Source organism: Archocentrus centrarchus, chromosome 6, assembly GCF_007364275.1.
Source record: "Archocentrus centrarchus isolate MPI-CPG fArcCen1 chromosome 6, fArcCen1, whole genome shotgun sequence".
NCBI lineage: Eukaryota > Metazoa > Chordata > Actinopteri > Cichliformes > Cichlidae > Archocentrus > Archocentrus centrarchus.
In genome coordinates this window covers 4,925,435-4,986,445 of record NC_044351.1, presented here as the reverse complement: position 1 = coordinate 4,986,445, position 61,011 = coordinate 4,925,435, and the positions used below count along the sequence as shown (strand labels likewise).

At 40.8% G+C, this 61,011-nt stretch overlaps 1 protein-coding gene across 2 annotated transcripts; it reads right to left on the bottom strand.

The window, feature by feature from the left end:
* Nucleotides 1-2,180: 2,180 nt before the first annotated feature.
* LOC115781175 (proline-rich protein 5-like) lies at nucleotides 2,181-59,897 on the bottom strand. 2 transcript variants are annotated; one of them, XM_030730672.1, is made up of 9 exons: nucleotides 59,645-59,897; nucleotides 42,936-43,069; nucleotides 25,263-25,343; nucleotides 24,678-24,726; nucleotides 22,356-22,422; nucleotides 10,045-10,136; nucleotides 7,748-7,885; nucleotides 6,214-6,331; nucleotides 2,181-2,984 (listed from the first exon to the last, which is right to left on the bottom strand). In XM_030730672.1, the coding sequence occupies exons 2-9, from the start codon at nucleotides 43,052-43,054 to the stop codon at nucleotides 2,566-2,568; spliced, it is 1,083 nt and encodes a 360-aa protein (XP_030586532.1). In that variant the 5' UTR covers nucleotides 43,055-43,069; nucleotides 59,645-59,897; the 3' UTR covers nucleotides 2,181-2,565. The 2 variants fall into 2 exon arrangements, with proteins under 2 accessions (XP_030586532.1, XP_030586533.1); XM_030730673.1 differs by having other exon boundaries at nucleotides 2,666-2,892; nucleotides 6,268-6,331.
* Nucleotides 59,898-61,011: the final 1,114 nt, after the last annotated feature.

The following is a 61,011-nucleotide window of genomic DNA, read 5'->3' as shown; positions in this document are numbered from 1 at the left end:
GTTTCCTGGCACAGATCCGCCTTTTAACTGTAATACACAAACTTTCTACGTCTAAGTACTTTCAATTCAACATTCACACACACTCACAATCACACTCTGATGAACACATCAGGAGCAACTCTGGGTTCAGTATCTTGCCCAAGGATACTTTGGCATGCTGACACTTTTCTGTCTTCCAGACACACACACACAGTCATCAGCAGCTGACTGTGTGTGTGTGTGTGCACGCACAGGCACTTTGACACACAACATTTTCTTGAAGTGGAACTTCAGACCACACCCATATTTCATGCATTTAAAAAAGTATGTAAGTTAATTTTCACTTAAATAAAGGTCAGCACAATAGCATAAAAAAAAATGCTTGCTACCTTCTCGATTTATATTTTTCATGTTGTTGTCTGTGCCCCACAGCTCGAGTTTGAGAACTACTGTAAAAAAAGGTTCTAAGGGCTTAACCTTTTTTTTTATAAACTACCCTGATTTCACTTATGCAGGACTTTATATAGCATTTTACTAACTACTCAAATCATCAACCACCTTTTAAATAAAAAATAAACCTGTCCTGTCCATCAGCTTTAGCAAAGAATCATGGTCTGAATGCTCTGTTGTCCCAAACACATTCGCTTTGCCAAGAGGAGCACTATAGACACGCTATAGGCTCCTCGTTAGTCCATTTCGTTTCGTTTCTTTTCTTTATTATTCACATTTGCATCAGTGTCATTATATAATGCTAGAGTTGACAGGTGGGAAAGGGCAGGTTAGCAAAAAGAGAATGAGAGGAAGATGAAGAGAGGAAGAAAAAGGAAAACAAAAAGAAAAGGGACAGAAAGAGAGAAAAGGGGGGAAAGCAGAAAAAGATAACAAAGGACAAAGTACAAGTAAAATATAATAGGCCGCCACCTGCTGCATCTGTTACATCCAGAAAAACTAATGAACGAGAGAAAAACAAAAAAACAGATAAACAAACACACAATTGGGCTGTGTTGTGTGTGTGTGTGTGTGTTTGTCATGAAACGTACTTGATAATGAGGGTGAGAAGCTGCAACAACGCCCCCAGAGGCAGACAGAGAAAGGACCAGGAGACCCAGGCTGTCCTCAGCCCCATCCTGGGGGAGGCAGCAATGACCACCGGAGAGCGGGAGGGAGGGGTAACTCCCCACTCTCCATGTCCCACTAGGGCCAAGGTTTAGCAAGCCCCAGACCCAGGCCCAGCCATACCCACCCACACAAAGACAAAGAAAAATGGACAAAGACACACTTCCATCCACATCAGTGGCCCTTGAATCTCCTGCCAACCTCTACCCTGGCCAGAATGGAGGAAACAGGGGTGTTGGAAGAACACCCTCACCCTGGTCTGGGTAAGAGGGTGCACATGTTGCTGTGAGTGTATGAAGTACCATGGATGAGTAATGAGTAAAATTAAAGGGACAGATGTGACATGAGCAGTAGTATTCATCCACACTTCCCCCAAAAGCCTGAATGTCTGAGATGCAGACAGCAGTGAAGAGGTGAGTGGGACCACTTTAACAGCCCCACCCACCAATATCTGGGAAACACATCTGCTTCCCATGTGCATAGTGATGTGTCGTGAGCCATAGTCAACCACGTTTAACTATACAATCATACAGTCCTTTGTTCTATACACTTTAAGCACTTTAGCTATCTCACATTCATGACTAATTTAGAATAACTGGCATGTGGCCTGTGGAAGTGTTTAATAATGATAATTAAACACTATACTGTTTAATAGTTTAACACTGGACTTTTAAAGTTTTTTTATATACATATATTCTGGATGATATATTCTTTAGTCAGTTGAGTGGTTCTTATTTTCTCCATAATAATTTATACTAACATATGATAAAGACAGGTCATTTCAGCAGCTAACGTCTGACAGAGCTTACCTGCTAACTGAAAACTGTTCCAAGTGACAAACTGATGAAGATGTTACATATATTATATATATAATATTGCCAACAGACTCATTTTGCCCTGATTACACTTTATTTCATACTAATTATATTAAACATTTCCATGCATGTTATGGCTTAGTTTTAATATGCTACTTTTGGGAAATAATAAAAATAAAGAATTATAAAATAATTATTTACTTAATTGTATGATTAAATGAAGAATTATTTAAAAATCCTTTTTTTTTTAAAATTTAATTTGAAGCTTAGAAATGTCTTGAATGAGTAGGGCATGCCCAGCCTTTGGATTTGTATTATACTGTACAGCACATTAATTAGTTTCATTAATCAACTTTATTGTTTGGTAACAGTCTTAAAAGAGAACCTTTGTGTGTGACATTAGCAGGCAGATGAAGACAAAGAACCTGCTAAGCACTGAGGCACTTAAAAATGGCTCCTGGCTGTTGTTGACACATTCATAGCAGTTAAGACCCTGAGCAGACCTTTCCCTCCTACTGGGACCTGCAGGTGATGTAGGGTATGGGGATGGTGGATGGACAAGCTTGGTACAAACTTGTCTTCTTGCTTCCTACATTGTTCCTTGTTTTCAAATCTTTTTCTCTAATCTTTATAATGTCCTGCATTTACTTTGCAGTTAATTTCTTTTGTCATCATGAAGTTTTTCATCTTGTATTGTCTCACATGTCCATTGTCTCACAAATCCATTGTCTTCTGAGCCATTTGGAGACTCTGCCATGCCCACTTGGTTGGAGAAATGCCTACGACTCATAGGCACCAAAAACCCAATGACTCCTTGTTCCTCTTCCCCTCTGCTGTCCTTCTCCATCCCAGCATGCATCTTGTTTGAAATAGACAGCAGGTGGACATCAGAGTGTGCATTAGCCACCGTGTGACGCCGCACACCACCAACCTTTTCCAAGTATGCCTCCCCCTCCTGCTCCACTAGTGGAGAAAGAGACGAGGAGTCCAAGAAGCTGTGGTGTTGAGTGATGGTAATTTCGGGCTGGGACTGGTCACCCAGCAGTGTTGCAGATGAACGTAGATGACAGGACTCTGAAGAGAGAAAGGGAACCAGAAAACTATAAGCACTATATAAATGAGTCTATTTCTAGTTCTAACATAAAACATGGTTATGTAATGTTATTTTTGTTAGTAGAGTACTTAATCCTTATTAGGTCTCTTCATTTTTGACCTGCTAATATATGCTGCTCTTGGTAGCATGCATTAGTCATTATTGAAATGAACAGTCTACATCTGCATTCAGAAATATTTTTACTAGATCAGCCACTAAAACTTTCTACTCCCATAAACACATTCTTTGCAGTTACAGCCTCAAACTAATCTGGTCTTCTTATTAAATCTACTCATAGGTTTGCCAATAACTGCAAATGGTATGCTTGTCTGAAATGCCCTGTGAACTGATTACAAAAGGTACTGGACCAAGAGAACAGCCACCTGCAGGAGAACCCCGCAGCTTACTATAAATAGAACTATAATCAAATAAAGCTTCAGCATTCTTAGTATTATGATCAGTTTAAAACTCAATATCCTGAGGTTGGCCAAAGGTATGCTGTTTGCATGTGGAGCCTGAATGAAAGAACTGCGCCTTCTTTTTGCACTGACTGAAGCCTAGAGGATTAAAGGTTTTAGTTTATGAAACAAAGTAAAGCACATGTCTGTTAAAAATTTTGGACACCGCAGAGAAGTGGTTAGTGTAAAGAAATGTCATTTGAAGGATGCACCCCTGAATTGTGGATTGGGACAAAGCCTCTTACATACCCATGAAATGACAGAAATGATAAACTGCAGTATTAACAGTATAGAACATGGACGGAGCTTCTGAGTTGGACTCCAGTGGCTTAGTCAACTGTCCTCAAGAGACAATAGCCAACTGTGACCACAAGATGTAGTCATTTACAGGATGGAAGTAAAAAGGCACAACGAGATCCTTTATTGGATCGATAGCTGTTCAGATGTAAGGTGAGATCACTTTTACTTGGGTCTTAATTTATGTCAATTCTTTCCAAGGATGTGTGTGTATATATATATATATATATATATATATATATATATATATATATATATATATATATATAAAAAAATAAGGAAAAGTAGAAAATGTTCAGTTTAATGACTGTTTTAAGTAACTTTGTGAATGATTAGACCCATAAAGCCCTTTATTTACTTTTTGTCACTTTATTGTAATTAATGTGTTCCTGTCAGGATCCTCTAGGAAAGACAACTATACCCACTGATCTGATTGTACTACAGGAAGATTTGTGATCTGATCCATCCTGAAATTAAACCCAGCTGGATTATCCACTAATCACTGTTCAGTGGTGTGGGTCTTGTGTGTGTTGTAGTTTGACATTTTCAGAGTGCATTCTAACAGAAGCAGATTATATTTTGAAAACTGGTCATTGCTGGAATGAAACTACAATGCAGCAGCAGATTCCATAGCCAACCTCTGGGGCGAGGATTTAAACAGCATATTACTAAAGAGCCTCTGACCTCTGAAAAACAAGCTGACAAGCTACCTTGGGCAACAGGCACTCGTCCAGTATTTTGTAAACATACCAGTAAGCTCTTAAAGGCAGCAACACTACATTCTTAAAGTAGTCATAGTCATCAGAGTCAACATTATGACACCTTTAGATTTGTTCCAAATCTTAACTGTAGCTGTACGCAAGGGTCAGTGTTAAAATATTGCTATCAAAACGTAAAACCAAATAAAAAAACAAAAAAGTAATTAATATATCAAGCAGAGCACTCTCACATTAAAAAAACAAAACACAACAATCATGAAAACTACTCTTTCTATGCCGTTCCTGCGTCTAGTGATCTTTCCTCCTCATCTGCTCTGCACAGCTAGCCACCACAGGGTGGCTGTGGCTCAGGAGGTAGAGCGGGCCATCTACTAATTGGAATGTTGGTGGTTTGATTCCTGGCCGCTCCAGTCTGCATGACAAAGTATCCCTGCGCAAAATACTGAAATCTAAGTTACTCTCCAATGAAACCGAGTATGAATGTTAGATAGAAAACACTTTATATATAAAACAGTGCTTGGGTAAATGCAAACATGTTGTATAAAGTGCTTTGAGGGCTCAGCTGGAGTAGAAAAGCTCTATATGAAAAATAGTCCATTTTACCATTCCATAAAACAAATCAACCCAGCATACTGGATTTCTAATTTTTATGAGCTTAAGGCATAATCATCAAAATTACTTGAAATAAACACAGAATATATGAAAGTGTACTCTTTATAATTAACAATGAAAAAATGCTTTTTAATTTCTGTGTGCAAATCATTTTCCAGCCAGAGAGATTGTGTGAAGTCCAGAATCTGTGAACATGACACGATTCTCAGATGCTCTTCCAGGCCTGTACTGCATTAAGTTTTTAAGTATTAGTGGGTCATTCTGCTTTCAATTTTGTCTTTGGTAGAACAGCAAGCTCTTCCTGTGATCCTGGTAGAAAGTACTCTTGGATTCCTCTGTTAAATGAAGCAGGCTTTCTTTTCTGTCGCCTGAGTGTAAACAGCAGTTTTCATGTTGAGGTAAACATTTAGATTTATGAAGGCTTCTCTTGAACACAGACTTTGACACTGATATTCATTACACTCAAGAAATGCTTAATTTGCCTAAAAATTATTTAAAAATTTTTTTTTCCTCAGTGGAAAGAATTCTGCAGTCATCCACTTTAGTTCTCTTTGGTGGTCTTCCAGGCCATCTTGGTGTTTCAGGCCAGTGCATTTCCTTTTTTAAGAATGTACCCAAAGGCTGATTTGGTCATTACTAAACTTTCTGCTCTGATTTGGTCTGTTCTGTCCACGTCTACATTTCAGGTCACATCATTTCTTTATATGAAATCCAATAAATGGTAAACGGACTAGTTCTTATATAGCTCTTTTCTACTCTGTTTGAGCACTCAAAGCGCTTACACAACACGTTTACATTTACCCCATTCACACCCATTCATACAAGCACTTCCATAATTAAGTAAGCTAAGTGCTTTTATTATCTAACATTCACACTCCAACGCTTGCGTCGGAGAGCAACTTGGGGTTAAGTATCTTGCCCAAGGATACACTGGCATGCAGCCTGGAGTAGCCAGGAATCAAACCGCCAATCTTCCGATCAGTAGGTGACCCGCTCTATCTCCTGAGCTACAGCCACCACAAGTGTTGTGGTGTACAAAGCCAAAATGGCAAAAATTGTGTCCTTGTCCACAGAGGCATAGATTTATCCTAATTGAAAGCAGTAGCAGGTATCAGTAGACTGACCTAATGGGTGCCTGTTTCTATTGTGCAGGACATTGCAGACATATGGAGACACGACGATTTCCACTAGATGCTCCAACTGGTGATACTCTGAGCTTGGAACAGCAGACTCATGGATACCCTGGCAGTCAAAGACAAAGATGCACATAGAGTTTTTGATAAGTTAAGTGAACAGCAATGGGCCTTGTACAATAATTTGCAAACTAAAGACATTTTCTCATTTCAAAGTACTGAGTTAAGGATGGGTATCAGTTCCAGACTGGTCAGTAGTATAGACAAGCATCTAGACAAACAGTGCAGCTACCTACATTCATGCAGCACTAATTCATTCTAATATATCTGATGCTTTCAAATTTCTAACACTCCTAATAAAATTAGCCAGTACATTTGGCATTTCTGTGCATCAGTATTTTGTTCTATGTGGTCAGAGATGGCAGGGCAGAATGTTCAAAAGACTGGACTCACTTTAAAAACTGGGCTCATTTTACATCTAATGAAAAGCGCGACGAAATGCAATGCAGTCTATTATATAAGATAATAGTTACACCTTGGTCATGTTAACTATATCATTTAAAATAAGTCTGTCTTTCATGACACAGGACCAGTATGAAGCATTTCTTAAAATGTAGACAAGCAGCAGCCATAGTGCCGTCATATCAAAAGCACAACCAAATTTTGAAATTGCTTATTTATTGTGACAAATTTCTCACCATTCATTACAGTTCAGTCAAGTTGGTTTAGGTACTGAATTCAATTACCAAAGTCTGAACATAGTGTGAGCTGTCTTCACAATGAGCAATACTTTAGTATTGTTGTGGTAATATTGTCAGCAGTAGGAAGAGTGTCAGAATCCCATTATGTGGCAAAAGTAGCCATAACCACTGTTTTATCTGTATTCTACACAAAATATGGAGAATGGTATCAACTAGTGTATTAATAAACAGTATCAATATGGATATCTGTATTCACAAATAAAAACAATCCTATTGAAGGTTTTATTGTTAAGCATCATTAGATTTAGGGGTATGACTGATGATTAGTACTTTTAAACAGCCTAGTCTTTTATCTTTGCAGTTTTAGCTGTAATTTCAACATTAGCATTCAACTTTAATTCATTATCTACATTAACAAAACAGCATCAATGCTAAGCTTATAAAGTCAAGAAACATGAGAGTGAGATGGGTTAGAAACAAACCTTAAACAAAAACTAACATTACTCAAACTTCCTGTTTAAATACCAGCTACACTTCTGACCTGACTGCACTGTTATGGCATGCATGCACCGTTTATCTGTGCAATAGGGCATTAACTGCAATATTTCATTCCAGTTAGCTCAGTTTTAGTTGCATCATCAGATAATGTGTACAAACAGTTCCAAACCTGCCTTTACTGTATTACTGCTCGTGATTCTGGGTTACAGTGATGTTGGTAATTAATACTGTGCTAAAGAAATAAAGGTTGTAATTAATCTGTAATTAACCAGAATAACACTTTAGAGTGTGTGTGTGTGTGTGTGTGTGTGTGTGTGTGTGTTTACCTGTAATATCAGCAGCATCTGTGTGACTGATGGAGGAATGGAGGTTGCATTTCCCAGAGTTTCCTCTAGGTGAAGCTTTAACAGCACCAGGTCTCTGAAGGCCAAGAGGGCCATTTGTCTCACAGTCAGCTCCTGACCCTGAAACACACATATTCATATTTAAAAATGAATACACTTCTTACACTTCTACTATTATTAAAGAGAACGTTTTACTGAATTGGTTAATTTGCTGGATACATACTTTAAATAATCACCGTTTCCCTCACCCTACTTTAACCTTCACACTACTATTTCAGTTTATGTGGGCTTTTTGTCCTCAATATGATGTCGGGTCCTGATAATGTGAATTAAATGTACAACCACAAACAGTGAAAAATATAGCTCACGAGAGCTTTGCTTCAGTCCTCAGCTCAGAAGGTTAATCCAGTGGCCTCTGCACTCAAATTGACTCCAGGTGATGTAAGGGTTCAAATCTGTAACTTTAGCTCTTCTAGAACAGACACAGATTCGACCATAACACACGTGATTCATTCTATTCTTGGAGAAAGGTCACACAATTCTGTGTGTCCTAAACGTTTTACAGACAAATAAGGGATGCTGTGACAATAACAAACAACCAACATCTGACTGTCATGAGAAACTGAGATCACATAATGTTAATCTCACAAATTCAAAAAAAATGTGTCACGGAAAGAAAAGAATTTACTTATATGAATGCCATCATTTTCATTTATGAATCCTCTTTTCTATCTTCAAGTTCCCCTCACTTCCCAACTACTGTAACAGTGTTACGGCCAGCAGAGCTAACTGAGAAGTCAGCAGAGCAGAGTGAGGACCCAAAAGCAGGACACGTGGAGGTGAACACAGTAAACCTAAAGCGAGACGATCTTTATTGATGGCTGATGATGACAACTAAAGCAGACGATCCGACAAAGGGAGACTGAGACAATGTACAGTACCAGTCAAAAGTTTGGACACACTCACTTGAGGGTGTTTAGGGGAAGTGGAGACAGCTGGGCGAAAGAGACACAGGTGAACAAAATCATGGGAGACAAAGGGAGAGGAAGCAAAACTTAACACGTAACATAAGAGACAAAAGGCCGACAAAGTAAAACAGCTGAACATGGAAACAGGAACGCAGACTTGATACGACACAGGAAGACAGACACAGAGGAAACAGACACATGAATAAACATAACACAGGAGACAAGACACAAGAGGGAGGGAACATTATACTAGGAAGGACACACAGAGGGAGAACTAAGCTCTAATGCCACTGCAGCCAAGGAACAAGACTAAATATACTAAACACAACAATAGAGATCAGAAAGACTAATAAACTAATCTAAAATACTGAGAATACCAGTATATTTAAAAGGAAAATACAATCAATATAACCACAAGTTAACCTACGAATATCAGAATAAATAGATAAACAAAACCACAGATTCAAAACTCAAAAACACTGGGCAATTAGCCCAGCACCATGACAGACAGTCTGGTCAACCTTGAGCCATGTTCTTCCTCCTCACCATAACCAAGAGCTTGCTCATCGGAGATCATCTGATCATTGGGGTTCTCTCTCTCTCTCGCTCTCTAATATTTTCCAGATCTTCACCTTACAATATAAAACACCTTGTTGTAACTGGCACAATATGAATGTCTTCTTTTTCTTTCATCTGCTCCCTTCAGGGGGCGCCACATTGGACCATCCGCCTCCATCTTCAGTCACACCAACCCTCTGCGTGTTCTCACTCTCATTCACATACACTGTATTCTGTTGTGCTTATACTGACTTTCATACCTCCATCTCTCCAGGCTCACTTCCACCTGTTTCCTATTCTCACAACAGATCACAATATTGTCTGCAACACTAAGAGTATATTTGAATTTTCTGGATTGACAGACCTGTGGTGAAACAATAAAGATGGAAGTAATGATATCCAACCTAAAGGAAGTCATGTCATGGCTATTTAAGACATTTGATCAATGCATTACAAAATAAATGGTTTTAAGTATTATTTTCTAAGTTTTATTGGCTAAGCATTTAGCTAAAAGGCATTGTGTTTATATTTTATAAACATGAACAAAAATTCAGGTAAGAGAATATTGATGACCCCAAATGCTTTGTGTTACCACAGTTAAACCAATAACTCAACACAGTGTTTGTGAAAGTGTGCCAAGAAGTCTTGATGTTTAGATGTATGTTACATTAGATTTTAGAAGGATTTGTATAAAAAAAGGTTTAGGAATAACTGGACTATACATCTTTGTGATAAGGATGATGAGAACTTTACCTGGACCGGGTAGAAGATGGCCTGCAGTGTAGGGAGGGTCTCTGTGAAGAACTGGTCCCACATGTAGGCAAGAATGTTAAGTTGGTTGCCATCTTTGGGGACACAAGAGGAAGTTACCATGGAAATGAATCCAACATTACAGTAACATGCATAACATCTCCCTGATGTGCCCTGGAGGAAATTAGCTTGTTATGAGAACTTACTGCTCATGTCTGTATACATAAACAGGTTAACACAAGAGGGAGGGAACATTATGTTATGCTGGAACTTATTACTTTGTGATAACATGGTCATACGTGGAGTGATTGGCCACTAGAGTAATTGTTGGCAAATGCTGGGGTGCTAATCAGAGTCTGACAAATATTTTTTACTTTATACATTTTAAATCAGCCGACCTTACAAAGGAACCAGCCTGTTACGGTCAATGGAGGCTACTGTCCTCCACTAATGTGGAGTGCGAATGGAGTTAAGGACCCACATACAGACGCATGGAGGCAAGTGAAGACTAACTGAAAGCAATCCATTTATTTGGCTGAAGACCGGCAATCTAAAAGCAAACACACAAAGTTCAAAAAAGGGAACTGAAATCTATAAACTTACTGAAAGCCCAAAAAATGGAAAACTTGCTAGGGTCTGAAAGACTGGGGCTGGGAAACACTGGGGTGAGGCGAACAGAGACTCAGACAAAGAACAAGGGAAGACAATTAGGGGAAGTGGAGACAGCTGGGATGAGGAAGAGACGTGACCCATCCAGTGGCTTGGATGAAGGCCAGAGACAAAGGAGATGGGACCCCTTTGGAGGACAACAGCAGCGATGGAGACCCACAGGTGATATGGCCAGAGGCAATGATGGAAGAAGCCCTCTGGAAGCTGGCGTGGGCAAAGGCGACAGGACACTCCTGGTGGCTTGGCTGGAGGCCAGCATCACCAAAGGTGACAGGGCACCCCTGGCACTGCTGAGGATTATTTGTTATGCCCAAGGATTCAGCTTTATTGCTCTTATGCTTTATATTGTGCCTAGCCCCTTGACCCCTACACATAGGGGAGATGCAGGAATGCAGGACCTTCCAATACCTGTCCTTGTGTCTTCAGCTCCACACTGATAAAACTTGGTTGCCCACAATCTGTTATATAAATGTCATAAATTATCCTACACAGGTCACACAGACAGTTCAACAAGAGCTGTAGCACAAAACCGCTACTCTAGCAAAAGTGTAGTATGATGCTCTGAGATCTTGTATAAGTAAGGCCTGTCTCCTTTGTTCCTGTGAATCTCCTCACTACACTGCTGCATGCTGTGTACTGGCTGAATTCTTTCTTGCAAGAATAAACTTTCAAAAGACAACTCCGGCATTGGACCTTTCTATTGACTAGACTAAAACTCCTACAACACGGCTTGGCTGGAGGCCAGCATCGGCAGAAGCCAAGGATTGTAATGGAGACCCTCGGAATCAGGCAGCGCTGGACCCCAAGACTCAGGCCGTAAGCGGCAAGGGACCCACGGATTCAGGTTCAGGCAGTGGGGGACTACTGGACTCAGGACTCACATGCTCTGGTACAGCTCTGGCAGGATCCTCAGGCTCAGGACTCACAAGCTCTGGCTTGGGCAGAAAGAGACCCACTGACTCTGGACTCTCTGGCTCAGGGAGAACGGGACCCACTGGCTCAGGACTGTGGCTGTGGTGGCACAGAACCATAAGCTCAGGCTCAGGCAGCTTGGTTTTCACTTGGTTTGCAGTATATGCTCAGGATGTTGGGGGCTGAGCTGACTCTGAAAGCTGAAGCTACTCAGGACGCACTGCTGAGTGTGGCAGATGAGGCTGCAGGGCACACAGTCATGTCCAGAGGCTGAGGTTGAGGCTCCCAAGGAACAGGAATGGTTGCAGGAACTGACTGCACTTTACAAAGTGGTAAATGGTAAACGGACTGGTTCTTATATAGCGCTTTTGTACTCCAGGGGAGCAGGCAAGACTCTGATAAAACCACTTCTAATCACTTAAGGCAAATAGAGGGCAGTGCTGGATTTGCTGTGGGGATGTGGAGGCGGTTGCGAGGCTTGAGTGCAGAGCTGCTGTTACAATGATGGGGATTTACCCATTCACACCCATTCATACAAGCATTCCTTCTACATCTAAGTGCTTACTATCTAAGATTCACACACATTCATTTTCTGACAATTGCAATGAAGAGCAATTTCGGTATCAGTATCTTGCCTAAAGATACTTTGGCATGCAGACTGGAGCAGCCAGGAATTGAACCACCAACCTTATGATTTGTAGACAACCTGCAGCCACCCCTACAGTATGCAGTATACTATTACACAGGGGCTACAGTTTCTTGGGTGCCCAGCACAGATGCACAATAAATAGTTTATGGGGTGGCCTGCTCAGGAACATAATTAACAGTCTCCAACTGAGCTAGCATGGTACACAAAAAACAGTCTCTGATTTCTAAGGCTGAGGAACACAATTAGTAATCTCTGACTGAGCTGGCTGGAAAACACTGTATATAGTTTATGACTGAGCTGACAGAGAAACACAGTGAACAGTCTCAGGATGAGGAACACTAACAGTCGCAGATACAACTGAGTTAGTAACAGAAGACAAGAACACAAGCTTATTATTGGCCAAATCAGGAGCAGAAAACAGTCTTAAGGACTGAAACAAAAGTTGCTGATCTTAACTCTTCAGGCATGCAGCAAAGTGAAAGGGAAAAGTCTGTTTCACTCACTGCTGAGGATTGCATGGGTGACCCAGCAGATGCAGACATAGAAACGGTCTCTAGCTGGCATGAAGAGTGAATGACAGGATCTCAGTTTCCTCTTGGAAGAGGGAACTAGCAAGATGGAGGTTGCCGGCTCCTTATCCTCTGCCCACAGTCATGCTGGACTCGGAGGCCGAACCCAGCGTGGAGCAGGCTGCACTCATGGCCTGGTCAGGATGACCTCTGACGAGCTAGAAAATTGGTGATGTCGAGCCTGGAGAGCTGAGCCACAATTGTGTCGAGGCTGGGAGGCTGGGGAGCAGAGTATCAGTAAGTCCCAAACTGAGGTACAAAAGGGCTGAAGAGAGCTTGCCAAAGGTGACGCATGTCACAGGCTAATTGTTTTGTTTCCACTGACAAGAACACTGCTTCCCAGAGCAGGAGGCAGGCAAAAGGCACTGAATAACTGGTAAGTGGATGAGTTGTCAGCAGATGGGGCTTGAGTGCAGGGGTGAGACGACAAAGAACTAGCAACTGGTGAGGCTTGTGAGTGGAAAGCAGGCAAGACACTCATAAAACCTCTCCTAATCACCTCAGGCAAAGGGAGGGCAGGGCTGGAGTTGCTGTGGAGATATGGAGGTGCTGGCTGATGGTGGCGAGGCTTGAGTACAGAGCTACTGTTGCAATGATGGGGATTGCAGAGTGAGGGCAAAGTCTTTTAACCATGTTGGCAATAAGTCCATACACTGGGGCCAAGAATGAGGCAAGCTGCAGATCTCAGGAATCTTGAAAGCTGTGTCTGCTGGGTTCATTCTGGTTAGCAGGTACTGTTAAGATCAGTGGATGCTACTGACCATGTGGAGTGTAAATGGAATGAGGTCCTAAATGCAGATGCATGGAGACAAGTGGAGACGAACTGAAAGCGAGCCATTTGTGTGGCTGAAAACAGGTAATCCAAAAGCAAAAACAGAAAGTCAGAAAAAGGAAACTGAAAATTAAAAATAGCAATATATAAATAGCAACTATAAATATACAGAAGGGTAATTAGGGCAAGTGGAGACAACTGGGGAGAATGATACAGCAGAACAAAATCACAGAAGATGAGACAAGGAAGCAAAACTAAAAGCAAAACACAAGAACAACTAACTAACAAAATAAAGAGAGAAGTGGGATAACTAAACAGTGAAAACATACACAATAAACTTAATATAGGGGACTTAACACAAGGATGGAACATTCAGGGAGGAATTAAACTCTAATGAAACTAGCAACAAAGCTAAATATAATCAGGAACAATACAAGAAGCAGCCATAAACATTAAGCAAACACAAACTGAATAGAACATTTAAATAAACAAAATGTGAAAAGTCCAAAACGTCACCAGGACCATGACACAGATCTTAGATCAACTACCTAATAGTGAATTTTGACCACATAATGGTTAAAATTCGCTAAACCAACAAGAAAACACAACATAGTGGAATTCAATAGTGACAGTGCAAAATATGAAAATCCAGTTCCCTTTCATCCAAATTTCACTGATTCAGTCAGGATATACAAAACTTCTCAGTGGAATGAGAGTTATGTGGTCCTACAAACTGTCCCAGGTGATTGAAGACACGAGTACTGGAAACTCACGAGTGTTAGAGTGCTGGAAACTCCAACAATATTTCATGTCTTCAATCAGCTATAAAGACTGGGTTGATGGATGGTCAATTTCTGGATTTGTGAAGGACACTTGGATGTGAGCCACACAAGGAATGCCTGTGGGTTGTTCATGCAGGGACGTACAGTGTTGTGAAAACGTATCTGCCTATAAGTCACACTTACATTTCAGATCATACAAATTTTAATATTAGACAAAGATAACCTGAGTAAATACAAAATGCAGCTTTTAAATGATGATCTCATTTATTAAGAGCATCTCAATCAGATTTAAGACAGATTTGACTAGGTCACTCCAAAACTTTTTTTTGTTTTGTATTTTTAGCCATAGAGAGGTGGACTTGTTGGTGTGTTTCAGATCACTGTCCTGCTGGATAACACAAGTGCACGTGAACCTCAGGGTACAAACTGGTGGCTGGGCATTCTGCAGGATTTTTTGGTAGAGAGCAGTTTAAACAGCAAAGCAGCCCCACATCATCACACTACTGCCATGTTTTATTATTGGTATGATCATTTTTAAAATGCTGTTTTTACACCAGATGGAAATGGATTCGAACCTTGCAAAAAATTTAACTTCTGTCTCATTAGCCCACCAATAATTTTCACACAGTCAAGATGTTTTTTGGCAAACGTGAGACAAGCCTTTTTGGCCAGCAGTGGTCTTTGCCTTGGTACTTTCCCATGGATGCCATTTTTTTCCCAGTCTCTTATTGTTGAATCATAAACACCTTAACTGACCTTAACTGAGGCAAGTCAGGCCTGCAGTTCTTAGATGTTGTTCTGGGTTCTTTTGTGACCTCCTGTTTGAGTCGTCGATGCACTCTCGGGGTGGCTGTAGCTCAGTAGGTAGAGCAGGTCACCTACTGATCGGAAGGTCAGCGGTTCGATTCCTGGCTACTCCAGGCTACATGCCAATGTATCCTTGGGCAAGATACTTAACCCCAAGTTGCTCTCCGACCGTCCTGTCGGAGTATGAATGTGTGTGAATGTTAGTTAATTAAAAGCACTTAGCTTAGTAGAAACATGGAAGTGCTTGTATGAATGTGAGTGCATGGGTAAATGTAAAACGTGTTGTGTAAGCGCTTTGAGTGCTCTGATTGAGTAGAAAAGCGCTATATAAGAGCTAGTCCATTTACCGCATTTTCCGGAGTATAAGTCGCACTTTTTTTCATAGTTTGGCTGGGGGTGCGACCTATACTCCGGAGCGACGTATATGTGACATTTATAACACATGAACCAAAATACTCCAGCCACTTGACATCTCCGTGAACCGGAGCTTTAAGGCAGTCTTGCGTAACCTGTGGGCGCAGTGGATGATGGATGGAGAGCACAGCTTAACGGCAACTGGGAGAATGCGCCACCCAACTTTCCTGGAAGTCATTGGATGGATCAAGAAAACATGGGCTTCAGTGACAAACCATCCTGTTGGGATTCAGAAAGGCTGGAATAATTGGAACTGCAGCTGACGACGAGTCTGACTAACGCGACACAGAAGAGGAAGCGGCGCTTCGTCTACGGAGTGTACGGAATTGTTTAGAAGTGACACAGAGGATGAAGAATTCAATGGATTGATGGTTTGGTTAACTTGTTAGTATGTTCTTTATGCTATGGTTATCTGAATAACTTAATGTTACGTTAACATACCGAACACGTGTTCGTTGTGCGTCATGTAGCTGAATGTGCTACGTTAGCATAACGTAGGCGTAACCGTGTTCGTCCTGTTCTTTAATCCATTATTATTTTTAAATTGCCGTTCAAGATGGAATTTCTGCTCTGGGTCTCGGATTCTATCACAAAAAAAAGTGCGACTTATAGTCCAGTGCGACCTATATATGTTTTTTTCTTCTTTATTATGCATTTTTTGGCTGGTGCGACCTATACTCCGGAGCGACGTATAGTCCGAAAAATACGGTACTCTTGGGAGTCATTTTGGTAGGCCGACCACTCCTGGGTTCCCACTGTTCCAAGTTTTTTCTGTTTGTGGATAATGACGCTCACTGTGGTTTGCTGAAGTCCCAAAGCCTTAGAAATACCTTTATTACATTTTCCAGACTAATAGCTGTTAATGACTTTGTTTCTCATCTGTTCGAGTTTCTCTAGATCAGGGGTGTCAAACTCAGTCATAGGACGGGCCAAAATTGAAGACACAGTCTAAGTCACAGGCCAAACATTAAAAATAATAATTTTAATCAGCAATATGAATACAACAACCTTTTCCTCAACACATTAAATAAAATATAAAAATAAAATTTTCTTCAAAAATAACATCAGGGAAAATGAAAATATTTCAAGTTGATGAAAATTTATATTTTTTTTCAGGTAAAAACTGTAATGCTTCTGTGCTTCACAGTCAGAAAAACTCTGTGTAAAGTGCACAGTGTGTCCAAAAAGCAAAGCTGCAAACACAACGGTGGAGACCCGGTCTGATTTTCTTTTTTGGCAATCACACGCTTAATCACGCGGTCCCGTCCCTGAATTTGCAGGTTTAATGCATTAAGATGCTTCATTATGTCACAGAGAAAGGCCGGCTCACACAGCCACATTTCATCCCAGAGCCCTGCTGAGTCTTTTACTTTACTTTCATGATTCGATTTCCTCAGGCAGCTCATCACACCTGTGTGATAAGGCACGTCACCAAATTCAGAAGCTATTTCCTCCAGAAAATGACGGTTCTGTCTTCAGGACTTTGCTGCGCAGCGTTTCCTGCTGTGTGACGCAGTGATGCACTGTCAGTTCACCTGTGCAGGTCTCCTTCTGCATCTTCTCCCATATCTGTCTCACCAATCTGCTCTTTTCCCCGCACATCACAGGTGAGGAAAAGAGACACATGGGTTTATCTCTGATGTGAGCGACCAGGTCCTCTGCCTTCAGGCAGGCTAGCTTTAATGTCCTGTGCTGACCAGTGTTTTTATCTGCTGATCACTGATCAATGTGTCATTGGCAACATGGAAAATGGGTTGCCTGCACGGAAGCTGTTACAGTGCATAGTGGGATTTGTAGTATAAGTGGAGAGCTATTTATCCGCGGGCCATTAATAATAGCGATATGAAATCATTTCGCGGGTTGTATATAATTATCTCATGGGCCGGATCTGGCCTTGAGTTTTACATGTGCTCTAGATGGTGACATCATGTGTTGTTTTTAAAATCTTTTAGCCTACTTCATTTTGTCAGATAGGTTCTATATAACTCCTCCGTGAATCGCCACCTTATCGTGGTGGAGGGGTTTGTGTGTCCCAGTGATCCCAGGAGCTATGTTGCCCGGGGGCTTGTCCCCCTGGTAGGGTCTCCCATGGCAAACTGGTTCGGGGTGAGGGTCCAGACAAAGAGCGGTTCAGAAGACCCCTATGATTGTAACAGCAAGGGAACAGTTTACCCTGCCTGGGATAGGGTTACCAGGGCCCCACCCTGGAGCCAGGCCTGAGGAGGGAGCTCAAGGGAGAGCGTCTGGTGGCCGGGCATTAGCCCGTGGTGCTCGGCCGGGCACAGCCCGAAGAGGATCAATGGGCCCGCCCTCCTGTAGGCCCATCACCCGCAGGAGGTGTCGCAGAGGTCGGGTGCAATGTGTGTCAGGCGGTGGCCAACGGCGGAGGCCCTGGCGGACCGATCCCCGGCTATGAAGACTGGCTACTGGGACATGGAATGTCACCTCTCTGGTGGGGAAGGAGCCTGAGCTAGTGCGTGAGGTTGAGAGATACCAGCTAGATATAGTTGGGCTCACCTCAACGCATGCCCTGGGCTCTGGAACCAGTCTCCTGGAGAAGGGCTGGGCTCTGTTCCAGTCTGGAGTTGCCCTCGGTGAGAGGCGGCAAGCTGGGGTGGGTATTCTTGTATCCCCCCGGCTTGCTGCTTGTACGTCGGAGTTTTCACCAGTGGACGAGAGGGTAGTTTCCCTGCGCCTTCGGGCTGGGGAACGGGTCCTGACTGTTGTTTGCGCTTATGCACTGAATGACAGTTCAGAGTACCCACCCTTTTTGGAGTCGCTGGGCGGGGTGCTGGACAGTGCTCCATCTGGTGACTCCATAGTCTTGCTGGGAGACTTCAACGCTCATGTGGGCAATGACAGTGAGACCTGGAGGGGCGTGATTGGGAGGAACGGCCTGCCCGATCTGAATCCGAATGGTGTTTTGTTGTTGGACTTCTGTGCAAACCATAGTTTGTCCATAACGAACACCATGTTCGAACATAAGGATGTCCATAAGTGCACATGGCACCAGGACACCCTAGGTCGCAGGTCGATGATCGATTTTGTAATCGTATCATCAGATCTGTGGCCGTATGTTCTGGACACTAGGGTGAAGAGAGGAGCTGAGCTGTCAACTGATCACCACCTGGTGGTGAGTTGGATCAGGTGGTGGGGGAAGATGCTGGACAGACCTGGCGCACCTAAACGTATTGTGAGGGTGCGCTGGGAACGCCTGGCAGAAGCCCCAGTCCGGGAGATCTTCAACTCCCACCTCCGGCAGAACTTCGACAGCATTCCGAGGGAGGCTGAGGACATTGAGTCCGAATGGACCATGTTCCGCACCTCCATTGTTGAGGCTGCTGCTCAGAGCTGTGGCTGCAAGGTGGTTGGTGCCTGTCGTGGTGGTAACCCCCGAACCAGATGGTGGTCACCGGAGGTGAAGGGAGCCATCAAGCTGAAGAAAGAGTCCTATCTGGCTCGGTTAGCCTGTGGGACTCCGGAGGCAGCTGACAGGTATCGGCAGGCCAAGCGGAATGCAGCTCGGGTAGTGGCCAAAGCAAAAACTCGGGTGTGGGAGGAGTTCGGTTAGGCTATGGAAAAAGACTTTCGGACGGCATCGAAGCAATTCTGGCAAACCGTTAGGCGACTCAGGAGGGGAAAGCAGTTCTCCACTCACACGGTTTATAGTGCGGGTGGGGTGCTGCTGACTTCAACTGAGGCTATAGTCGGACGGTGGAAGGAATACTTCGAGGACCTCCTGAATCCCACTGACACGCCTTCTGTAGTGGAAGCAGAGTCTGGGGATGAGGGAGATGACTTAAACATCACTGGGGGTGAGGTCACTGAGGTAGTTAAACAACTCCTTGGTGGCAGGGCCCCTGGGGTGGACAAGATTCGCCCTGAGTTCCTGAAGGCTCTGGATGTTGTAGGGCTGTCTTGGTTGACACGCCTCTGCAACATCACGTGGAGATCTGGGGCAGTGCCATTGGATTGGCAGACCGGGGTGGTGGTCCGCATCTTTAAGAAGGGAGACCTAAGGGTGTGCTCCAACTTTCGGGGGATCACACTCCTCAGCCTCCCCGGTAAGGTCTATGCCAGGGTGCAGGAAAGGAGTGTCCGTCTGTTAGTCGAACCTCAGTTTCAGGAGGAACAATGCGGTCTTCGTCCTGGTCACGGAACGCTGGACCAGCTCTTTATCCTCTCAAGGATATTCGAGTGTGCGTGGGAGTTTGCCCAACCAGTCTACATGTGCTTTGTGGACTTGGAGAAGGCATTCGACCGTGTCCCTTGGGGTATCCTTTGGGAGGTCCTGCGGGAGTATGGGGTGTCTGGCCTGTTGTTGCGGGCCATTCAATCTCTGTACAACCGCAGTGAGAGCTTGGTCCGTATAGCCGGTAATAAGTCGGATTCGTTTCCTGTGGGTGTTAGACTCCGTCAGGGCTGCCCTTTGTCACCGATTCTGTTCATAATTTTTATGGACAGAATTTCTAGGCGTAGCCAGGTGGCGGAAGGCTTCTTCCTTGGTGGCCTCAGAGTCTCATCTCTGCACTTTGCAGATGATGCGGTCCTGCTGGCTTCATCAGGGGGTGGCCTCCAGCTCACAGTGGAACGGTTCGCAGCCGAGTGTGAAGCGGCCGGCATGAGAATCAGCACCTCTAAGTCTGAGGTCATGGTCCTCAGCCGGAAAAGGGTGGAGTGCCCTCTCCGGCTCAGGAACGAGTTCTTGCCCCAAGTGGAGGAGTTCAAGTATCTCGGGGTCTTGTTCACGAGTGATGGGAGAAGGGAGCAGGAGATCGACAGACGGATCGGGGCTGCTTCTGCAGCGATGCGGACGCTGCACCGGAGAGGGAAGCCTGGGCTTCTCTGCTTAGGCTCCTGCCCCCGCGACCCGGCCCCAGATAAGCGGAAGAGAATGGATGGATGGATGGAGGTTCTATATAAGTGATTTCTTGAGTCAACAGGTCTGGCAGTAATCAAGCCTTGGTGTGCCCAGTGAAACTGAACGTAAACTCAGCTTTCCAAAAAATGTGGTTAGTCACAGTTAATTAATGATTTAACAACGGGGACAAGTACTTTTATACACAGGGCTACGTAGGTTTGGATAGGTTTTTTTTCTCTAAGCTGAGAACAATTCTGGAAATGCTAATTCATGCATTTATTACTTCTAGGCTTTACTATTGTAATTAGCTACTATCAGGCTGTCCAAAAACCTACGTATAAAGTCTTCAGCTGATCCAAAATGCTGCAGCTAGAGTACTGAAAGGGACTAGAGAGAGAGAGCAGATTTCTCCCATATTGGGAGAAATTCTTCTCACATACAAGGTCTATCTTAAAGACCTCACAGTACTGTATGAGGTCTCCAGTAGAGCACTTCCCTTGCAGGCTGCTGGCTGACTTGTGGTTCCTAGGATACTCAAGAGTAGAATAGGAGAGAGAGCCTTCAGCTTTCAGGCCCCTCAGGGATTCACGAGACAGGCACCCTCTCTATTTTTAAGACTGAAGTTAAAACTTTCCTTTTAGATAAAGCTTATAGTTAGGGCTGGATCAGGTAACTCTGAACCCTTCCTTAGTTATGTGCAATAGGCCTAGGCTGCTGGGGCGTTCCCATGATACACTGAGCATTTATTTTTCATTCACCTCTTTTCACTCTGTTTATACAGCACTCTGCATGTAATCATTAGTTATTATTAACTCTATAACGCTGAATGTATTGTCGGCGGCAGCGTACTTCAGATGCGCTGCTGTTTGCAGACTTCTGGCAACAATTACTGTAATAACCCTATGTTGGGTGTGAAGTGCAGTTTCTCAGCTATCAGAAACCGTTTGATTTTTCCGATAGGACAGCCGGCTTGATCAGCCGGCTCAGCGGCGATACGCTCGGTCTTAACCAGCTGTCATGGTTAGCAGGGGCAGATAACGGGTGTTTCAGCGGCAATCACCTGGCATTATAGGGTTAACTTGATAACACAGATGTTGAATTGGGGGATCTCACTCGTCTCTGACACTTTGTCTAATAATAAAATTTGTTTGATGATCTGAAACATGCAAGTGTGACAAATATCCAAAAACAAAAAAGAAATCAGGAAAGGAGCAAATACTTTTCACTCCACTGTATGCGTGTGATGTGGCACAGACCAAGCAACATGCACTCCATCAGCAATAATAATAATATGTGCAGATCCTTGTTCCCACAATGTTTTGGGTGATGGACACATGTTTCCAAGAATTAGGCATACACTTTCATGCTGACCTGCTACTGTTTAATCTCACATTTGTAAACATTAGAATGTGTTCAAGTGTCACAATGAAAACTAAGGCTTTTTAATGGTTAGTGGCAGTATAACCATGGATGTACACCACAACTATAAAAGCACAGATAGTGAAGAAAACCCAGAATCTCTCTGGCCTTCAGAAAGCTGAAGCCCAGAAAGATGATTGCCAGCCATCAGTGTGTGCATGGAGATGTGCGATAATGATTGAAAATTAAATGAAACATTTCTCCATCAGCCCTCCCACCAAACACAACGTACAAATGACTTCACACAAAATACACAGTGGCTAAAATATCACTTCTAAATGCCTAACCAAATGTACCCTCTGTTATTTTAAATCCTGTACTTAAATAATGTTTTAATTTTCAATTTTATGGTCAATTCTGGACATTTCTGCTCCAGGCCCCTTCTCTTCTATATTGTTCTCAGCCAATGGTAAACACATAAGAGATTCCAGCTTAAAGGTTAATATAATAAACCACTGACCAGTGTCACTGCTTTGAAGAAGGATCTGCTCTAGGACTCCAGCTAGACCTCGACTCAGCAGCTGGTTCTAAAACAACAACACAGACAGACACAAAGATTTTAAATGTGTGCAGGACAGTCAAGGCAATATAAGCTAATCAGCTACAAGCCTACATCTTTAAATTTCACAATGCATTTCTATACAAAAAATGTTTTAAATTTCAAACAAAGCAAAGAGCAGAAAACATGACAGGCTATAAAAGCGCTTCCAAAGACTCAATCTTAGAGACAGTTCTTCAAATATTGTGTGGGCTAAAAATGTTTAACACTTCAAGATGAACCTTCCACAGATCATCACTGGATCCACAAATGCAAGATCTATGATGTCAAAAAATATTTGTTATGGTTCTGGGTCTGTTTACCCAGTGATTTTGAGTTTTTAACCTTTTTTATTTTTCTTTATTTCAATTTTTTCTTTGGGTTTGTATTCTGAGTACGCCCACACTTGTCTTCCATTATATCAAAGAACAAAACTGAAATTCCAGTCTGGATATTGAAGCTTTTGGAGAACACTTTCACCCTGACAGAGACTCAGCAGTCATCAGTAAGTTACTTCTTGCAGGCTTGCATCTCAGCAAAAACTGGCATAAAAGAGTTGTTGTTGTTACTGTACTGTGTACCTCGCCACTGAATTCTTTATTCATTCTTTATTCATTATTCTTCATTTAAAAAACTGTTCTTGAAACCACAGGAGTTTCCCCCTGCTGGCCATTTGAAAGACTGCAGTTTTATAGTAATTCTCTACAGACCTAGAAGCTTCTGTACACATCTTTTATATACAGTCTATGATGACACATAAATAGATTGCAGTGAACACACTGTAATGGTAATTGAACATTCAAGATAAACAGGCTGAAACTCTTTTGTCCAAGCCCTTTTAACAACTTTTATATTTGCGTGTGTTGATGTGTGTATGTATTTAATATATACTGTTAGTCCTAATGTGCTTACTGCTGGCTGTACAAAAATTGTAAATGTTCTTTAGCTTAAAAACACAAAATTTGCCCTTAATTTATCCACCAATCCATTTTCTGCTTCTTATCTGGATCTGGGATTGTGGGTGCAGCAGTATAAATGCTTGAACATCCCTCTCCCCGGCCTGCTCCTTCAGTTCCTACTGGGGGACACCAAGACATTCCCAAGTTGAGAGATATAATCTCTCCAGCATGTCCTGGGTCTGCCTCAGGGTCTTCTCCTAGAAGGATGTGCCTGAAACACTTCACCTAAGAGGTGCTCAGGAGGCATCCTAGTCAGATGCCTTAATCATCTCAACTGGCTCCTTTCAATGTAGAGGAGTAGTGGCTGTACTCTGAACCTCTCACGAATGACCAAACTCCTCAAGCTGACACTGTGGTGGTGTTTAACTGCCTCACTAACTTCACCCCTGGTGATAACTGAATCATCCCCTTGGCCCACAGACTTCTAAGTCCTTTATCACACAGATGGACTCCAGTGTTGGATTACAGCTGGTAATCCACATGGAGCAGTTCTCCACCTGTTTCAATTGAGTAGAGTAGTTCTCCAAAGTTGAAGAAGGGCTATCACCATCCTCTGATTCATTTGATTTGGAGTCTATCTGATCACAGAATCCCTGAAGTGAATGGAAGTCACTTCAGGGATATTCCTAGTTAGGGATATTCCTATAGTTAGGACTGATTCAGGTGACCCTGATCCATCCCTTAGTTACACTGTAATAGGCCTAGCCACCTATGTGTTTATACACCACTCTGCATTTAATCATTAGTTATTATTAATATCTGGTATTTTGCCCTGTCTCCCTCCCCTCACCCCCAACTGGTCATGGCAGATGACTGCCCCTCCCTGAGCCTGATTCTGCTGGAGGATTCTTCCTGTTAAAAAGGAGTTTTTTCCTTCCCACCGTCGCCAAGTGCTGCTCATAGGGGGTCATTTTGACTGTTGGGTTTTCTCTGTAATTATTGTAGGGTCTTTACTTTACAATATAAATCACCTTGAGATGACTGTTTGTTGTGTTTGTGTACCTGGAGAGAACCCACACAGATCCAGGGAGAACATGCAAACTCCACACACAAAGGCTCCTGGCAGATTCTAACCCAGGGCCTTCTTGCTGTGAGGCAACAGTGCTAACCACCATACCATTATGCTAGACTAATGATAACACAAAAAAAGCACAGCAACCAACATCAAAAAGAGCAAATGTTTACTCTGCATATTGAAAATAAATAAACCTTCAGATGTTGCTGATGTGAACTCAGCAACTCTTTACTCAGGTTTAATAAAAGTAAAAAGATGGACTGAAAGTACCTGGAAGTACTCTGTGATGAAGGAGCCCATCTCAGTTTTAAGGAGCCACCTACAGTATAAAGACACAAAAGACTTAAGTAGGAAGGCATAGTAACAGCTACCATGTTTCTGCTCATCTCACTCACTCACACACATGCAATACAAAAATCCATTTAGGGGCTTTTTTCTGAGCAAAACCTGAGAAGAATTACTAGAAATCTAGAAGAGCTACAAATTAATCCAATATAGGATGCAAATATCAGGATGCATGTGATCAAAGAAGTGTGTGTGTGTGTGTGTGTGTGTGTGTGTGTGTGTGTGTGTGTGTGTGTGTGTGTGTGTGTGTGTGTGTGTGTGTGTGTGTGTGTGTAAAAAGCAAGATGAACTCATAAAAGCCTATTGTTTTGCTTAATATTTAAGCAACAGTTTCTTTTTCTGAAACATTCATGTAAGTTCATTTGAACTTAAATTGATTTGTTACAATTAATTTGTTCATTTCCTTTGTCTTTCTGCAAACTCTTCATTTCCTGTCTCTGAATTTTGACATTATGATTCTACAAGGCTGCTTTGAAAAGAAAAAGTAAAGTGAAAAAAGCTTTTTCTCACCTGATGCTCTCATTAAGTGTGTAGAGCTCATTATTCTGTAGAGATGCCCCTTTGAACACCTTGATCACAGCTGATTGGACCCTGAGAGAGCAATAAACAGGTCAGAGGTCAAGCAGAGAAATTACAGCTTTGGTAGATCATAACTTTATACACCAGTTCAACCATACATTAATACAAGTCTGTGAGTAGACAACCAGTTTGCACTTTCTAGCTTTGCAGTCATTAAGCCATTCTGCCACAGCTTTGAAGGTGTAGCTGAGGGTCACTGTCCTCTTGGAAGATCCAGCAGCACATGTTCTAACTCAAGGGTGGGCAACTAATTTTGCCAAAGCGCCACATGAGAAACTGGGACTGTTGTGGATGGCTGTGGCTCAGAGGGTACAGCACGTCATCTACTGATCATGAGGTTGGTGGTTTGATCCCTGGCTGCTCCAGTCTGCACGCCAAAGTATCCTTGGGCAAGTTACTGAACCCAGTTGCTCCCTATGTATTCATTGGAGTGTGAATATGTGTGTGAATGTGAGATAGAAAAAAAGTGCTTGTATGAATGTGTTGGTAAATGAGTGAATGCAAATGTGCTATATAAGAACTAGGCTATTTACCACACTAATAAGCTGAATTAAATTCTGCTCAATATTAACTCTATAAACTGCTATTGATAAGAGTAGATGTTATAATTAGCAATGAAAATGTGAAGCAGGCATAAAACCAACATTCTATCACTAAAACAATTGGGAACAAAATTTGTGTGTTTTTACAAAACATCAAAGACTGAACTTTATTCAAAGTGCTATTGCTATTTTGCTTGTAGTTTAATTTACGTAATCTGCAGTTTTTCCATTCTTTTTCTTGCTCTGTGAGAGAAATTTAATCTGTTTTGGGCTTGAACAAGTGCATTAAAGTAAGGCTCAATGTCTAAGGTGAAAATGTGTAAGGACAGTCACATCAATAGCAAATGCAAGATCTGCCGTCTATTCCATGTTCTCGCCTTTCTTCTCACAAAACTCTTGAATTTCTGCTCTTAGGTCCCATACTCTTTTTAGCACTTTGCACAGGCTGAGCAAAGTGCTAATAGCCACCTGACAGCTGTTCCATGTCAGATTTTGATAACCAAAAGCTCTAACACCTGCCAGTTTGTCACATTTCAAGCTTCATGCTTATTCAAGCATATGAACAAATCACTCCCTTTCATTGAATGCATTGCTGCCAAGTCCCAATGACTTCAGGCCCATAGCACTCACCTCTGTGGTGATGAAGTGTTTTGAGAGACTCATCAAGACATTCATCACCTCCTCACTGCCCACCACCCTCGACCCACTACAGTTTGCATACCGGCCAGACAGATCCACAGATGACGCCATATCCTTCCTCCTCCACAAGACCCTTTCACACATAGACACTGGTAAGGGGAACTATGTGAGAGTGCTGTTTGTAGATTACAGCTCAGCATTCAACACCATAGTTCCCTCCAGGCTGGTCTCTAAGCTGCTGGACCTGGGCCTGGGCCCATCCCTGTGCAGGTGGGTTCACAGCTTCCTGACCAGCAGACCACAGGTGGTACGAGTGGGTCACCTCACCTCATCCTCCCTCACCCTCAACACTGGATCCCCCCAAGGCTGTGTGCTCAGCCCTCTGCTGTACTCACTGTACACCCATGACTGCGAGGCCACGTCAGAGTCCAACGTCATCATCAAGTTTGCTGACGACACTGCTGTTGTGGGACTAATCTCTCACAATGAGGAGACAGCCTACAGGAGAGAGGTCTCCCGCCTGGAGAACTGGTGCCAGGAGAACCACCTCCTGCTCAACGTCAGCAAAACAAAGGAACTGATCGTGGACTTCAGCAGGAAGCAGCAGAGGGACTACCATCCACTTGTCATCAGTGGTGCTGAGGTGGAAAGAGTGGACACCTTCAAATACCTGGGAGTGACCATCTCACAGGACCTGTCCTGGACTCATCACATAAACATCACTGTGAAGAAGGCCAGACAGCGTCTCTACCTCCTCAGGCGGCTGAGAGACTTCAAGCTCCCACTCAAGGTGCTCAGGAACTTTTACACCTGCACCATTGAGAGCATCATGCGTGGGAGCATCACCACCTGGATGGGAAACTGCACCAAGCAGGACTTCATGGCCCTAAAAAGGGTGGTTCGTTCAGCTGAACGGACCATCAGAACCACCCTCCCCAACCTGCAGGACATTTACACCAAGCAGTGCAGGCTGAGGGCCATGAAGATCCTAAAACAGCCCAGCCACCCCGGACACTCTCTCTTCTCCCTGCTCCCATCAGGCCGGCGTTACCGCTGCCTGAGGGCTAAGACTGAAAGGTTGAAGAAGAGTTTTTACCCACAAGCCATCCGTCTGCTCAACTCTGAGCCCTAACTGGACCATTATTGCACAGTGTAAATATCATAATTTAAAAAGTGTGTATAGTGTATAGTATATAGAGTATAGTGTATAGTGTGAATTACTTTTTTTTTTTTTTTTTTTTATTCTTCTTATTTATATGTGTGTGTATATAAGGTTGCAGGTACAAAATACATTTCACTGTGCATTGTACTGTGTATAACTGTGCATGTGACAAATAAACACTATCTTATCTTATCTTATCTTTTTAATCTCAAACTCTTTTGTTATCCCATGTACAAAGATGAGTAACTGAGCTGTGTCACAGACATCACAGCTCTTATCCAAAGCCAAATAAAAAAGGCAAAATTGTCTGCATTGTTTTTCAACTGGAGCTCCAGATTTCCCACAATGACCTTGATTCATTACAGTTCACCTAGAGAGGCACATCCTAAAATGCTTCTTTTTTCTCAGGGAATATTAGAATGGCAGATGGCATTTTGCAGTCACTTGGTTAAAAGATGATTTTGCTTTTGCGACTTAGCTATCAACGGTTCAGATATCTGTACCCACTCTGCATCACTCAAGTTCTTGCATTTCTATGCATGTTTAGTTTCATAATGGCAATTCAAATTGTAATTCTTAAATACAGCAAACTGCTCTCCATAAACTAAGCACATCTTTTGTGGCTAGCCAACTCAAGCATCACTTCCAATGTATTTATTGTGAAGCTGCATTTATTTGAACATACATATGTATAAAAATGTAAAAAAAAAAAAAAAAAAAAAAGAAAGAAAAACAGTTGTCACCTTCAAAATAAAAGCAACAAAGCTGTATTCTGATTTCCCATAAAATTGGAAAAAAAACAGTAAGCCATTTTCTGACACAGAGTTTATTGAAAGACAGTTTTGTGGCTGTGACAAACTGCCCGATGCATAGTTATCTATCTAAATCCTAATTTTCCATTGACTGTGGAAGATCCATTTGCAAACTGGGGGCAATTAATTTTCCCAAGAAGCCACATGAGAAACTGGGACTGTTTAATAACAAGCTGAACTCAATTCTGCTCAATATTAGTTTTACCTGCTCACAAACTACTACTGGTAAAAGTACAATTAAAAGTTACAGTTAGCAACGAAACCAACCAACCAATCAAACCTTTTATCACTAAAACAATTGGGAACAAAATGTGCATGTTTTTGCAAAATTTCATCCTCAGACAGAGTTTTCCAAAAGAGTGTTTTGTGGCTGGGACAAGCTGTATAATGTATAATCCATGTCTAAATCCTAATTTTACATTGACCTCCAGGTTAAGGAAAACTAAAAGGTCAGATGTGGCCTGGGTGATGTACATCACCCAGGTTTATGCTGCTTCAACATATCCATAAACTTTATTTTCTTGTGGTTAGGTTTAAACCATTACAGGTTAGGGTTAGGTCATTAGGAGCACTTTTTGTGATCAGAGGACATTTCTCTGAAAAGTGAATTCTTTTTCCCTTTGTAAGGCTGAAAGCTGACATCTGGCATTTTTATGGCTGTTTTGAAACAGCTTCTTCCTTGTTGAACGGCCGTTCTGGTCGATGTAGGAGCCTTATCTCCACAAGGTTTTTTGCCATTGTTCTGGAATTGACTTGGAGTGAGCCATGCTTCTTTAAAGGAGACAGAATTCCTCTCTTTCTGAGCAGTAGGACTATGTATGTCCCAGGTGTTTATACTTGAACCATACTGGTGGATGTCTATGATTTTTTTCTGAAATCTTGGAAGATTTCCTTTCCTTTTTCTATGATGTCCAGCAAAGAAGCACTGTATTTCAAGTTAGGTCTTAAAATTAACAAGTACACCTTCAGTTAACTCAAATTGTGTCAGAGTAAACAGGAGAGTAAAGGTATGTGAAATCTTGTAATGCAAATGCATTTATTGCTTGTATTGCTGTCAGTGATGCTGCAGACAGCTTATCCAGAAAAAACCATTTGTACGAACACAACTATTTTTCAAAAGGTTTGCATTTTTACACACCAGTACATCCCCATGCTACAGTATTGTTTGGGCTGTTCGTGTCAGGGTCCTGGGTCTATGACCCAGTGTTTTCTGTATTGTACTTTCAAATTCTGTTGATGGCTCTGGTTGATTCTCTGTTTATTGTGGTTTTTGCAGTTTTGTACATTTCATATTATTCCTGGTTGGTTTCTTTATTTGTATCTTCAGGCCTTCTTAGTTTAATTATCCGATTTATGTTCTTGGTTATAATTTATTTATATCTGATTCCTGGTTCTCCTGTGTTCTCCATGTCAACAAACTGATTTGCATGGCTGGAACAGGGCAGAATTTGGCGACGTTTGAGTCAGTGAGGGACAGGAGGTCACTGAGTTAACTGCTCTCCATTATGGACAGTCCATCTCACCCCCACCACTCCACACTAATGAGGCAGCAGAGCTCCTTCTCACTCAGACTGATTCAACCTTGCTGCCATAAAGAACGCTTCAGGCAATCATTCCTACTGTTCTCCATAAAACTGTACAATAACTCTTCTTTCTGTGACAGGTGAACACACCTGTCAGGACATAAGATCCCATACACAAATGTTTGTATCATATCCTCTTGCTGTCTTGTTGTCTATCTATCTATCTATCTATGCATTTCAGTGGTCCTGTGTCTTTTTGTCCCTCTGTGTCCTACGTAGTCCCTTATCTCTCGTGTTTTATACACTGCTCAAAAAAATAAAGGAAACACTTAAACAACACAATATAAATCCAAGTAAATCAAACTTCTGTGAAATCAAACTGTCCACTTAGGAAGCAACACTGATTGACAATCAATTTCACATGCTGTTGTGCAAATGGAATAGACAACAGGTGGAAATTATTGGCAATTATTTTTATGTTATGTTTTGGTCACATTTGAATGTTGGTGGTGCTTTCACACTCGTGGTAGCATGAGACGGACTCTACAACTCACACAAGTGGCTCAGGTAGTGCAGCTCATCCAGGATGGCACATCAATGCGAGCTGTGGCAAGAAGGTTTGCTGTGTCTGTCAGCGTAGTGTCCAGAGGCTGGAGGTGCTACCAGGCCAGTACACCAGGAGACATGGAGGAGGCCGTAGGAGGGCAACAACCCAGCAGCAGGACCGCTACCTCCGCCTTTGTGCAAGGAGGAACAGGAGGAGCACTGCCAGAGCCCTGCAAAATGACATCCAGCAGGCCACAAATGTGCATGTGTCTGCACAAACGGTTAGAAACGGACTCCATGAGGATGGTATGAGGGCCCGACGTCCACAGATGGGGGTTGTGCTCACAGCCCAACACCGTGCAGGACGCTTGGCATTTGCCAGAGAACACCAGGATTGGCAAATTCGCCACTGGTGCCCTGTGCTCTTCACAGATGAAAGCAGGTTCACACTGAGCACATGTGACAGACGTGACAGAGTCTGGAGACATCGTGGAGAGCGATCTGCTGCCTGCAACATCCTTCAGCATGATCGGTTTGGCAGTGGGTCAGTAATGGTGTGGGGTGGCATTTCTTTGGAGGGCCGCACAGCCCTCCATGTGCTCACCAGAGGTAGCATGACTGCCATTAGGTACCGTGATGAGATCCTCAGACCCCTTGTGAGACCATATGCTGGTGTGGTTGGCCCTGGGTTCCTCCTAATGCAGGACAATGCTAGACCTCATGTGGCTGGAGTGTGTCAGCAGTTCCTGCAAGATTCAGGCATTGAAGCTATGGACTGGCCTGCCCGTTCCCCAGACCTGAATCCGATTGAGCACATCTGGGACATCATGTCTCGCTCCATCCACCAACGTCACGTTGCACCACAGACTGTCCAGGAGTTGGCGGATGCTTTAGTCCAGGTCTGGGAGGAGATCCCTCAGGAGACCATCCGCCACCTCATCAGGAGCATGCCCAGGCATTGTAGGGAGGTCATACAGGCACGTGGAGGCCACACACAATACTGAGCCTCATTTTGACTTGTTTTAAGGACATTACATCAAAGTTGGATCAGCCTGTAGTGTGTTTTTCCACTTTAATTTTGTGTGTGACTCCAAATCCAGGCCTCTATTGGTTAATAAATTTGATTTCCATTGATGATTTTTGTGTGATTTTGTTGTCAGCACATTCAACTTTGTACAGAACAAAGTATTCAATGAGAATATTATATTCATTCAGATCTAGGATGTGTTATTTGAGTGTTCCCTTTATTTTTTTGAGCAGTGTATTTGGTTTTACTTCCCTGTGTTCCTCTGCATGCCTTCCTCCCCCTGTTGTGTCAAGTCTACGTTTCTGGCTTCCTGTTTAGTCACTTGCTGTTTTATTTTTCCAGTCCCTTTTCCACGTAAACTGTGTTCAGTTTTGCTTCCCCTTGTCTTGTTAGTTAGATTCAGTTCACCTGTTCTCCACTCTTCCCTCTTGTGTTTATATTGTCTGTTCTCCTCAGTTCTTGGTTGTGTCCTTGTCATCTATGCCTCTGCTTGCTGTGTGTTTTCCCCTGGTTCTGTATCTTTAGATTCTGGCCTGCTTTGTAGTTATTTTTGAAGTTTGCCAGCAAATAAACCTGAGTGTTAAGTTCATGTCCTGCTTCATGAGTCCTGCACTGTGGTCCTTTCCTGTCTGCCACACAGCTGGACCTTGTCAATTTGTGCTGTTGGGAAACTGAAGTACTGCATCCCCTGCAATGCTCAGGTCTTTTCTACTACATAAATGTCATTTTTGTCTTGTTGTTAGGTGACTGCCAGGTAATCTGATGAGAAATGATGTATCATATAATATTCAAGTATTTTGTCTATAAATTAGATGTTCCTGTGAAATTAAAATGATAGAATCATTTTCAAAGGTGCATAAATGCAACATGATTAGTTTAAGTTTGTTATTAAATGGCTGCTAGGCAACACGATGACGTCATAAAATTTGATATAAATAAGAAGCTTCAGAGGCTGTGTACCAGTGTGCCAATTTTGGTTTCTCAACTCCTGATGACGTAGGAGGGCAGACATTATACTAAGATAAAAAAGTACAATTACCTGCTTACAGATGTAAGCTTCTGCCATTCAGTAAAGTTGCACTTTACACTCATGTCTGTTAGGGATATCATGACACCAGAAATTTAGTAGTCTAATGCTAATACCAGCATAATTACATAAATCTTGATACCCAATTTAATACCACGATTAAAAAAAATTAAAAAATTTAAATTAAATGATTATCTCATGTACTTAACCATACATACTCAAACATAAACTCCTTTCTGAAAAAGTCATTTTAAATCACTGACATGGTAGTGGCAGTGTCATGGTTTGGCTGTGTGGTGGAAGGACGCATGACACTGGAGCTAAACTCTAACAGCTTTATTTGCTGAGGCTCACAGGAGACAATAAACAAAACAACAAAATCTCAACCAAGGCCGAAACACAAAAACAAGCCTGGGAGAACGGCATGGAAAAACTAAACGGGGAAACACACAGCAGGAAAGGGGAAACACCGACGATGACGCAACAAACAGAAGAAAACTGAGGGCTTAAATACACAGCAGGTAATCAGGGCAAGAGGAAACAGCAGGGCACAGCAGGTGAAGCAAATGAAACTAATAACAGGGGAAGCAAAACTAAAGACAAAGCACAAGGAACACAAGACTGTCAAAATAATACAGGAAGTGACTAAACAAGGTATACGGAGACCTGACACAGGGAACTGGCACACAGAACTAAACAGGGACCACAGCACAGGGAAACAGACAAAGAGACTCAGACATGGGACAAAAACGCAGACTAGTCCACAACACTGGGAATAAAACTCAATATGAAAACACCAGAGGTCAGGGTCAAGGACAAAACAGACACAAGATCACAGACAGAGGAGAGACAGGGACAAAGGGAACTAGAAAACCAAAACAAACTAGGAACAAAACTCAGTGAAGACAAAGCCAAATACAAAACGCTGGGCAGATGGCCCAGGACCACGACAGGCAGACCGTTTATTCAAAATGTTCACACATCCTGACAGGATACAGACAGAAATACTGGGATAGTTGCCAAGTAGCCTTCTAATGTTACTATGAGTCATAATGTGAGCTACGTTACAGTAGCTACTGATAACTGAATATAGCTGATTTCTCAAAAAAAAAAAAAAATGTAATATGTATTTCAGGATAACAACGCAAAGTGCTTCCATACCCGACTCTTATCACTTCTTATTAAGTCGTTGTGGAGCCATCGCAGCAGCTGCTTTGCCACGTGCAGTTTTTTTCCTGTGTTGTGGGAAATCTTTTGCATGTAAGGATATACAAGAACACCTGCATATATTGATCCAAGATGGCGGCGCGCACAGACGCAGCAGCTCACGGCTCTTTTTTTCTCCAATCTCATTGTACATCCTGTATAATGACAATAAAGGCATTCTATTCTATTCTATATGCTGCCTGTGGTATCTATGGTACTAAAAAAGAGGAAAAAGTACCATCATGCTTTTAGAATTTTGGTATTGAAAGATACATCAGTTCAGATTCTGTCATGGTCCTGGGCCGTATGCCCAGCCTTTGTGTTCTTGCTCTTATGGTTCTGTTTCATTGTTTGCTTATTTAGATTCTTAATTTGTTTAGTGTTCTGTATTTTGTTATGATGGTTATTTATATTGCATTCCTGGTTCCCTTTGTTCCTGTTTCCCCTGTGTCTCTGTGTTCTAGTGTCTGTTTTGTCCCTCTGTCATGTCCCTTGCCTCATGTGTGTTTTTGTATTGAGTTTTATTTCCAGTATTGTGACTAGTCTGCGTCTCTGTTCCGTGCCTGCTTGCCAGTCTTAGTCTCGCCTGCCTTATATTTAGTTTACTTCCTGGTCTTGTCCTGTTTAATTATTCCCAGCTGTGTATCCACCTGGTTCTGATCCTCATGTTATCCTGTGTCTGTATTTAAGTCCTCAGTCTGTGTCAGTTCTTTGTCTAAATCTATGTTCACCGTGTGGCTAAAATGCTACTTAGCCCTACCCCTAAAAGTGGTTCAACTCCGAGCTAGTGGATGTTAATAGGTAAACACCTAAGATTAGTATTTGACTCAATGTGTAATATAGTGACAATATTCTCCTACTGTTTCTGATTTAAGGTGTTGAAGAATTGCCAGAGAAGTTTTTACAGAACGTTATAATGACAGAGTTATGAAGGAGTAATTAGGGCCACACTGAGAAAAAAAATTAAATTGTGCATTTTGAGAATAAGATAAAAAAGTCAAAATGTGGAGATTAAAGTTGTCGTTTCAAGTCAAACAACTGCCACGCCACGTCTGCTATACCCTCTCCAAACTGTCATATGTAGATGTGTTAGTGAAACTGTACTTTAGAATCAGTTTTAGTAATAAGGAAATGATTTCTATTTTAGTACATAAACACCATGTTGTGATAGGTATGATAAGTGTGAGGACATTAAAGAGATGGTGCAGAAAGCTGCATCTGCTCAGAAGGAAAAAACACACAAACTGGCAATGGACAGATGCAAGGATATCGATGGTTGCACCTTTGTGCAGTACAGAGGGGATATGTAGAATCACAAGACACAACAAGACAGCTGATGAAGTTGTTTCATCTACCCGAGGCATTTTGTAGAGGGTGTAGCAGCCGTGGCAGTTGTTTGACTTCAAATTACGACTTTAATCTCAAAATAGTATTTCAACTTTTTTCTCGACCATAATACTCCTTCAACATAATACTTCTTTGTACAAAGTGAAGTTGACCGTTGACCTTTTGGTTTTCTGTGAAGTTTTGTTAAAATGAGTCTAAGAATTCTTTGAGTTAATGTCAAGGATGTGTTTTATGAGATCAGTGACTCGCTGTCCAACAAATACTAATCAGTTGATCAGTGAATTCAAGGGTAAATCTTTGCTGTTGAAAAGATATTTTATTCATGAGAATTGGACATATATGCATATAGATGGAAAGACAACTCCAACTTCCTTCTTCTAACATATAAGGGCCTTAAATAATCAGGCCCATCTATATTAAAGACCTCATTGTACCATATCACCCCAACAGAGCACTTTGCTCTCAGACTGCTGGCTTACTTGTGGTTCTTAAGAGTTCCTAAGAGTAGAATGGGAGGCAGAGCCTTCAGCTTTCAGGCCCCTCTTCTGTGGAACCAGCTCCCAGCTTGGATTCAAGAGACAGACACCCTCTCTATTTTTAAGATTAGGCTTAAAACGTTCCTTTTTGCTCAAGCTTATAGTTAGAGCTGGATCAGGTGAGCCTGAACTCTCCTTTAGTTATGCTTCTTAGGCTGCTGGGGGTTCCCATAATGCACTGAGTGTTTCTTCATCACTCACCTCACCCTCAACTAGTCCCAGCAGATGACTGCCCCTCCCTGAGCCTGGTTCTGCCAGAGGCTTATTCCTGTTAAAAGGGAGTTTTTCCTTCCCACTGTAGCTACTGTGCTTACTCACAGGGGGTCGTTTTGATTGTTGGGTTTTCTCTGTCATCATTGTAGGGTCTTTCTCTTAGAATATAAAGCTCCTTGAGGTGACTGTTGTGATTTGGCACTATATAAATAAAATTTAAATGAATTTAATTGAAAAATTTAATGCCACTAGCTAAGACTGTTTCTTTTTTCCTCTGGTCACTTGCATTTATTTTGAAGTGTCCTTGCATGTGGCTGAGCTGGTTGACAGGATATGACCCTGCTGCTGCCTCTGTTTCCTATTAAACATCCTGCTCTGAGCTGTGGTGTGCAGGAAACAGGCCAAAGATTCAGAGGTGTGAGCTTCTCCTGCCGGAAATGAAATAATCCAAAATCCCTGACAAACTGAGTCGCAGGATAAAGAATTTTCAGCTGGGACTTCTCCTCCTCCTACTTCTTCTGGCTGCTTCCTTTAGGGGTTGCCACAACGAATCCTCTGCCTCCATCTCACCCTATCCCTGGCATCCTCTCCTGTCACTCCAACCCTCTGCATGTCCTCCTTCATTACATAAATATATCTTCTCTGCGGTCTTTCGCTTTTCCTCCGTCCTGTCATTTCCATAATTCAACATCCTTTGTCCAATACAGTGAAATGACAAAGAAAGTACATCCTCCTTCAATTCTAGGGTTTTTATGTATCAGGACGTAATAAACAAATTTACCTGGTCCTTACCAGGTCTTACATTATTATAAATAATATGTCATTGGCCCTAGGTCTAAGTTGGGCAAGTTTGTGATCAAATCACAATTTTGGCATCCCACTATCAAATGAAAATGAAAAGTAATATTGAAAATGTGTGCTCTGCCAGTAGAATATAAAGCAAAAGCAAATTATATCACGTGCATGCAGGTGCCAGTTACCATTTGTTCCCTGCATGGTCTGAATGAGTAACACTACATTAAAACACAGGCATACAACACAATTCAAATGTCTGGCACAGCAGAAGGTGAAGAGCTTGTCTCTTTAAGCAGATCATCTGCTGTTTGTAAATACTTTGGATTTAGGGCACGTGATTCTAACCAGGAAGAAATTATATGCAAAGAGTACTGTAGAGTCGGCCATACAGTGCTGTGAAAAAGTATTTGCTCCCTTCCTGATTTTTTTTTAATTTTATTTTTTGCATATTTGTCACACTTACAGATAATCAAACAATTTTTTATATATTAGGTAAAGATAACCTGAGTATATGCAAAACAATTTAATTTATTAAAGGAAGAAGACCCATCACCAATGGAGATATCCTCCCATGATTATTGAAAATATAAAATTAATTTAGAAGTCAGGAAAATAGAAAACTCTTCAGCAGACATTTTATTACCTATTTTTCCCTCATTTGAAGGTCCTGCCCTAGAATATGTTTTTAATATTAACAAAACTCATTTAATGAAAACAAGTTTAAGCATTCTGTAAGAGATTGATGCTCTGTGATTATCTTCAATATTTCTACAAATACGTTTTGATAACCACATCCTAGAACAGACACACAAAAAAATTCCATAGTAAACAAATTAGAGAAAGTACATACAGCACTCTTGTACATGTGTATATACTAGATAATTTCTTCCTATTTACATAATCTATAATAATAAGTCAGATATAATGCATACTCATAAGGCATTCAGATGATATTATACTGATATGTACAGCATTATTAATACATAATGTGTTGGGTGTTGGCTCTCACTGCGGTATTGTATCACTTCCTGTTCCTGTTTCGGAGCACAGTGGTGTTTTGCTGTCTGTTAGCTGTTATATCTGTATAACTCGATTTATCTGGATAATAACATATTTTAGTGTAATCTTCACCTACTTTAAATAGCAAACTCTTTGCTGAATCACCTGTATTCACATTATTCACTTTATTTGTTTTTAGAAATTCGCTAGCTTAGCTCAGCTAGTAGCTTAGTCCTTAGCCGACTCACTACCAGCATGGCTTCTTCTCCTGTCTCTGCTGCACTTTCCTGCTCTGGGTGTCACATGTTTAGTTACTCCTCGGCCTCCTTTAGCAGTAACGGTACTTGTAATAAATGTAGTCTGTTTGTAGCTCTGGAGGCCAGGCTTTCTGAATTGGAGACTCGGCTCCGCACCCCGGAAAATCCTGTATCTAGCCAGGCCCCTGTAGCGGGTGCGGACCATGGTAGCTTAGCCGCCGTTAGCTCCCCCCAGCAGATCCCGAGCAGCAGGGAAACAGGCCGGCTGGGTGACGGTGAGGAGGAAGCGTAGTCCTAAGCAGAAGCCCCGGGTACACCACCAACCTGTTCACGTCTCTAACCGTTTTTCTCCACTCGGCGACACACCCGCCGAGGAACAAACTCTGGTTATTGGCGACTCTGTTTTAGAAACGTGAAGCTAGAGACAACCGGCGACCATAGTCAAATGTCTTCCAGGGGCCAGAGCAGGCGACATTCATGGAAATTTGAAACTGCTGGCTAAGGCTAATCGTAGATTTGGTAAGATCGTTATTCACGTCGGCAGTAATGACACCCGGTTACGCCAATCGGAGGTCACTAAAATTAATATTGACTCAGTGTGTAACTTTGCAAAAACGATGTCGGACTCTGTAGTTTTTCCCCTCCCCAATCAGACCAGGAGCGACATGTTTAGCCGCATGTTCTCCTTGAATCGCTGGCTGTCTGAGTGGTGTCCAAAAAATGACGTGGGCTTCATAGATAATTGGCAAAGTTTCTGGAGAAAACCTGGTCTTGTTAGGAGAGACGGCATCCATCCCACTTTGGATGGAGCAGCTCTCATTTCTAGAAATCTGGCCAAATTTATTAACCCTAAAACCTGACTACCAGGGTTGAGACAGGAAGCAGAGTTGCAGTCTTACACACGCCTCTCTGCAGCTTCTCTCCTCCTGCCATCTCCCCCGAAAACCCCATCCTCATAGAGTCGGTGCCTGCTCCAGACCACCAAAAACCAAAGCTAAAATCAGCAAAAAGCTATTTAAGCATAAAAATTCAAAAATGATAAATAATACAGCTTCAATCAACTGCACCACCTGGTCCTTACTCAGAGTTTCTGTCTGATTTCTCAGACTTTTTATCTGATTTAGTGCTCAGTTCAGATAAAATAATTATAGTGGGTGATTTTAACATCCATGTAGATGCTGAGAATGACAGCCTCAACACTGCATTTAATCTATTGTTAGATTCAATTGGCTTCTCTCAAAATGTAAAGGAGCCCACCCACCACTTTAATCATACTCTGGATCTTGTCCTAACATATGGCATAGAACTGAAGACTTAACAGTATTCCCTGAAAGCCCCCTCCTGTCTGATCATTTCTTAGTAACATTTACATTTACTTTAATGGATTACACAGCAGTGGGGAATAAGTTTTATTACAGTAGAAGTCTTTGTGAAAGTGCTGTAACTAAGTTTAAGGATCTAATTCCTTCATTGTTATGCTCTTCAGTGCCAACACAGTGCAGAGCAGCTACCTAAACTCTGCTCCCAGTGAGGTCGATTATCTCGTCAATAGGGTTTACATCCTCACTGCGTATAACTTTGGATACTGTGGCTCCTCTGAAAAGGAAAGCTTCAAATCAGAAGTGCCTGACTCCGTGGTATAATTCACAAACGCACAGCTTAAAGCAGATAACCCGTAAGCTGGAGAGGGAATGGCGTCTCACTAAATTAGAAGATGCTCATTTAGCCTGGAAAAAGAGTTTGTTGCTCTATAAAAAAGCCCTCCGTAAAGCTAGGACATCTTACTACTCATCATTAATTGAAGAAAATAAGAACAACCCCAGGTTTCTTTTCAGCACTGTAGCCAGGCTGACAAAGAGTCAGAGCTCTGTAGAGCCGAGTATTCCTTTCACTTTAACTAGTAGTGACTTCATGGATTTTTTTACAAATAAAATTTTAGACATTAGAGAAAAAATTATTCATAACCATCTCAAAGATTTATCTTCATGTTCGGCTGCTTTCAGCACTGCTGGTATTTGTTTAGACTCTTTTGCTCCAGTTGATCTTTCAGAGTTAACTTCAATAGTTACTTCCTCCAAACCAGCAACATGTTTATTAGATCCCATTCCTACTAGACTGTTCAAAGAAGTCTTTCCAATTATTGATGCTTCAATCTTAAAAATGATCAATCAGTCTTTATTAGTTGGCTATGTACCACAGACCTTCAAGGAGGCTGCAATTAAACCACTACTTAAAAAGCCATCACTGACCCAGCTGTCTTAGCTAATTATAGGCCAATCTCCAACCTTCCTTTTCTCTCAAAGATTCTTGAAAGAGTAGTTGTAAAACAGCTAACTGATCATCTGCAGAGGAACGGTTTATTTGAAGAGTTTCAGTCAGGTTTCAGAATTCATCACAGTACAGAAACAGCATTAGTGAAGGTTACAAATGATCTTCTTACAGCCTCTGACAGTGGACTCATCTCTGTTCTTGTCCTGTTGGACCTCAGTGCAGCTTTGATACTGTTGACCATAACATTTTATTACAGAGATTAGAGCATACTATAGGTATTAAAGGTACTGCACTGCAGTGGTTTGAATCATATTTATCTCATAGACTCCAATTTGTTCATGTAAATGGGGAGTCTTCTTCACACACTAAGGTTAATTATGGAGTTCCACAAGGTTCTGTGCTAGGACCAATTTTATTTACATTATACATGCTTCCCTTAGGCAGTATTATTAGAAAGCATTGCATCAATTTTCATTGTTATGCAGATGATACTCAGCTTTACCTATCAATGAAGCCAGATGATACACATCAATTAGTTAAACTGCAGGAATGTCTTAAAGACATTAAGGACTGGATGACCTCTAATTTCCTGCTTCTAAATTCAGATAAAACTGAAGTTCTTGTACTCGGCCCCACAACTCTTAGAAACATGGTGTCAAACCAGATACTTACTCTGGATGGCATTACTTTGGCCTCCAGTAACACTGTGAGAAATCTTGGAGTCATTTTTGACCAGGATATGTCCTTCAATGCACATATTAAACAAATACGTAGGACCGCTTTTTTGCATTTGCGCAATATTTCTAAAATTAGAAACATCCTTTCTCAGAGTGATGCTGAAAAGCTAATTCATGCATTTATTACTTCTAGGGTGGACTATTGTAATTCATTATTATCAGGCTGTCCTAAAAGCTCCCTGAGCTTGCCTTGAGGCAACTGTTTGTTGTGGTTTGGCACTATACAAATAAAATTGAATTGAATTGAAACTGAATTGACTTAATGCACACTTACTTCTTAATCTGCTGATATCAATGCATTATACATAACAGCACTATAATCAGAAGGCAACCATGTACTAAACATAACGCAACATGTATTTTACATTCGAGTAATATTGCTGAGCGGTAGGCATGGCTTTAATAGTACTCAATGATGAGTCATTGTCTGTACTTTTATGACCATGAGTCATCCTTGACCAGCATAATAAACAATGCTGAGCCAATCATAAGTTGGCATCACAGGCTAATCAATAAGGGTGCAGCCTAGAACTAATATACTAATAGATTGGCTGTTTACCTAGAAATATGGGATTACCCAGTTTAAAGCGCTTTGAGCGCTCAGCTAGAGTAGAACACTATATAGGAACTAGTCCATTTACCATTTCTCACTGTCTAGTTATTGCCAGCTGTTCAGTGATTGAAGTCAGTTGCTAGATATGGGGAATCCCCACTTTCTCCATTTCAGTCAATAATGGTCAAGTAGGTATAGTCAATCACACAGCACAATATGATCACATGATTAGGCTAAGCCAATGAGGCATGAGAAAGAGGCTGCATATCATTAACATATATTATCATAGAATTAGCAGCCTGAAATGCTCCGAGTTTGCTCTCCAATTCAGATAAATACAGCCAAAGTGTACAAAGGGTACTAAACAGGACTACACATCTTCAAAGTCGCTTTAGGGCGAATGTTTGCTGTGATTGGTGCTATATAAATAAAATTGAATTGAACTGAGGTTTAAAGAACACATATTCCAAATTTCATGGCTCAACTTCTTGTGGTTTTGGAGTCTATAGACCAAAAAGGTAAAACCTCAGGGACAGACGACCGGATAGACATATGAATATTGTGTTGCACATTTTTGAAGAGTAAAGTATGTAGTGTGCTTCTATTCTACTTGAGCACTCAAAGTGCTCTATAAAATTTAGCCGTAAACATTATGAGTAACAAAGGTTTCAGGTAAATGGTCAACACACATATTTTATGATAATTATTTTGGAAATGAACAAAACAGAAAGAATAATTAAAATAAGATGCTGGTCAGATATGAAGGCAGTTATTTGAGATTTCTGACCTTTGAAACCTTCAACATAACCTCTTCTTCTCTTAGCATATTTTCTTTTTAAGCTAATGTTTATACCCATGACAAAATACACACAGTGCTAAAAGTAGGATAAAAGTAAGATAATATCTGCACATTTTGTTTTGGGATTATAGAGTCACACAGTCTAGCACTGATAACATCTGGCATTTATGCTGATGAACTCATGATGTATTACTCTAAGTAAAAATTTTTGTATTCTGTATTTCAGTCTGACTTGTTAGGCTATGTGGAAACTGTGGGATTGTTTTTAGCATTTGCCTGTTTAAAAATCTGAAGTGTAACAGGTCAGGACAAGTCCTCTGTCATAAACTACTAACTGGGAGTAAAGAAAGAAGATAAAATTTGCTGAAGGAAAAGGGACTTAAAAAAATACCAAATTACAATATACAAGAAATACTTCAAACTTACCACAGGTCTTGAATATACACTGATTATACACTGATACTGATTATACGCAACTTCAAAACACTGACTGGACAGGTTTTCCTTTCAGATTGCAGTGACTTCCGCCTTACTTTTACTTTAAATGCAAACCCAATGCGGATCACACAAATCAAGCTAACCTGCTGTGGGATTTTGTTTGCATGCAGCTCACCTGTTCCACACAGTGATGTTGGAGATCTGTAGAGCAGGTGTGCTGGCGTGGAACCGGGCAAGGTCTGACAGAACTGGAGAGCTCATAAACCGTGGTCTGGGACGCCGGAAAGATCCCATTATACAAGCTGGCTGCTGTAGAGAGAGGAAAACACAGCTGAAAAATCAGCATATAAGGACAAAGAATTCTCTATGCAGCTTCAGCATGTGCTGCATGGAAACTGACTAATTTGTTTATAAATCTATAATTTTCTGGTGTCAGAAATATGATACTGAGACAGCAAAGTGTCTGATAAAATATGCCAGTGTTCATTTCCTCATTACTTATTTCCGGTATAAAAACCTTCAATTCTAATCAATTTTATTTTTAACAGAATGAAACCTCCAGCAAAACCAGGCTCAGGGAGGGGCAGCAATCTGACATGACTGGCTGAGGGGTGAGGGCAGGGAGACAGGACAGAAGACACACTGTGGGAGAGAGCCAGATTAATAATAACTAAAGAGTAAATGCAGAGTGGTGTATAAACACAAAGAGTGAAAAGAGGTGAGTGAAGAAGCAACACTCAGTGCATCACGGGAAGCCCCCAGCAGCCTAGACTGATTGTGGAATAATTAAGGGATGTTTCAGAGTCACCTGATCCAGCACTAACTATAATGATCACAAACGGAAAGTTTTAAGCCTAATCTTAAAAATATAGTGTCTCTCTGCCAAATCTAAACTGGGAGCTGGTTACACAGAAGAGGGGCCTGAAAGCTGAAGGCTCTGCCTCCCATTCTGCTCTTCCATACTCTACAAAGTCAGCCAGCAGTCTGAGAGCAAAGTGCTTTAATGTGGTACTATGAGGTATTTTAGACAAGATTGGGGCCTAATCATTCAAGACCTCTCCAGCTTATGGTTATATGCTTTAAGTTGGACATTGTAACACTGCAACTCTGCGTCCTGGTCTCAACCCTGAATAGTATATTCAAAGGTGAGCAGTACATAGTACTGTCATTGAGTTGCACAGTAATACATATAATATTTAGAAAACTGAAAGATTGCACTGTGAGTTTGCTAGCAAAAAGTGCCAAGGAGGAAGAATGGGGAAAGGTGGCACAGCCTGAGGAGCACAGTAAGAACCCAACATCTCTCTGAGGTTCTGCAAGTCAGAAACTTATTATATGATGTATGAACAAACTAGATTAGCCTAATCAGGATATTCTGATCTTGTATTACCATGTTGATCTTGATTCTTTTAAGTTACATATGAGGAATATGCCCCTGCTCTGGGCTGCTTTAACTTCCTATATATAGCTGATGCAGCAAAGCAGCTTCAGCTGCATCTGATTTTTTCAGAAACACAGACACACAGGCTTCTGTCAACCCACAGCTTCCTGTGTAACAACGCTAACCCACAAGATCAGCCCATCTCTATACAGTGCATATCTCCAGGTACTTCACTTTCCAGAAACCACACAGACTTTATTTCATCAGATGTAATAATTTTTGGTTGGCAACATTACAACTTTCCACACTGCTGTACTTATCAATTTCCTGTGCTACGACTCCAAGTGCTTCTTTTTTGGCCTTTAATACGTGCCTATAAATCATTATTACCATTCATGGCTGGTTCCATGGTCTTCATGTTAGTGTACAACTATTTACTTATACTGCAGGTTAATGAGTAAAAAAAGGGGGAACAATAAACACAAACCCACTTTTTCTATCAAAACTGTAAAAGCCATGCTCATAGTGATGTTGCAGATTGCGTTCTGAAACAAATTATGAAACAGGAACACTCTTTTTACATTTTCATTTATCACCCATTATAAATGCAGATACTAATATACTGGCAAATAACTCATATCAATTTTTAAATATAGTCTCCCATTTTCAGAGGCTCAAAAGAAATTAAAAAAAAAAGACTAACAAGCCAGGTGAGGCCTGTTCCCTCATTTTTACATGACAAACAAGCAGCACTCCAAGTGGGCAAGCCTCCACAGAGGCAGCTAACTCTCTGGGCAGTATTTTACATATATTCATTTTGTTTTCTTTGTTCTTTTAAATGTACTTTAAGAAGTTTGTAGTGCAGTAAAAGACAGATAAGGGTAACATGAGAGATGTTTACTTTGATTACAGAACATAATGTAGGAATAGATCATGGATAATAGGTGCTGATTTGTATATAACTAGACATGCATAGCTTGAGCTTATTATATAATAGTATATTTCTAACTTCTTTTTAACTAGGCAGCTTCTCTTTCTCTTGACAATATTTTCTTTCAAGATAGAAGGTAACACAGCATTTTGGGGTCAACTTGAAAAAAGGCAGATGTGAAATGTAAAAATGAGATCAAAGGTCAAATGAGACGCAAACTATAATGTGACATTTAGAAATACACCAGTACCATTTATTAAATGTTGCTAATACAAACAAAGGCAGCAGAATTTCAAGCATAGTTTTAAGGCTATTTTTATGAAAGTTTCACCTTATTTGACCTTGATGAGGAGGTTAGAGGTCTAAAGTAACATGATACTGTGAATCCCCATGTATCTGCTATATGCCAATTGTCTGTACAAACAATGGCAGGAAGAAGCAGTTTTAAATGGCTCTGTATAGTAATAATTCACGTTAGCATAATTATTCACATCAGCAATGACACCCGGTTTCATCAAGTCATTAAGGTTCATATTGAATCCATGTGTAACTTTGACAAAAACAATGTTGAACTCTGTAGTTTTCTCAGGGCTTCTCCCCAACTGGACCAGGACTGACATGTTAAGTCTCATGTTCTCCTTAAATTAATGGCTGTCTGAGTGGTGTCCAAAAATGATGTGGGCTTTACAGATACTTATAAAACTTTATGGGGAAAACCTGTTCTTGTTAAGAGAGACAGCATCCATCCCACTTTGGATGGAGCCGCTCTCATTTCTAGAAATCTGGCCAAATTTATTAAACCCCCAAAGCGTAACCATACAGGCTTGAGACCAGGAAGCAGATCACTGACATGACGCTGGTGTTATATGAATGGGCTTTGTATGCACAGGTGGCTTTGCTAGTTACAGTGGTATGCAAAAGTTTGGGCACCCCTGATAATTTCCATGATTTTCCTTTATATATCATTGGTTGTTCGGATCAGCAGTTTCAGTTAAATCTATCATATAGCAGATGAACACAGTGATATTTGAGAAGTGAAATGAAGTTCATAGGATTTACAGAAAGTGTGCAATAATTATTTAAACAAAATTAGGCAGGTACATAAGTTTGCGCACCCCAACAGGAAAATGACATCAATATTTAGTAGATCCTCCTTTTGCAGAAATAACAGCCTCTAAATGCTTCCTATAGCTTCCAGTGAGAGTCTGGATTCTGGTTGAAGGTATTTTGGACCATTCTTCTTTCCAAAACATCTCCAGTTCAGTCAGGTTTGATGGTTTCCGAGCACGGACAGCCTGCTTTAAAATCACACCACAGATTTTCAATAATTTTCAGGTCTGGGACTGAGATGGCCGTTCCAGAACGTTGTACTTGTTCCTCTGCATGAATGTCTTAGTAGATTTTGAGCAGTGTTTAGGGTCGTTGTCTTGTTGAAGTATCCAGCCCCGGTGCAACTTCAACTTTGTCACTGATTCTTGAACATTGTTCTCAAGCATCTGCTGATATTGACTGGAATCCATGCGACCCTCAACTTTAACAAGATTCCCAGTACCTGCACTGGCCCCACAGCCCCACAGCATGATGGAACCACCACCAAATGTTACTGTGGGTACCAAGTGTTTGTCTTGGAATGCTGTGTTCTTTTTCTACCATGCATACCGCCCCTTGTTATGCCCAAATAACTTAATTTTAGTTTCATCAGTCCACAGCACCTTATTCCAAAATGAAGCTGGCTTGTCCAAATGTGCTTTAGCAGACCTCAGCAACTCTGTTTGTGGCGTGTGCGCAGAAAAGGCTTCTTCTGCGTTACTCTCCCATACAGCCTCTCCTTGTGCAAAGTGCACTGAATAGTTGAACGATGCACAGTGATACCATCTGCAGCAAGATGATGTTGTAGGTCTTTGGAGCTGCTCTATGGCTTGACTGACTTTCTTGACTGACTTGACTTTCTTGGCCTGCCACTTCGGACCTGAACTAGAACTGTGCCTGTGGTCTTCCATTTCCTCACTATGTTCTTCACAGTGGAAACTGACAGCTGAAATCTCTGAGAGAGCTTTTTTGTATCCTTCCCAAAACCACAATGTTGAACAATCTTTGTTTTCAGCTCATTTGAGAGTTGTTTTGAAGCTCCAATGTTGCCACTCTTCAGAGAAGATGCAAAGAGGAGAAACACATTGGCCACCTTTAACCCTTTCTCATAATTGGATTCACCTGTGTATGTAGGTCAAGGGTCAATGAGCTTACAAAACAAATTCTGTGTTCCAATTATTAGTGCTAAAGGTATTCAAATCAATAAAACGACAAGGGTGTCCAAACTTATGCACCTGCCTAATTTTGTTTAAATAATTATTGCACACTTTCTGTAAATCCTACAAACTTCATTTCACTTCTCAAATATCACTGTGTTCATCTGCTATATGATAGATTTAACTGAAATTGCTGATCTGAACAACCAATGATTTATAAAGGAAAATCGTGAAAATTATCAGTGGTGCCCAAACTTTTGCATACCATTGTATCTACTTTAAGGTGCACATTTGTAAGTTATATCAGGTAGTCAAGCACTTCTGATTTGAGGCTTTCTTTTTCCAGAGGCGACAGAGTATCCAGAGTCGTATGCAGAGAGGATGTAACACTGTTAAGAAGATAATTGACCTCTGTGAGAGCAGAGTTCAGGTAACTGCTCTGGACTCTAATGGCACATGACGTTCAAGATAGCACTGGAGGAATTACACTATTTTGCCAGAATTATTCACTCACACATCCAAATCATTGCATTCAGGTGTTCCACTCACTTCCATGACCACAGTTGTATAAAACCAAGCACCTAGGTATACAGACTGTTTCTACAAACATTTGTGAAAGAATGGCTCGCTCTCAGGAGCTCAGTGAATTCCAGCGTGGTAGCGTGATAGGATGTCACCTGGAGCTGGGTGGGTTTACAGGTTTCTCATGGTTCTGTGTTCAATAGGAGGAAATTTTATTTTGAGAAGTTTTATTTATTTTGCGCTGTCTTATTTTATCGAAATTATTATTGTGGCACAGTTTGGTTTCTTTTTTTCCATGTTAGTGGAGCTTAATCAGAGAGGTATATTTAAATGGCTATTTGCATAAGAATTATTTCCTGGAATGTAAATGGTCTTCTAAATATTATTAAGTTAAAGAAATGTTTAACCTATTTAACCCTTTAACATTCCGGGGGTTTTGTGTCAAAAACGCCTAAGAATTTACTCAAATTTTTAAGTTAAAGCTGTTCCTAAACCCTTGGGACTATGTGAAAAAGCTTGGGCATTTTGGAAAGGTAACATTCTATATTTTTTAATACAAAAGTAAGATTTCCTCTAAGTGTAACTATCAGAAAGTTATTCTCTTTTGAACAGACAAATTTGAAGATTTTTTTCTCGCCTAGATTAAAAAACAAAAAAAACAAGAGATTAGACAGTTGAATTTGGTACTTATGGACTTAAAACACATCATGATTGCAAAGAATAAGGTCTTGGCTATTCCCATTTCAAATTTGAAAGCAATAGCTGTAAAATTGAGCATTTTACAGCATATTCCATAAGGTATGGGTTGTGCGTTTTTCAGAGTGACATTTTTGGAGACACTTGGACAACCCTGAAATATGCAATAACTTCTGAATGCTTCATCCTACAGACATCAATGAGGGCTCTAATGAAAGCTTACACTTAGAGGAATTAGAATATAGAGCCAAAGCCACTCTCCCTGTTTTAGAAATTCATATTTTATCATAAAAAGCAATAAAGAGTACACTAAACGTGTGCATTATAAACAGTAGTCCAAACCAGTGCTATAGTCAACAAACATTTTAATAAACACACAAATATTACTATATATACTATATACATACTATATTTAAAATAAAATATTAAATAAAACTATTTACATACTCATGGCACATTATTATTTTACATGTTCTTTTCTCTGTGTCAGTCATCACGGTTTACAAAGGCATGGTACACACTTGACTGGAGTTTTTTCATGGCACTATAGCCTTTTATAATCTTTTCTTTGTGTTTTGGCAATGTTTTGAACAAAAAAAACCCATCAAAACAGCAATAGCACACATAAAACATCTTTTATACATGAGCGCACAGAAATCCTGAAACCACAAATCTGTCATTCGAAGGATGCTCTGTTTTACAGAAAGAACATAGACCCCTCAAACTATACATCCACGTGTTCAGAATTTCATTGGCTAAGCGTCTGTAGCGTTATTTTTATTCTGTGAGCTGATAGGTTGGATCTGTTGTCATCAGAATGTGGGCAGGAGCTTGTGCTAGTCTGTGACACTCATTGGCTATTCCTTGCTACAGACAGCCGTCACAGTGTCCCAGTTGGTCAAGTTAGGTGTCAATCAAAGCCTAAGACCCGGAACTTCCGATTTGGAGCAAAATGGAGGCTCTATCGGCAGCTATACAGCTAACAGGAGGCAACAAACAGTGTTTACGTTTTTTCAAGAAAAGTTTAGGCTCTGTTTTTGGTGCCCTTGTGGATACGACTCGTGTTTTTGACCTCATGGATGTATTGGATTATATTCACTGGACTGTTACGGACAGAATGATGCCAAATTTGTGGAGAATTATGAAGATTTGGAGTCCAGACGAGCGGTCGAAGGTAGGAAAGTCAAATTACTAGTTTCGGCTATCAGCTTACAATACCCTGCGCTGTATATGCTGTGATTTTTGTACATGGCAATGGCATACATGGTTAGAAAGAGGAGAACCGTGGCTTTCTTTTAATGTTTCGTATGTGTGTTTTGACAACATAGGGACGGAGAAATTTGACTGTATATTTAAGAATTCTGCGCGACGGCCCTTGATCGGGCCGCGGAACGTTAAAGGGTTAAAATCCCAGCAGGCACAATTAGCTTTTAGACTGGGTAGGGCAGGTATTTCACAGTTCCTATTCAAGTAAAAAACATGGTGTGGCAATTTTGGTACACAAAAAGGTTATTTTTGTTAAGATAAAGGAACAAAAAGATGCAGAAGATAGAATCATCTGTTTGGAAGCTAAAATTAATGGAATTAAGGTGAATTTATGTAATAGTTATACTCCCAACATAGAGGACGCAGGCTTTTTCCATAATATAAATAGAATGGTAGGGGAAATTGCAGATGGTCATATTATTATGGCAGGAGAATTTAACCAGGTCCTTGATGGAGTATTAGACAAAACCACAATTTACAAAAACATGCCCAAAGATAGGCTGGCTATTAAACAACTGATGGAAGACTTAAGCTTGATAGACATCTGGAGGCTAATAAACCCTAGAGAAAAGGATTCTAGTTGTATAATCATAAATCACAGCAATAACCTGGTAGAGAATGTCTCAGACTGCACTATATGACCTGTGGCATTAATGGAGCTCAAGGAACTGGAGAAGAAGCTTTCAGAAGGCTATAATGAGGCAATTTTAAAACAGATTTCTGATACAAGGTTACAGATAAATGAGATCTATAATAAAAAAAAGTACAGTATGTCCTATTTAGAATGAAGAGCAGCTTTTATGAGAGTGGAAAAAAAGTTGGGAAACTCTTGGCAGGACAATTAAAACAGAAAGAGGCTAATTATACAATACTGGCTATTAAGGATGAGAATGGGGTACTTAGAACTAGTACTGGAGATATTAATAACGTTTTCTTAAATTTTTTAAGTAAACTTTATAAGTCAAAGGTGGAGCAGGATACAAATAAGCGTGATGATTTCTTCTCTAAGCTTAAGTTGCCAAAAATTACTGAGGACAGACGAATTTATTTGGATAGTCCTATAACAGTTGAGGAGGATAAGCAGGCTGTATTATTAATGAAAGGAAGAAAATCACCCAGATTAGATGGATTTCCATGAGAATACTATAAGAGGTTTGTAGATAGATTGGCCCCCATATTAATTAAAGTTTATGAAGAAAGGATGCCAGAAACATTTATTGAGGCTTTGATCTCATTAATTTTTTAAAAAAGACAAAGATCCGATGGACCCAGGCAGTTTAATTAATGTGGACTGTAAGACATTAGCAAAAATCTTGACCTTATACTGGAAAAATTATTGCCATGCCTGATACACCCAGACCAGGTGGGCTTTGTGAAGGGAAGAACATCATCAGATACTTTTAAGGAGACTGTTGCACCTCATATGGTCAAATAGGGATAAGAACAAACCAATAACTGCTCTTTCACTGGATGCCCATAAGGCATTCGATAGCGTAGAGTGGGGTTTCCTTCAGTATACTTTTGGTGAAGGTTTGACTAAGTGGGTTAGCATAAGAGGTTAGAGAGTATATTTAGGGAAGGTACATTCATGCCATATAATCTGTTCAAAGAAGTTTCCAATATGACAGATAAAGAGGATTTTTGGAAGTATTTACAGGAGTAGTGTGAAATCCACTATTGAACTAAAACTTGTACAGAAAGAGAACATGAATTTTCTAAATTAAACTGAGCAACACAATGAAAGAATATTACAATTAGGAATCACTAAAGATATATGCTATCCATCTACTTGAAATTCTAAACTAAATGTTTAAGATATGTTTGATTAAAAGAACAACCCAAGAGAACCGCTTATCATCCAGATATGTACATATAGGAGAGTGAATCCCCATGCAAAATGCTTCAAAAAGACTCTGTGTCAGGGACTACAGGTTGTGTGTGAGAATGAGACCATCTGTGCACCGTTCACCACATGTGGTGTTAAAAGGATTGGCTGGCATTAACACACACACACACACACACACACACACACACACACACACACACACACACACACACACACACACACACACACACACACAGAATTAAAAGCTGTTCAGCACAATTTGAGCTTCGCTGAATGTCTCTAAACATGTGTTACCCACAATCAAAATCAAAGAGCATCTATATTTGATGATATTATTCACTCAGGAAGAAGTCTGTTAGGCGTCACCATGTGCGTAACCGTCACCATGACAATCCATCTGGTACACACCAAAATCAACCGAAAGGTCAACCCACCCCTACTTCACCCTGCCTTCCATCAGATGCTCCCCCACTGCTACATCTTATTAGTCCATGATGTTGAGTTTAACCTGCATCATCAGAAGAACAAAAAATGCTACCATAATTGCTGATCTGTAGACCTGGTTGGTATCAAGACATTTCGGCATACAATAGAACTTAGAAATCCTCAAGGAAAGATGTTCTATATCGTCAAACATGCAATATACTGTATTGCCAAAAGCATTAGCTCACACACTTTCACACGCTTATGAACTTGAGTGGCATCCCATTCTTTATCCATAGGGTTTAATATTACATCTGCCCACCATTTGCAGCTATAACAGCTTCAACTTTTCTGGGAAGGCTTTCAACAAGGTTAAATAGCAAAAAAAGTGGCAACTGCAAGTGGTGGGGACAATGCTACAGGATAAAAGATATATATGCCTCCATCCCTGTAATTTGGGGTGTAAGCCAGCTAACACAGCAAGCTGTGTGTATTTGCCTCAAGATAGCTGTGGCCAAGTGGGTAACATGACAGGCTGTCACCACTGCCACTACATGCACATCGTTTCTATTCAATCCCCAACATCTTGGTATCCACCAAAGAATGAAGTGCACCAATTATTATGCATACATACACACATGCACACAGAACATCTCCACCTATTTGCTGTTTGTTAGGTTAAGGAACTAAAATTACTGGGTTATCTCTAAGTAAAGATCATGGATTTGGTTAAAGCTGACCCTTTCACAGTGTTACCAAATTAGAAGCTTGTGACCTATGTATTGGTTTACCAGAATAAGGAATTCCACTCCAACTAAAGTATGACTGATAGAAAAAGACTGATAGCAGGAAATCTAGAAAATAAATGGCAGAATGGCAGATACATTTCAATCACAAATATATTTGTGAAACCAATAAACATAATCCAGAAGAAAATACAGCAACCATTTGATTTTGATATATTTAGAGACATGCTATGCAAAGCTAACAAGCTGTTTGTTACGAGAACAAACACAAAGTCATGGCAAAATCTTGAAAATATGATGATACTTGTTTTTCTGTTGACCTACAGTGAAAGAATAACAGGAAGATTTCTTGTGCTTGTGTGTTCAAGTGCAAGTGCTGGTTTGTTAGCATGTGAACTAATCCTATAACAGAAGCCCTGTCATGAGAAAGTACTCAGACTAATGCAATTACAAATCCTGAGAGACAGAGAGAAAGAAATAGCATGCTTGCTCCCAGAACATAACCACATCAACAAAAAAAGCCCCTTTCAACTGACTTGAGGTCCCAATTTACCAATTTCAGAGGACACATATTTACAGTTGTGGTCAGAAGTTTACATACACTCATCATGAATGTCATAGAAATTGGGGCTGTTAATGATTTCTTTGAACTATTTGTTTTCAAAAATGGAAGGGTTTTACAGCATACATGTTTAATTACTTTTAAAAATAAGAATGGGATGCACAAGTTTGAATTTATTTTTGGATTTTCTTTAATCCACACAGGGTCAGAATTATACATACAGGCAGTGGTGCTGTAGCCTATACAATGTCTTTTAAGTTGACAGGGAGTGGTGGCCTAGCAGTTATGAAGCAGGGTTTGTGACCGAGAGGACAGAGAGGAAGCTGAGTTGAATCCTTGGACTGGCATGGAAAAATGGGATTGGAAAAAACTGGATTGGATTCTGAGAATGGGTTCTGTGGGCCCTCAACCCCAATTGCTCCTTGGGTGCCATGTGAAATGTGCTACATGTGTGATGGGTCAAATTCTATTCTAAAAATGATATGGATTGGACTGACCAATGGGAAAGTTCAAGAAACTCATTGCAGATCTGAGATCTATACAAGCTATTTCTAAACAACTGCAGATTCCAAGATCATCAGTTTAGACAACTACATGTAAGTAGAGTAAGTAGCATGTAAGTGGTTATTTGGATGTGTCACCACTTTGTCAATGTCTGGAAACCAAACTGTCATCCTCAGGTGACAGTAACAACCCTGAAACCCTCAAGGCTCAAGCCTGCGATACACTGGAAACTGTGGGAACACCAGTGTCACTGAAGTGAGTTTTACATCACCATGGACTGAGAGGGTGTTAACCAAGAAAGAATCCCATCCTCCAAAATTAACACCTTTAAGCTCAACTGACATTTGCAGCTGCCCACATGGACAAGCCAAATGTCTTCCAGAGAAAAGTTTTATGGTCAGTCAAGACAAAGATTAAGCTATTTAACCCCAATAACAACAGGTATGTTTGGAGGAGTAAAGGTGAGGCTTTCAAACCTAAGAACACTGTACCAACTGTCATCTGTGGGGCTGTTTTGTTGCCAGTGATACTGGTACACTGCACAGAGTGGATCAAATAATGAAGGACGACTAACTCCAAATTCTTCAACTTCACCTCAAATCAACAGCTAGAGGGGTAAATCCTGGACACAACTGGGTGTTCCAACAGGACAATGACACATATCAGAAATGGTTTGGGAATGGCAAGCTAAAATTTTCCAGGAGAAGACAGCTAAGCCTATTTTTGTGTTTACATTTGACTTATACAGTGTCACTGAATATAATGTTGTATCACTATTGTGCTATACAAAGCGCCTTGAGGTGACTGTTTGTTGTGATTTGGCGCTAAATAAATAAAATTGAATTGAATTGAATTGAATTAATGTGGCTGTACCTTGTTTCAGGAGATTCCAGTTTCTCCTGAATCTCCCGATTCCTAACTTCAACTTAGGAAATGTATCATCAATCACAGTAGCTCACTGGAAACGAAAGATGGAAAATGCCCCTTATTTATACACTTTATAAAGACTGTTGTCTGCAAGCTGGAAGCATCAATAAAACAGTTTTTTTTCTCTATATTGACAGAAATATTGTTATCACCAATTTTCTTGATGTATTGTGATGTAATTTTTAGGCTATATCACCCATCCCTATGGGATTTGAAGGAAGAAGGACTTTGAATTGGAATACGATTATGTGGGTAGCAAAATCTTGAAGGAGGAAGTAAAGCATGCAGATGAAAGGCAGCAGAACAAGTGGGACTGATGAAATTGTTGTAGAAATCCTTGAAGCTCTTTAAAAATCTGGAATTTAAATCATCACCAAACCACTGAACAAAATATATAATCTTCCTAAAGACATGAAAAGGTCAATATTTACTGTACTCCCAAAGAAACCTTGAACAACAGAATGTGGACAACACTGTGCCATCAGCCTCATGAATCAAAAAACAAACCTGCTACTCAGAACAATCATGATGAGAGTAAGGGAGAAGATTAACTTGAAATAGCAGAAGAACAATGTGGATTCATGGAAGGCAAAAGAACAACAAACACTATCTACATATTGAGGATCCTTGCAGAAAGAGCAATTGAGTTATTATTAGCTCTGAACATCAATGGAAAAGACCTCAGAATTATGAAGAATTGTACTGGGAACAAAGTTCTACAACACGGTGTTTGCTATCACCTGGCCTATTTTCACTGTACAGTGAGTACATCATGCACAAGACTGAAGAGATGCCAAGCATCTTGGTGGGAGCCTCATTAAAAACCTGAGGTATGCAGGTAATTATTTCAGCAGTCATCAATCAATCATTAATAATGTAATCATTTTGAAGAAAACAACACTGTAAATAATCAACAGTGTTGAAATAATCAACACTGTAAATGAAGAAGAGTGAGGAAGTGAGACTATTCGTGTAGGTCAAGAACACTGAGACAATAACCATCTCCAAAACTAAAGGCAATCCAACATGTAACAGGCTGAAGAGTCCCACTCTACAACAAGTCAACAAGTTCAAAATTTTGGGTAGCACTGTGAGCAATGATCGAAGATTGTTGCATAAAATCAAGATTTGGATTGCAATAACAATAAGCTTTCTCTGACCTGGCAAAGATTTTAGATGCATACATTACACCAGCCTCACATATGGAAGAGAAGCATGGACAATAAACAATGAAACTGCAAACACTCTCTGTTCAGCTAAGATGTGGTTCATCAGGAGGAGGATGAGAATATCAACACCAAAAGACTGACTAATGAAGAAATTTTAAAAAGAGAAAACACCAAAAGATCACATCAGATAAAGACAAGCAAGAGTCTTTGGACACAGTATGAGAAGATAAGGACTGGACTATGATGTTATATCTCAAAATATCGAAGGGAAAAGAAGCAGAGGCAGAAGGTGCAAATCCATCATTGATGAAATAAAAGACTGGATGAAGAAAACACCAAATGATCGGCTGCACTGTGTGTGAGAGAGGGCATCTTGGAGGATTATGATCACCAATGCCATTCAGCAAGGCACTTAAGAAAAACATAAAGTACTGTTGGAGATTTTTTTTTTTTTTTTACTGTTGGTACTAGTAGCTATAGTATTAATTTATAGTATTCATTTATTATTAGTACTCATATATACACTGTATATTTAAGGTAGTAGTTTAGGGCTGGTGATCATATTTTATATTAAACTATATCTCACTTTATGCATGTACACCTTTTGAAATGTGACTCAATAGATTGCTCATTGGGATAATACAAAGTATTATGGGGGCTATACATTTAATTACGAGGGTTATGTTTGAAAGTGGCAGTGACAACATTATTGATTAGCCCTGTCACACCTGTCACAGAGAGAGGCCTGTACCCTGTGTATGCTGTGGCCCACGAGCATTTCAAAGTAGCTTGGTGAGTTGCCAGAAGGTTCTGCAGTTTGATGATCACATTTCAAAAGGGAACAAAGGTATGCAATTGACAGGGCTCAAAGAAAGGGGAGGAGCTGGTTATTGGAAGCTCTGGTCGCTCTTTTCTTCCGTCTCTGCCGCTGTCTCTCTCTTTTCTTTCTTTTTTTCCCTTTTTCTGCATTTGTGTCTTTGTTTTATCTTTGTTAATGACTGTGTTCATGTCTTTGTCCTTTTCTGTTGACTTTGTTCTTAGCCTGCATGAGCAACGGCATACACGCCTGGGGAAGGTTTTTTTGTTTTTTGTTGAACCTGTATTTTTAATAAATAGCCTGCAGTGAATTCTGCTCTTCTCCAGTGATTTATTTTTGGAAATTTCTGGTTTGAGTTTTATAAAGAATTCACATCATCTTGGCCAGAGGGAAATCTGCGAGACCTTAAAAATTATAACCCAACAGTACTGAGTAGGGTTGTCCAACTATTGATGTCATTGCTGCAGATGGGAGTTATTCATTTTCCTGCGTTCCTCTTGATTATGTGCCTCTCTTATGAACATTTCAGAGTAGTAAGTATGGTGTTTATGTGTGATATGAACTTTAACTTCAGCATGTAAGTGAGCTGCATGTTCCACTTTCTATAGCCATGACATTGCAGCCTCTGTAGGTTCAACTTGAGGGAATTCCTGCAACCATATTATGAAGCTGGCCTGATCCATTCAACTGGGCTTTAGTGATTTCACACTTTTTCAAGAGGACAAATGAGCACATGATACTCTGTGAGAAGAACAGTAAGTATACACGTACCCACCTGATGTTCTCCCCACTGAATAATGGGTTTTTTAAACATATTCCTTTGCAAATAAGGGTAAGCTTTTATTGTAATATGCCTCGTAGAAATGCATTTATTTATATGATACATATCTTAAATACCATATTATGAACAGCCAAGTGAGTTATTTTGACTCCTTGGCATTTTAAATAGCATGCAACTGTTTAATTAACCGCTTTGGTCACCACCTAAACGTATACAATTGTGCACTTTTATAGTTATATATTGTACTGTAATATTAATTTTCTGACATCTCCTACCACAAAAGATTATGCAGGCAGAAGATTAATCTTTTCCCATCAAAATTCCTGTATCGTCAGCAAAGGGTTAAAAACCCCATCATTTCATATTTCTTGAATTTTCCTAAAAATGGGTTGATTCATCATACAGTGAATTTTTGGGAGTGTGGAATAAAAAGAAAAAAATTACAACCACTTGTACCTATAACCACTGAGGACATCATTTTGACCCCAAAGAATTAACAATATCAAATAACATGGAGAAGTGGGTGGGTTGCTGGCTGGGCAGAGAAGCGGGGGAACTGTAGCTGAACTCTGCAGAGAGTCCAGAGTATGCTTCAGGTCTGAGGAGGTAAGGGCTGCAGACTGATCTTTGCCACAGTTGTGTCCACTTGCCTATGGAGAGCTTATGGAGAGGGGTTTTCAACCAATACAATGGTGTTCTTCCACATTGTTCATTGTTCAATGTGGAAGAGCCAGGCAGTCAAATCACCAACTTTACAATTAGTATTTGACCTGTTCTAATATTTTTTGAAACTTCCCGCTGTACAGGGCTACAACATGTAGATGAGGTCTACAAAGCTCTGTATACTACCTACAGACTACCACCGCACGATCACGCCAGGCACACGACTCTGCCTCTGGAGATCCTTGCCCCATAAATGAAGATTCACCTTTGGCCATTTTGAATATGTGATTACCATTTCTACAGATTATTTTCTTTTACTTTGAAGTTACATGGTCTTAAACAATACTGGCTGCAATCTAAGACAGTAGTCACTTGCTTGGCATCTGCAAACTGTGAACTATTATCCCAGACAAATTTCAGGTCTTTCAGGTGGATCCCCAGATATTTATCTCCCCAGAAGTCAATTAGAAAACCTATCTAAATCGAAATAATTTCACAGTCTATCTAGAACTGCAACAATTAGCGAATCAAATAATTCATTTTAAAAAATCTAATCTGCATTAAGTTTGATTATCATTTAATCATTTCAGTAATCTGCCTTTGTGTCCTACAGCTTTTACAGCCTTTGTTTGTTTGTTTGTTTGTTTGTTTTTACCAAAGTTAGTAAATGTTTTTGTCTTCAGGATAGAACAAAGTATTACTGGTAGATTTATTATAACATTTTATACAGCGAAAAACACCAACAACCAGGGCTCTCAAAATATGGCTGCAGATTAACGGTGTAAAAGAATTAAATTCATCCACTTCATGCTCTATTATGATACAGCAGTTTAAAACAGGATAAAGGGTCCATTTCGCTTCAGTTTCAGCGTTTTCGGTTCTAGTCATACTAAACCTTCCAAACACTGACAAAAACAGCTGGTGTCAAGAATGGTTTAAAACCATCACAGCACAAAAATGGCAATAACAAATAAATAAAAACTTCCGTTCCAAAAGCACATTACAAACACTGTGTGTTTTGTGGTGTAGTCATCAATCTTATATTTTATCCGCGAGTTGGAAACCACCGGTATAAAGACCTACGACACCTGCCCATCATCCACAGACTTATATGTAACTACGTGTGAAGAGCTCGTCCACCCTTCTGTGCTTGCATACCCATTTAGATGAACTTTTGTGGGTCATTTCACTGACAGCAGGTACCTGCACTCTCCACTTCTCTGTTTATTTGACCTCAAAAAGTTTTGAATTCTATTTTAAATGATCTCTTCTTCATCAGTTACTTTTGACTGAATTTCAACTCGAGGGGAAATTAAATGTGTGAAAAACCGCTACAAAGTTTCCCGGCAGTCCTCGTTTAGCTGTGTGCGCATCTTGACAGGATATAAGCCTCGTGGTACTCACCTCTGCGAACTCGCTTCGCTTCTTGTGCTCTTGCTGCCCCGCTGATAATAAACACAGCCGCGGTTTGGAGACAACTCAATAAAACGTGCATCTGAAAGCGGAGCGCCTCTTCTCGTTATCAGCAGCAGCTCTGTGTGCGCATCGCTTGAGTTTCCGCTCTAACAAAGACTTCCTCCACTAAAGTACTCAAACTGAGAAACTGAACTCAGACACAGGTTCTCTGCTAACTGAAAGTGAGAACAACTGCCTCCTCCCGCTGCCTCCACTCAACAGGCTGCAGTCCCGGCTGCAGCCGAGCTGCCGATACTGCCATTTATGACCTTCAAAATAAAAGCCATTTTGTTAGACATGGAGCTTCGTGGTGAAATACAACCTTTTTACATTTGAAATTTATTTTGAGAAAAACGAGGTTTTAATACACCCGGCATAGACCAGATATGCAAAGATATATAATTCAAAGTTAACCAATACTGAGCTTGAACATTCCTAGACTGACCACACACTTTCACATATGGAAAAGAAATACAAAATTATAGTAAAACTTTCATGTTTTATGTATTGTAGCCTATGTCTCAGGAGACTTTTATGTCTGATTCTGTGATTTATACATGAAAATACACTGCTCAAAAAAATAAAGGGAACACTCAAATAACACATCCTAGATCTGAATGAATGAAATATTCTCATTGAATACTTTGTTCTGTACAAAGTTGAATGTGCTGACAACAAAATCACACAAATATCATCAATGGAAATCAAATTTATTAACCAATGGAGGCCTGGATTTGGAGTCACACACAAAATTAATGTAGAAAAACACACTACAGGCTGATCCAACTTTGATGTAATGTCCTTAAAACAAGTCAAAATGAGGCTCAGTATTGTGTGTGGCCTCCACGTGCCTGTATGACCTCCCTACAATACTCCTGATGAGGTGGCGGATGGTCTCCTGAGGGATCTCCTCCCAGACCTGAACTAAAGCATCCGCCAACTCCTGGACAGTCTGTGGTGCAAGTGACGTTGGTGGATGGAGCGAGACATGATGTCCCAGATGTGCTCAATCGGATTCAGGTCTGGGGAACGGGCGGGCCAGTCCATAGCTTCAATGCCTTCATCTTGCAGGAACTGCTGACACACTCCGGCCACATGAGGTCTAGCCTTGTCCTGCATCAGGAGGAACCCAGGGCCAACCACACCAGCATATGGTCTCACAATGGGTCTGAGGATCTCATCTCGGTACCTAATGGCAGTCATGCTACCTCTGGCGAGCACATGGAGGGCTGTGCGGCCCTCCAAAGAAGTGCCACCCCACGCCATTGCTGACCCACTGCCAAACCGGTCATGCTGAAGGATGTTGCAGGCAGCAA

Excerpts from the sequence above, each read along its gene's own strand:
- LOC115781175 (XM_030730672.1), bottom strand. The coding sequence starts at position 43,054 with ATGGGATCTTTCCGGCGTCCCAGACCACGGTTTATGAGCTCTCCAGTT. Across the intron at positions 24,727-25,262 it reads ACACTTAATGAGAGCATCAG|GTGGCTCCTTAAAACTGAGA; the intron begins GTGAGAAAAAGC and ends TTTATACTGTAG. Across the intron at positions 22,423-24,677 it reads TCATCACAGAGTACTTCCAG|AACCAGCTGCTGAGTCGAGG; the intron begins GTACTTTCAGTC and ends TTGTTGTTTTAG.